This window comes from Durio zibethinus, chromosome 14, assembly GCF_047325235.1.
Source record: "Durio zibethinus cultivar Kanyao isolate XHJ-2024 chromosome 14, ASM4732523v1, whole genome shotgun sequence".
Classification (NCBI taxonomy): domain Eukaryota; kingdom Viridiplantae; phylum Streptophyta; class Magnoliopsida; order Malvales; family Malvaceae; genus Durio; species Durio zibethinus.
The window spans coordinates 21,772,501-21,829,171 of NC_143175.1; the positions used below are offsets into that span (position 1 = coordinate 21,772,501).

Here is a 56,671-nt window from a genome sequence, read left to right on the forward strand (position 1 = left end):
TAAATCAAAAGATAATGTATGATTTAGAATACAATAATTATACAATAGCAAATGTCACATTATTTACGTACTAGCCAATACTACATTATGTCTTAAACACTCGAATTACAAATTATAAATGCACCATTTCATGGTTCGTAAATATCTTCAATAACATCTTGGTGGTCCCACTGAGCGTAAGTACTGGAGATACTTTCATCCAAGTTTTGTTCAGCAAAAAGATAACATTCAGTTTCATGTTCAACATTATCTTTGGTATCTAACCTCATATTAAATAAGTCTCTAGGTGTGTTTCGAATAATAACAAACCAACCCAATTCTTTGGGATCTTCAGAGTAAAATACTTGTTTGACTTGAGATGAAAATACATAAGGTTCATCGATGAATTATTGTCCAGTGTGAATTAATCGAGAAAAATTTACAAGTGTTAATCCATACTAATCTTTCTTAATACCCATCGCACTATTCACATCAACCCAATCACACCGAAATAATATAACTTTTCACTTGCCATAATAATCCAACTCAATGATGTCATTAATCATGCCATAATAGTCAATATTTCAATCTAAAGGGTTTGTATCCCTAACACTAGCATAGCTAGTAGTTGATGAAGTCACAACAATTTTTGAATTTTATGTACTTCTAAATCTCTCACGAGCTTTAGTATGAAATCTAAATCCATTGATAATGAAACATTTGTATCGTTTCACAATCCAATTCGGACCATGTGAAAGATACTTCACCTTTTCACTAACAAGCCTTCCACTTCAAACCTATAAAAGTGGAATAAATATATATATGTTATTAATATTATTTATACCGTAAGCATTCTATGTAGATTTCTCATAATGAGAAGTATGGCATTACTTATAGTTGCTCCTAAACATTCATGAAAATTTTTAGTGAACAACTTATCAAGCTCTCGAGAGTTTGATCATCGATAATGTGCAGGATCTCTCAAATTATTTTTATACTCACTATAAAGTATCATGAAAAAGTATTAACAATACAAAAAAAAAAAGATAATAAATTATGCTTAATTTCATGAATTGTTTCATTGCTACAAAACTTACATGCGAAATGATTCAATTGAGTCATGATGAAAAATAACATATCAATGTGCTTGTGCCCAAGATTTATCATCTAACTCCACTAATTCAACTTTACCTATGGGTTGTCCAAAACTTTAAAAAAGATAATTGTAAGCAGAGTCTGTATACTGTATACTAATATTTCTCAATGATCTATTAAATTTCATTTCAACATCTTTTAAATAACGAGAACAAAATGTCATACACTCTTTTGCTAAATATTCTTCAGTAATAGAACCTTTCGGATAACGTTTGTTGCTACAATAAGACATTAGTCATATGTTAAACCTCCTCAAAAACCTATAGCATAAAACATTAGTCATATGTTATTCTAAGTTGAGTGGCTTGATCATCAATAAAAATGTAATCATTTTATTAACAAATAATATCTTTCAATAGAATACATCTATCGATAATGAACCAGCCCACCAACTTTTACCTTTTATGGAAGGTAAAAAACCAAATGCATCATAATAATGAAGAAGTTTTGAGGGAAAATCTTCTTTAAATGGCATAAAGTAATCGTGGCTCGATCTTGAAGTTTGTCAAACTCTTTCACATTTATACATTTTTAACATAGAGATTTAAATATGTTACTCAATTTAATTATCACAGAAGTGACTTGCTTTGACATTGATGAACGTAAAGCAATTGAAAGTAAGTCTTGCATCAAAATGTCATTAATCATATGACTTTAATAAAGAAAGTTTTTGCTTCTTTAGATTCACACATCTTGATATATTTGACGCATAGTCATCCGAAACTTTGACATTTTTCAAAATCTTGCAAAACATATCTTTTTCAGCTTTAGAAATCCTAAAACAAGCAATAGGTAATCGATATTTGCCATTAAAAAGCAACTTTGGATAAAGGTCTGGGCAAATCCCCATATCAACTAGGTGAAGTCGACTCTTTAAGTCATCATTGAATTTTTATACATATTAAAAATTATTTCGATAAAATTTTTATAAACATTCTTCTCTATGTGCATCAAATCAAGGTTATGGCGTAATAAATTATATTATCAATATAGCAACTTAAAAAATATACTTCTTTTTTTTTATAACTCAGACTTATTGGGGTCATCTGCTTTATCATCGTCTTTATCACTTTGAATATCAAGATCACTAACTTCTGTATGACTATCACCAACTTCAAAGATGTCCCTCACTATTTTCCTTGATGAAGTCATTTTTCAATAAGTAAAATTGATATATTTTAACTTTGATAAAATATTAGACCCACTAATGGGTAAAGCTAATTTCTTCAACTTTTCAGTTTCATCAAAGAGACATTTTTAGAATCTAAATCGATGATTATCATCTAACCATCGATGATGTGCCATATAACATAACTTCTCACCATTAGGTAACCATGTCAAACATGTCTGTGCAACACAATATGGATAAGCATAAGGACCTTTTGTACTCCAACCAAATAAATTTGCATAAACAAAAAAATCATTGATAGTCAATAATAAAACAGCATGCATATTGAAGTTATCTTCTTTTGATGCATCATAGGTCTCAACTTCTTCTCATAATTACTTTAACTCTTTAATAAGAGGTTGTAAGTAGATGTTTATATCATTACTCAAACATTTTTTTCAGGAATTATCATAGACAATATAAATGACTATTGCTTCATAGCAATCCATGGTGACAAATTATAAGGAATCAATATAACTGGCTAAGTACTATAAAAAATACTCATCATTTTGAATGGGTTGAATCCAACAGATGCTAGTCCAAGTATAACATTTTAAGGATCAGATGCAAAGTTTGAAAATCTAGAATGAAATAATTTTTATGCCAAAAAATCTGCAAGATACCGCAATGATCCATCATTCATACGCTTCTCATGATGCCACCTCATTGAATCTACAGTTTTAAAAGACATAAAAAGTCGTTGAAGTCTTGGTATTAATAAAAAATAAAGTAAAACTTTAACAGGCTTCTTTTTGACACATACCTCATCACCATCATCATTCAACCTTTCATCGAAGTTTTTATCCACCCAACGAGAAATACCACACAAATGACAAGATTCTTGATTTTTTTTATCCCTCTAATACAATATGCAATCATTGGGACAACTATAAATTTTCTCATATCCGAGACCTAAATCCTTGATCATCTTCTTTGATTCCTTACAAGATTCAAGAATTTTTGTAAAAGGAAACATTTCTTTCATAAACTGTAATATTAAAGTCATTGAATTTCTCGTCCATTCACATAAGCATTTCAAGTGAAAAAGATGAACACAAAAAGATAATCTTGAATGCTTTGATCTCTCAAAAAGTTCTTCATTCATCTCTTCAAGCAACCTATAAAACTTTGATGCTTCTCATTTAGGTTATTGGTCACGTACACCTATCCCAAGTTCACCAAATTCATGCATTTCAACATTAGACTGATTAAACCCTTCATTTTGGAGAGAAAGATTATGAAAATGCTTGTTATGAATGTTAAAAATATCTCGTAACATGCCTTCAATGTCATCTTTTATAAAAAGATCATGTTGCTATTGAGAAGCTTTTGAAGTTAAAGAAACTCTAGTAGAAGACTTTGACGATACAGACTCTCAATGAAAATATCAATTAACATATCTCGATAAAAATCCAATACAAATTAAATGTTTAAAAATAACTTGATGCATTTGTCACTCGATATTAGCACATTTCACACATTGGCATAATATCATATTATCTTCACTTGTATTTTCAAATGTAAAATGAAAAAATTTTTTCACTCCATCTTTGTACTTTTGACTTACTTTTGACTTAATCTTGACTTTTGCATCCAACTCTTATCCATTTAGTACTTGCTACATTATCAAACCAAATGTATATAAATAATGTATACAAAAATGAACATGTACAATACTTAAGTTTACTATGTTTTAAACAAAAGACGATAACAAGATCAGTACTTACACAAAACGAGAACTCTTTGTTGTGAAATAATTTATCAGCTACCAAAGCCCTTGAATGTTACAACTCTGCTGCTAATGTTGACAGTATCCAAGAGTATTTGTAGTTGAGGTTGACATAAGGTGAAATAATGTGGATTTTAGAGAAAATTGTTTACACAAAAAAAAAAAATCACGAACTGAAAAAGCTGAAGGAATAGTCGAATTAAGTAAAAGCTAAAGTAAATAAGTAATGAATAGTCAAACTAAGGTTCTAAAAGATAATACTCAAATACTAAAAGCTGAATGAAAGAAAAAGTAAATTGTACTTGGTTTGAAAAAAAAATAGTATAATAATGAATACGAAACTTGAAGTTGGTGATTGGATCACAAAGTTTGAGAATATATTATAGGCGCCTTCACCACATCATAGTGGAATTGTTTGGGATTATAAAAGGTATTTACGACACAAAAAATGTCATCAATACATCATATCAAAATTTTTGTGTGTTTATAGAAGATGATTTTTACATAATACGCCTTCAATAACACCCTTATATCAGTAAAGGCGATTTTCTATAAGAAACGCCTTCACCGTTTAGGTATATTAAAGGTGTCTTGTGTTGAAAATGCCTGTAATTTACTAAAGGCGTGTTCCAGTGCAAAATGCCTTCATTATTCCAATTGTAATTTATTGAAGGCGTTTATTGTAGAAAAATGCCGTTAGTAAATGTTTATATTTTATTTTAGGTATTAATGCATTGAATAATTTTTGAATGCTTTTATTTTAAATCTTCTACTAAAAAATAATAATTGAAGGCATATATTAAAGAAAAACGCCTTTAAGCATCCCTGTTATTAATTATTAACGGCGTCTTCTATAGTAAATCGTCTTTAATATACCATGATGGTTATGGAAGGTGTTTATTTGAAAATGTGCCTTTAATATACCCTTAAACTTAGCAATCCATTATGAAAGGTATTTGTTAATAACAGACGCCTTTAATATTTTTCCTCTAAAAGTTTTGGGTATCATTAAAGGTATCTTTTAATTTAAAATGCCTTCAATATATCACGATGAGATTATTAAAGGCGTCATTTATTATAAAATGCCTTCAATATACGACGATGGTTATAGAAGGCATTTATTCATAAAAAAGCCTTCAATATACCTTTACACTTAGTATTCCATTATTGAAGGCGTTTGTTAATAACAGACGCCTGCAATATTTTTTCTCAAAAAAATTTGAGAATTATTAAAAGCGTCTTCTACTATAAAATACCTTTAATATACTGTCACACAAATTTTAACACGATTATTGAAGGCTTATATTCAAGAAAGATGCCTTTAATAATTTCTATTAGATTTTATAGATATTTAGTAAAAGCGTTTGCATATAACAACACCTTCAATATTTTTCTTTAAAAACTTTTTTGAATTATTAAAGGCGTCTTTTATTAAAAAATACCTTCAATAATTTGTTATAAATGATTGAAATCCATCATTATTGAAGGCGATTTTCTACTTAAAATGCCTTTTACAATTTTTATGAATTATAAAAGGTATTTTTTTAGAATAAATGCCTTTTATAAGTTAGTTGAAATTTTTTTTCAGTATTAAAGGCATCTTTTTGTGAAAAATACTTTCAATAATCTCCTGAAGATATTTTTAAAAGATTATTGAAGGTATTTTTCTACTGAAAATGCCTTTAGTAATTAATTTTATATTCATTTCCTTGCCATGAACATGGGAATCTGTAAACTACCGGTACACAGAATGATTAAAAGCTGAGTTATTCAAACAAACCCTTAAAAAAATTTCTATCACACCATTGGTATATTTATCCTTATCGTCACTATCGACCTTCAATAAATCAATGCTGCGCACATCTATTTTTACCAATAAGTCTTTTTTTTTTTAGTTTACTGTATTATTTACAATATTGGATAGAGATTTTTTATTTTTTCGGTTCCTTAATATTAACATATGCGTGTATATATTTTCATTAATATCACTGTAAGCATAGTCGTCCAAGATTCTATTCATATTCCAACTATATTATTTCTATGTAATTCACCAATATATATTGTGGTTTGCTGAACCTTATAGTTTGATATTATAATATTGAATGGTATTGTATGATATTGGGGGTCTGAATCATATATATACTAAATGGTTTGTGCAACCTTGTTATCTAATATTGTTTTGCTGAATGGGTTTGTATGAAATTGGAGGGGCTAAATCGTATGTTGAATGGTGTTTCTGAGTGGTTTGCTGAAGGGTGTGTCTTAGCATATTGTTGAATGGTGTTTCTATACGAAGTATGATAGTTATTGTATTAAATTACATACATTATTCAATTTAGATGGTTATATTGTGTAATTCGTATATTATGATCAAGATTACAGGTATTATAAACTCTGAACAACATCATTCTCCTTCTAATGAACCTGCACAAGATAGACATGTAGGCCAAAAAAGAAAAAAAATGAGCCCAAATAAACAAATCAAAGTAACTGACATAAAAATTCATGTTGACTTCAATCAAAGTGGACAGTTTGTATTTGAAGGAGCTGCCAAGATGGCTACTCATATTAGAGCCATCGTCCGTCATATGATTTCAATTATGTACACAGATTGGTGACGTGTTCCTAATGATCTCAAAAATGATATATGACAGTCGTTTGTGGTATGTTTATTCAACTATTTCATAAAATTTGTTAACTGATCAATTAATTAAAATTCAATGTGTTCATACTAATTGTGTTAACTTATTTAAAAGCAGTTTGACATCCCAATTGACTGTAGAAAGATTGTGTTACAATCTACTGAAAAAGCATTTAAAGATTTTAAAAGTAGATTGACAACTTAATATATTTTACCACTGGCTGGTGAAAGTGATGTATTAACTATTTCACTTGTGGTATATGCAGATGTCATAACTGTTGAAGATTGGATAAATTTTATTCAATATCGGCTTTCAGAAGATTTCTCAGTATACAAACCCATTTTCATTAAAAATTGTTTATAAGTTTTTATGCAATATAACCTTTGATCTTCATATGTGATTGACGTAATTTTTTGATTTTGTAGAAAATCAAAGAACAACAACGAGACATTCGAGCCAAACAACAATATTACCATCAGACAATAAGAAACGGATATGCAAATGTAAAGTATCAACTTGTATGTATTTGTACACTTAATTTATACTCATTAATGAATATTCATGAACATTCATTTTATACATTTTGATTCTTTTATTGTGATAATTTAATAGGAATCAACGAGCTCTGGCACAAAAGTTTTCAGATGGAATGTCTAGAAATAAGGACATCTACTGAAAGATGGATCCTTCAGAGATAAAGCAATCGAGGAAATGGCAAAAAAAATTATATCTATAACTACTTTTTTGATATAATGTATGATTGGCATTGTGGTTGTATCCATGACTGTATACTAGCTTGCATAGATTTGTTGTTACAACCTAACTGATTATTTTCTTTCAGGATGATTATGCTGCCAAAGTCAAATCTGGTGAAGTGGCAATCCAGTATGATAAAAATCCTTTGTCTTTAGCATTAGGCATTAAAAAAAGGCCTGGTCGGGTTCATGAGGTTGGTAAATTCGTCTTGCCATCAACGTTTTTTGATAAATAACCAAAAACCTCACGAATGAGAAATGCACAATATAAAGCAATAATTGAGCAATAACAACAACAAATTAATGACCAGAAGCAATGCCTTAAAGACCAACAGTAAAGACTCACTATTTTGGAGGCTAGGTTGGCAGCAATGCAGTAGGTTATGCTAGTAGGTTGGCCTGATAGCATCGTCCCCGTACAAAAAGCTTCCATTAGAAGTAAAAAAGTAATCTCATCCTCCGCTATCACCCAAAAAGTATGATATTGTTTATAATTTGAATATTAATTTGTTTATTATATTGATTGATTTGGTTTTAATACTTATATTTCATTAAATATTATAGTAGGATGTTCAGACTCACAGTAAACCCTTGCTTAGGCTTTCATGAATGAGTTATCTAAATATTCGCTGGAGCATTTATCTGGAGGAAACTTCATAAACATTGAGTCTGAGGAAGGTTATTTGATAAACCATCATTTTCTTACATTGGTGTGGAGGAGATTAAAAAATTTTGTGAACTGGATGAATTATCAGCTGTTGATATCATTGCTTATATGAAGTTAGCTTATAAATACAAATATGCACATTCAATATGTAGTAATCTATATTAGGGTGTAATACTAACTAGCAATGTTGATTATTATTATGCAGTTTTCTATATAGAAAGGTCAAGGGGAGACAATTGACTAACAGATTTAGATTCATTGACCCTAACTTCATTAGTGAACAGAGTGACACAGTCACATATCGTGCTAATCATGTGATCCTATGCATGAAAAGATCGATTGATTATTATTTGCTCATGTATAATGCGCAGTAAGCTAAATTCCAACTTTAATTACTCCAACCTCACCAAAATCTAATTAGATGCATAATATGAGTATATCGTTGTTATTATTTTGTAGTCGTCATTGGGTGCTGATTATGATTGACACCAAATTCTTAACGTCATACTTACTTAATTCAGTTAATCCAACGACAATGCCTAACCCCAATATTCAAACTTTTATAAAGAGGTATTACACTTTATTATATTATATATCTTATATTTCTTCATAAGTAATTTTATATATGTATTAAGTAAATTTATTCTTTTCAATTTAAAATAATATCTGCATTCAATAAGAAGATAAAGAAACTGAAATGGGTGTCATTACCGGTAAATGTAAAATATATAATTTTTTATGAGTTTGTATGGATAAATATTTTTTAAACCCACTCAAATTAATTTTCAGGTACCTCGTCAACTCGGTAATACTGAATGTGGATATTATGTTTTTCATTTTATGCGTGAGATAGTGTTACATGATTTTATGACCACACCATTCAAGGTTAGTACAAATTTCATAAACTCCTTCTATCTTAAAAAAATATATAAAGGTACATTATGTTGTCATTTCTTAACATTTACTTCTGATTTTTTTTTAGTGGGAGGGTAAAGAAAGCTTCTCGAAAGAGAAACTGGATGAAGTCTGTAAAGAATGGTGTGATTATATATTATCATTTATCAATGTTGATAAACTTTTAGGTTAGACATTGTTGGTTGAATGTAAATATATATGGAACAAATTGTTATAATATTTTTAACATGCCAAGTTGAATGAAAACTTTAAGTTTGTACATTGGGGTATTAGTTTAATATTAATGTTATACTTAATATGAATACATTATATGTACTTAATAAATTACTGAGTACGATTATTTTATAAAAATATATTAATATGGCAACGTTATCAATTTTAATTTCGGATGTGTGGTCAATATATTGAAATACAATAATGTTCATTTTGTAAATTCAAAAATGTAATTCATAGTATCATATATATAAACCAAATGTTTTCTGGGTATAAATATACAATTGACAGCAAACGTTTTTTTGGGCATAAATATATAATTGACAATAAACGTTTTTTTGGACATAAACCTACAAATGACTACACATATACAATATAAAATATGTTATGTTGATGGGATTAATGAAGGCGTGTTTAGCAAGAAAACGCCTTCAATCATCCCTAACAAAAAAAATATTAAAGGCGTTTTTATACCAAATTCACTTTCAATAATACCAACTAAAATGTTTTTAAAGGCGTTTTTTGGATAAAATTACCTTTAATAATCTGTCTATTAAAATTTATCGTTGAAATATTAAAGGTGTTTTGAGCAAAAAACACCTTTAAGCATCTATAGGCCAAAAAGCCTATGGATTATTAAGGGTGTCTCTCTATGAAAAACGCCTTCAATATTGTTTGAAAATTTTTTTAAAGCAATTGGTGAAGGCGTTTTTGTTAAGTAAACACCTGGAATAATTAATTACAAATAATTTGTGTAAAAAACCAAAAAAAGGCTAAAGATAGGGATCGAACCTACAACCTGATGGTAAACATCCGTATGATCCAAACAATTTTATAAGCCTGTAAAATTTGTTTATCAAGTTATTAAAGGTATTTTTTTATGAAAACACCTTCAATAATTTCATACAATTTTTTATGACGTGATTATTGAAGGTGTTGTTTGTCAAAAATACGCCTTTACTATTTACTGAAAATTTTAATAAAAATTATTCAAGACATTTTTATCTAGAAACACCGTTGATATCTAGGCTTGGGTGACGTTTATAAGTACCAACGCCACTATTTAAAAATTTAGTGACATTTTGATAATAAATACCTAAAGTTTTATAAAAACATGAAAATTAACGGCGTTTGTAAGTGAACGGCCGCTATAAAATTACTGCTAATACATTATTTTTCTGTAGTAAAAGAGTTGGAATATAACCACTATGGAGGGTTATCAACTTATCGTGCATATTTGCAAAATATGTATGTATCCAAAGGATTTTTTTTTTTTTTGAAATGGTAGGCCATTTTTTAAAATACACACAAAAAAAAAAAATCAAAATGGATTCTTCGAATATTATCTTTAACAAAGTTACTCTGAGTTGGACTCCGCCTCTTTCTCCTATGGCCCGTTCTTTTGTTGCATGTGGTGAGCCGAATGAGTGGATTATTAGAAGATAGATGTTGGAGCAAACATTTGAGAAGAGCAATTTAAAAAAAAAAAAAAAAAAAAGAAAACTCAACTAATGCTATCTAAAAAGCAAAGTTTATTAAGTGCTGCGCTACATGAAAAACTCAATTACTAATGTTATCTAATTAATGTACTGATGTGTATATCCTGAATTTAATAGGAGAGGTAAGCTAGCACTAAGCTATTATTATGAATTGAATATCAATAAATTATAATTTGAGGGAAACAATTCAACAAGCATACACCAAGAAAAATCTTGAATTTTAGGGTCTAATTAGGGTTCTGCATGAATTTTATCTCCCAAGACCAAGATGGTCCATATGGGTCAACCATGCTAAGCTATCCTTCTCTCAAAATTTTTGTATAGGTTACCTAAGCAAATTGCTATCATACCATTATTTGTATTTTTTTTATTTACAGAATAAGTGATGGAATTGTGAGGTTCAAACTCTTACTGTACATTTTTTTAAAGACTTTTTAAATATTAAGTAAAGAAGTTGAAGGCCTTATCTCCATCTCTATCCCAAATGTATCCTTATTTCTACGAAGACATCATACCATCAGCCAAGTTTCTGGAGTGTAAATGTGGCCCCTATTCCATTAGCCATGCGTATGGTTACAAGATGCAGATAAATTATCACATGACTTTTTTGTCCTTCGTCGACGGTGAGATGATGATGACAGATTTGGTCTTGCATACCTGATTCATCCAAATGGAATGCGCAAATCCCACAAGCTTCTTAATTTTGACATAATCAGACAATGGCAAGATCCCACCACTTCTCCCCAATTTTAATTTTATAATCAAATACTTTTGAATATCTATCAAATAATTATATATTCATAAAAAATAATAAATAAATAAATTAATATAAAATTAGATCCAATTCACATATGATAACATTGGAATCTAAATTTAAAAGTATCAGAACTTTTTCTTATTTAGAAGACGGCATTTATACATGTTTAATCAAATTATGAGCTTATAATATTTTTTAGCTTTATTTTTTTCATTCGAGCTGTAGGATTAGTAAAAAAAATTTTATTTTATATATGGATAAAAAAATTTTAATGCAATCATCATGAATCTTTTGTGACAAATTCTAGATATCTATTAAATTGTTTCACAGATTTTATATTAAAAACAATCAACCCAAAAGATTTTAAAATTTAATTTCCTTTTCCAGTCAACTAAGCTTTCCCACTGAAACATCAATGGAGGCCTTCAATCATTTTTTTGGTGGGTTCCAATTACCAAATTCCCTATCATATATCGTTGTGTCGTTTTTAAGATTTTGACGTTTTCATCAATAATTGAGACCTGATGGCGTCAAGGTGGCTCCAAAATTATACTCCAACATATGTAGTGTATTTTCATTATTGAGATATAGACATTTGATGTACAAATACAACTGGTGATTTAACAATGCAATTATATCAAATTTGACCTTTCATCCAGTATTAGCAAATAAAAATGTTTTATAATTATGATTTTTTAACGAAATTACACATTACTTGTTAAAATTGCAATCACAATTAAATAACTTTAACATATATCAAATAGTACATTCATAAAAAAATAAACATAAATCAACATAGAATTATTCAAATAATAAATTTCTAAGGCATATATAGTCTTTGTACTAATATTTATTACAAAGAAGTGTAGCTGTCAATTAGATTTATGAAAAGATATAGAGGTGTTAAGATATAAAGTCATAATGCTCTTCTTTGCTAAAATAAAATGGCAACAATAATTAATGGTAATGATGAAAAATAACAAGCTATATATAAGACTACCATCATGAAACCTTTTCCCCTCTTTGATTTTTTTATTTTTGATAGGTGGCGACTTATGAATTTAACTTAATGATAGGTATATTTATTTGTCTATTTAATTAAAGAGTTGGATTGAAATCTCTCTTGGAGCCAATAAAAAATTTTCCAATATTGAATAAAAAGATCCAAATTCCCTCTTCCCGTAATTAAAAAAAAAAAAAGAAATTTTAATCCTGGTTTTACATTGTATTTGGGCTATACCAAATACCAAACTTTGGTAAGGAAAGCGGTATTGTAAGACCCATATGCGTTTCTTAATATTGGATCTTCTTTCGGCCCAATATAATGGGTCTACCACTCCGAACACTAACCGCATTTCTCCGACCGAAAAATAGGCTAGATCGTATGTGTAATAATGATTTGGATCCGATCTTTAGGTGCTCTGATTGGATTAGAACTAAATTTTACAGGTTTAATTTAGTTTATTAATTTTAAATTTTAAATTTTTTTATATGTTATTTTAATATAATTTTTACTATATTTAAATAAATTTAAATATAAAATACTTATTTTATATAAATTTAAAATAATATAAAAATTAATAAAAATTTATAATTTAATTCTATTTGATTTTTTTATTTTTAATTCGAAATTCAATTTAAAAATAATATATATTTAATATCTAAATTTAATTCAAATTTAATAAAAAAAATAATTTAAATCAATACTACATATTTTCAATTTTTTTTTCTCACCTTGTCTATTAAAATATTAAAAATCTGAAATTAAATAAAAGAGTTTATTTAATAAGAAAATATTTTCGCAAACCGACTTGTAAATCTTGGACGAAAATCAGTGGCGGGCCTGCCAGAACATGGGATCCGTGTACAAGTCTAGCTTGTAGTTTTAGTTGGTGAAGAGAGGGAAGCAAAGGCCTTAAATCGAATGGCTCAAATTGGAACACTGCTACGGCTCTCTTCCATATCTTCATCTTTTGTCAATGGAGGAGACCCGCGCTCTCTTTCAACCATATTCTCTTTCAAACCTCCTACTAAACTTACCTCCTCCAAGTCTCGTTCTTCTACACTTTGCAGAGCTTCATGGCAAGAGGTCTCTCTCTTTTCTTTTTTCTTTTTGGGTGCAATTTCAAACTGTTTTAATTCAATAATTGTGTTTTCTTTTGTTTGCAAATTTCAGCTGGCGGGAGTGTTGGTATTTTCAGCAATTCCCTTCACGGCGGTCAAAGCCATCGCCAATAGCCCTCTAGGTGAGTCCCTCCAGAGGCAATTGTTGGAGAAGAAGAAAGAAGCTCTGGATAATTCTTCAAAGTTCCGAGCTTTAGCTGAAAAGGCAAGAAATGAGAGGTAATATTCTGGGTCTGGGCTAAAATTAAGCCTTACATCATTATATAGTGATATATTCAAGCCTTTTTGCTTCAGCTTTTGTTGATTCCCCTCTTTTCTCCATTAAATTAAACTAAGAATGCTACTATTTGTATCTTTTTTGATGTCTAGTTGAATGCCCATGATAATTCTTTGGGCAATGAATTTATGCGTCTTTAATCATATTAATTAGTTGTTTGTTTACATCTATATTCATTTAGAAAACTGCTCAGGCTTAAGCTCCTGAAAGACATTTACAAATTACAATTATATTCATATTAAACATATACCTCTGGTTTTGCAGCTTCTGGTATGGGGAAGATCGTCCTCGCTGGCTTGGTCCCATCCCATATGACTATCCTGAATACCTTACGGGAGAACTCCCTGGGGATTATGGTTTTGATATTGCGGGTTTGAGCAAGGATCCTGTGAATTTCCAGAAGTACTTCAAGTACGTGGAAATTTATTTCACTTTAATTTCTTCTCAAGTCACGGCTGTTTAAGACATTTACAGTGAAAAATGTTTGTTTTTAATATGATGAAAATCAAAATCATGACCTTAATTTGTAATAGGATTATAGATGCTGAGTTCTTATAGCCAGTTGGAGAGCCACTGCTAAACAGTTAGTGTTATTGCCAAGGAGAATTTGCATATGTTACTGTTCGTGGATATCTCCTCCTAACTTCATTCACATGCATGTAATAACTTTTTTTTGGTCAAAATAGTTAACAATGTTAAACATCAATTCCCTGGAAATAGGCTTCCTCAGTTGAGAGAATTTAAATTATTAAATGATCAATGCAATCTCTGTTATGCAGTTTTGAAATACTTCATGCTCGTTGGGCTATGCTTGCAGCCCTTGGTGTTGTGGTTCCAGAAATATTAGATCTGCTTGGAGTCTCTCATTTTGTGGAACCTGTTTGGTGGCGGGTGGGCTATTCAAAACTTCAGGTTGTTAATCTGCCTCAGTTCATTAACTATCCTTCACAGATAATCTGGAATGTCTAAATCCAGTTTAATTTTGGTAATTCCCTTCGGGGGACTTTAGTGTCAATTTTTAGTGTAGAATGAGTTTTCTAAATAATGCATTTAGCCCACTTTTTATGTCTGCTAGTTTAAGAAAATATATTATTGATGCAAGTCTTTACCATTGTAGAATATATGAAATGTTAATTGCTATATCTATTGTATGTCAACGACATTTTTTTGGTAGAGGCGGAGATTTCGTTGAACCTTGGGCTATAATATGGGAAATAGTGCTCTCTCGTCTCTTCCCACAGATCTTGCCCCTGCCATCAGAATTTGAACTTGAGACTTCTATGTTTGAGTTTCAAATTCTAACTGCCATATTGTCCCCTTAGAAACAAACAACATAGCAACATTTAAGAACCGTTTGATCAAATTTATTTTCATTTGCAAATTTTATGTTCGAAGCAAGTGATTGTTATCATCATTATGACTTTTACATTTATATATACTTGTTGATTTTCACTAGGGAGAGACACTGGACTACCTTGGCATCCCAGGTCTACACTTAGCTGGAGGGCAAGGAGTAATTATCATTGCTATTTGCCAGGCCCTCCTGATGGTATTGACTTTTTAGCAATCTCTTTATCTGTTCCCTGGCCTTGATAGATATCATTATGATTGTGTGCTTCTAATTCCTGCTTCATATTTTCGACGCATATAATATTTTGGAAGGGGGAAAGATTCTTGAGAACATGTTAAACTCATAAGGATTGTGCATGTTTTGTTCACTTATGTTTTAACAATGAGTCATTATCGGTTATTAAGTTTATTATTCGTATGTTATTAGGTTGGACCTGAGTATGCAAGATATTGTGGGATTGAGGCTTTGGAGCCTCTGGGGATTTACTTACCGGGCGACATAAATTACCCTGGAGGAGTGCTGTTTGACCCATTGAACCTGTCCAAAGACCCAGTAGCTTTTGAGGAGCTGAAGGTGAAGGAGATTAAAAATGGGCGCTTAGCAATGGTTGCTTGGTTAGGCTTTTACTTTCAAGCAGCTTTGACAGGTAAAGGTCCCGTACAGAACCTACTTGAGCACCTCTCTGATCCATTTCATAATAACCTATTTTCGATACTCAAATCCATGTAAAACCACATTTTTGTCATTTGTGCCCAAAATATAAACTTTGTATAAAGATCTTGAAGACCACTTCTAAGTTTTAAGTTACTAATTTCCTTGTTTAATATATATGTGTATATATATATCACTGATGTTTAATTATTTGTACGTAAAAGACAAACTGTTTTTAAACTACTGTCTACCGATGAGATATCTCATGAAGATACATGAGAAAACAAAAAATGAGAAGGTATTCCAGAAAGTGATGACAAAACAGCGTGACAAAATGTGTAACAAGTTAATCATTTTCTCCTAGTTTCAAAATGTCAAACAGTGGATTAAATTTTTAATAAGTCACGTCATTTGTTTTTCGACTAATAATTAAACACATCATACGTTCCACTAACCTCAGGCCATTGAAACAGGTGGCTCTTGTATGTCCTACGATCGGACCAAAACTTTTTCCTAATTCCTCTTCGCAGTACAATCCAATTATCGCATATTTTGATCATGTGCGATATACAAAATAATAAATAAAATATTATAATAATTATTTTATATCATATTTAATTTGTATTTAATTAAAAAAATAAGATCACAAAAAAATTATTATCTTTTTAACATAAAATAATTCACTTTTTTCAAACTGAAAAATATTATTTTTAATTTATGAAATTAAATTTATATGTTTTATTATATTATCAAAACATATATTAATAATTTAAATTATATAAATTTTGAAAAAAAAAATTTAATCAATAAATAAATTATTTTATTTTAATTTTTAAATGCACCAAATACAAAATAAAATAATATTATTTATTTTAATCTTATTTATAATTTTATTTTACTCTATATTATCGTTACCTTGTGTACCAATCATGATCTTGGTACCATATCATTAAATACAGCAGCTATACCAAGAAATGAAAATCTTGAAATAGCTTCCTTCGGAATTTCAATTGCTAAAATTGCATGAAGGGGGATTCATATGCTCAACAGAGCACATAAATGGCATAAACTTTGGCAATGAGGTGAATTTAGCCGCAGAAATATGCAGCTTGACTACAATGATTTACGTGGCGGGTAAGATTGCTTGTGGACCATAATGTCTGATAGGCTGGATTTACCGACTCTTCTTTGCAGCTGCAAATTTTGGATTTTTGCACATTCTGACACTTGATGGAGTGACCTCCACCAGTTCATCTTCTTGGATATACTCAATGCAGTCATCCAGACTATAATCCAATGGGGTATCAAGAACAACTGCATAACGAGGAAATGTGAGTTATTAAATGAACAGATCTAGGGATTGCTCTCTAGATGCATGTAGGAGAGAAAAACGGAAAAAAGAGGGAAAACAGAAGGAAATTAGCAAACCATCATATCATAAGAAAACATATATTTTTCCGGTACCTGGAAAAAAAAGGAGATAAAAATAGCTGATAGTTATAGTAACCATTTACAATAATAGCAAAACTCTCCAGAACTTTCAGTTACAATCATACTCCAGATGATTGATGAACAAGGAACTCACATACTTGTTATGTACTAGAGTTGAACATAACATCGAATGGATTTTAATGTAATTGGCAGTATTAACAAGTGATCAACAAACAAGGGTAGAGTGTGGGGTACCACCCCTAGAATTTTGCTATTACGGGTGAGGGGCCTCCCTTGACCATTCTTCCTTTATTATTTTGTAAGTTCAGAAATAGGTCAGAAGGTAAACTTAGATACACATGATGATAAGGATTAAGAACAATACTCTGCTTAGTTTTTGAAGGACTTGCAACTTTTTGAGGAGCATGTTTTGTAATTTTAGTATGTTCTTTTATTAATTTTAACTCTAGTAATTTTCTATATATCAAAGAATGTTTATCATAAGCAACACACACTTTGCCATTGTCAAAGAATATAGAGTTATGATCTAAAAAATTAACATTAATTTGGAATTGATTCATGATTTTCACTAAGATGCAGAGTGATTCATTAATCATAATTTATCCTTGAAAAGATCACATCCTAAATCAGACCAAATTAAAAGTTTGATTCTTATATGAGAAAGGGACCAAAGATTTAATCTTAAATTGAACATTTCGCCTTAAAATATACAGATTGGAAATAGAGAAGATAAGAAGTTAATCAGAATCTTTAAAGAAGAAAATTGAACTAATGCACTAAAACTTCCTTCTAACCTGCTTGTTCTTTGTTGGAGCGTACATTTGTTGCAGCCTTTTTCCTGCAAACATTCAGGGACAAGTCACCAGCACGTTGATGGATGCCAACTATTTGACCTTTATAAACTTCAATGCCAGGACCAATAAACATCTGTCCCCTCTTCTGTGAACTGGCAAGTGCATAAGAAGTACTGCTTCCATTCTCAAAGGCAACCTGAAAATCAAGCTCATGTGAACCAATCTTTCATATAATAATTGTCTAAGGTAGACAGTTTTAAACTTCCACGAAGTAGCAAAAAATAAAAACCAGAAAATATTGAAATGTGCTAATTCTTAGCTGCTATTTTATCCAAGTAAATAAAGCTGCTTGTAATCTAGCTGCGAACTTAAATTCTATCTCATCAATGAAGTTCAAAAAGTAAAATGTCTCAGCACTTGTTTAATTGCTTTAAGGTAATGAGTAAAACAATGACTAATATAACCACTAAAGAAATAGTGAGGGACTACAACCTAACGACAAAGACAACTTGTATTAAAGCCATGTAATATGTTAAACACTATGATAAATCATAATTACCAATGAACCCTGATCCCGGGTAGCAATATCACCAGCCCAAGGTCCATAACTATCAAATATGGTGTTCAATATAGCTGTTCCCCTAGAAGCTGTCAAGATTGCATTCCGCAATCCAAGAAGGCCACGTGTGGGGATCTTGTATTTCAGAAGTGTTGTACCTTCAGACCTAGAAAACATAACCAGAATCATTAGGTGAACTACAGAACAAATAAAGCGCGAATTCAAGAACAAACTGCCACAATTCAATTTTGGAATGATATTTTGTAGAAAAGTTAGGGAATGTGTTGGTTAGGTTTTTCTGATTTTGTAAGTTTATTTTGTTCTGATAATATATTCAGATATTAGGGGAGTAGGTTGAGATTATTGTGTTGTTTCAGTAATTCTTATTTGCTAGTGATGTTGAGATTGTCTTGTGAGATATTTCTCTATTTTTTCTTAATTTTCTGATATTAATTCAATGAAGAAAGAATTTATTTCCCCACAAAAACTTTCATATTTATAGCCAAAATAGGGAGTCAAATTATGCAAGTGTGCCTGACCATTAACATAAAATAGGAAATCTGCTACCATCTTCTCACTTTTTGAATTCCACTTAACATTTAAAAATGTAACAGGCAGTAACAAGCATTTGGACAGCATTAATCAAGTTCATTAAGTGTGAGGAACTCCATATTGTTTTCTGTAGTAATGAAAGTGCATAAAAACCTGTCCAAGTTTCATTTGTGCCAGCTTAAGAATAGACCTGATTAGACTACAATCACATGTTCATTCAAATACTTGATTCCGCAAGTAAATATCACCAAGTTCTTCCTTCATTCAAAAGGCATTGTATCCAATAACTTAGGGATAGTTACTGAAACATAAAGGATTATTTAAAAGAAAAGCAAAAAGTGACATACCCAACTCCTTCCATATTTAACATATCTCCACACCTTTTGCCAAGAAGTTCAACCACAGCCCCCATGTGTTCTTCTGGCACTTCCACTGTGGCGATCTATAAGGAATCCAAATATCGGGGGAAAAAACAAGTTAATTAAAAATAAACAGCGTAACATAATCAAATCATTAACAAGGTATAATTTTATTATCATTGTCTTTGATGATACCCCTATCATTTTAGTATCAGAACATGGATTTACAATTCATAAGAATCAGCAAAACTTGATCTTAAGTGAATTGTAGTATCCCATGCATGAAGAAAATTTTCCTCCAAACCTTGCTGAGATAGCTATGCATTATGCATACCGGTGATTTTATTCATGTCTAAAAAAAAAAAAAAACAAGGCAACTGTAGTTAAGAAAATGAGATGGAAGCTGAAAGAAGATTTGAATATCAGAGGGCAGAATTTTATATCATCTTCAGCATCTATGCCATCAGCCATCATGAGCTTCACTTCTTTGAGATTTGAGAATCAGTCAAAACCTCAATAATTTAAGTTAATTTTACATTTGTGAGAGTGTCTAGTTTCTCAATTTAACTATTAATAGAATCAATAGGATAATACCATTAGGAAGAAAATAAACCTTCCCCATTAAAGGCAAATCAAGTACACCCATATCCAAATCAGATAAGGTCCTCTAATGATGAACAAGGTAAATGCAATTGAGGAAAATTAGAATTACAAAATCACCTCGTATGGTTCAAGCAACTTGTCATCAACCTTTTTGTTAATAACTTTGGGAGGTCCCACCATAAATTCATACCCTTCTCTTCGCCTGGAAAGCATCATTACTTAATAACATGCAAGATGAATATTGACAAGAAACTGAAGAGTTTATACTTACATATTTTCTATCAGTATGGTAATATGTAAAGTACCACGCCCACAAACAATAAATGTATCTGCAGTTTCACCATCTTCAACTCTCATAGCTAAATTTCGCTCAAGCTCACGGTAGAGTCGATCTCGTAGGTTCCTGCTAGTAACATACTTTCCCTAAAGAAGCAAGAATCGTGAGGATATCAATGTTAAGAAATATGCACACAAATTCCACATTGCCATGCATGTATATTCACTGAATTGGAGATGAAATCATGTTGGAATTCCAATGGTTGGAACAAGATAATCATGTCAAATCATTCAGACATTGATCACAATATGTAACCAATCATTAGGAGGATAAGATCATTAGTTTTCAGTCAAATGCATTGCAGAAGAAAACTTTTTTTTACTTGGCTTAGAATTAACTTGAGGCAATGCTGAAACAAATGACTGATGTGCGGAACATTCATAGAGAACGCCAATTCCAAGACTCATAGGTTCTCAGTTAGTTGGCACTTGGCATACCTCGCGGCCAGCAAATGGTGAAGTGTTTATAGAAAAAGCCATTTTCACAGTTGGTTCTTCCACCTTAATGGCAGGCAATGGCTTTCCAGATGTTTTATCAGCAATAGTCTCTCCAATCTGATCAAAGAAATTAAATTGGTTATTGTAAAATTTAAAAGTATAAGAAAAAGGTTTTGAGAAATTAACATTAATACATTACAAAAGTAACTGTAAAATCAACCTATCGATTAATCCATGAAAAATTTATAGTCACTTACCTGAATATCTTCAATTCCACAAACAGCACAAATATCACCAGCTTCTACACTCTCAGCAGGGGTCCTACTGAATTTCTCATAGACAAAAAGTTCAGAAATTCTTGCATATCTACATGAATCCTCTGATGTGCATACCTGAAAATTTTGAAGCCATTAAGTTAAACAGAGAAAAAGCGGTTTAGTTTCTTCTTCTGAACACTAACTGAAAGTGGTTTGTCTATCATGAAGTTCCAATGAAGTTAACAATATAGATAGGTGGGGATCATCAGGGATGACGGATTTTATTTCGTCCTTAACACTGGCTTATTATTTTGTGGATATTCTTAACACCCTACCTTTCTTTCTTTTGGATAGTTAAAAATGTATTAAAATTCCATATATATACATGTTATATGGAACAATGTGCAAACCAGACTCCAGAAAAGAAGCAATCTTACCCTTACTTCTATTCCTTTCCGAAGCACCCCAGCATGCAAGCGCCCAATAGCTATCCGTCCTTTATGTTCATCATATTCAATATTTGTTGCCTGAAATAAATTCACAGATTTTCCAGTTATACAACTTGGGCTGAAAATAAGAAAATTAGGGAAAAACTAAAGAAAAACAGAGTAAAAAGGAGAAGGCATGTAATTTTCATTATTTTTCCCAGAAAAGAATAAACTTCTATAAGGTTTTCTCCCACACTTCAATATATTTTGATTTATTAATGTTTGGCTATTGGACATGTATCTTTAACAGAAGTTTTTCTTCAATCAATCCTGTAGCCCGGGCTTCCTTGAAGACTAACTTCCAGGATGGCTTTTTAGTTACAGCTTCTGCTCTCATCCAATAAAGCTTCATTATTGGCAACAAATGAAATAAATCTCATTGCTAAGTTCATATAGATGTATGCCAAATACAAAATATAGCATATTGAAACAAGCAAACATTATAATATGTTAATTATATCCATTCATATTTTACCATCATATCCGTTAATTACATCATTCATATATTACCATTTTCCAGGAAAATGGACAAGTAGTAATTAAATTCTAGTCAAAAGTTCAAATATTAATCTAGTTTGCAAAAAAGAAAAGTGTTTGTGAGGGGAAAAAACAGAGTCAGCAACTTGTAAGCATAAGATTCAATTAGATTATACCCATAGCAAAATTTTATCCTTATCTGTAATTTGACAACAAGTAATTAAGCATACTTTCAGCTACTATCACTGGAATTAACCAGGAAAACAGTAGATAAACAGAGAGTGACCATGAGGGTCAACAAAAAAAATAAAAGAAACCACTGACAAGCATTTGTAGTGCACCGTCTTTGTCAATATGTGGACCAGGTATGCATCTGATTATAGACTCAAAGAGAGGCCCAAGATCTTCTGCCAAATTGTCAGGAGACAGTCCTGCCTTCCCTTTTATACCACTGGCATATACTGCTTGAAAATCACACTGCATACCAAAAACGTATAAAACAAGATTGAAGTTTAGATGCAACTTTGTAAAGACATTGAGACATCAGCAAAGATTCAAAGATCCAAAAAGGAAAATACAAAGAGGCAATGTCTGTCTTTGGGTGAAAAAAAAAAGGAAAAATTCCAGTCATATCATTCCATTTCTTGTAATACTAAACAATAATTCCTACTATTTGAGAAGGTCTAACATGTTCGGAAATGAGATGTTGTCAAAATATTGGTCCAGTTTTATAGAGCCAGTGCCTTGATGCAAGATGGCATGTGAACTTCACGCTAGTCACTCCTTCCAAAATATAATACCAGTACCTGCTCATCTGTAGCATTTAATTCAATAAATAGTTCAAATGTGGAATTGATGACAGAATCTGGACGTGCGGATGGTCTGTCAATCTTGTTGACGACAACAACAACAGCAAGGCCAAACTCTAAAGCCTTCTTCAAAACAAACCTTGTTTGTGGCATTGGACCCTCAACAGAATCCACCTAAAAACAAAAAGAATCTGCTTTAGTTCATCATTAAGTTAATCCTGTCAAGGATACAGCTTACGAGAGAAAACCACCAAAAGGAATAATAAGCAGAGAACAAAAATCAAACAAATTTGACAACTAATTATATTTGAATGTGATTCTACTATTATCTGATTCAAAATCTAAGCAGATCCATGAAGGTTAAAAAAGGGAAAAGAAAAGGAAACAGAAAGGAAGAATAATATGTTTCTCAGAAAAAGATAAAGCCTAACACCTAAAATGTCAAGAACATCTATAACCTATACTCCATATTAAATCCTCCATATAAACCTTTTATAACTACCTCAAATCATTCAAACTGGGATGGCAGTGGGAAAAAGAACTTCACATACTTTCATCATTGGAACCACTCTCAATTGACTCTTCCAAAAAAGAAATAAATGTTCTACAGTTCTATATGTATGGAAAATACTTGTAACAACCAACTTAAGGATATAATAATAGGCAGCACCAAGTTGATATCTAGCCTAATAAATTTCTCAAAAATATGTACCTGAGGTTCTTAACACAATATGCCCCAAGGAATCAATATCTGAAGAAAGATATGCAAATTTAATCCTAAACAACAACAATAATTTGTTTTATCTCTTATGCAGAAAAGGTTTTTCAAAACAACTGTGTTTTAATGTTGATGGCCCCTAAAGAAAACTTTTGAATGCATTGTTAGCATGTGGGGCCCATCTCAAACTAAGGAGATAGGAAACTCTATGGCTTTAGACCAACAATTTTAAAAATCTTATATTTGGTTTTTATGTTTTAAACTATTCACTAGCACAAAATTGCTTTACAGTAATCTATAGGGGCAAAAGTTGAAAAGATAAACTTCCAAGCAAGAGAAAGTGCAAAACAGTACCACTAGAAGAACCCCTTCGACCATATTGAGGATGCGTTCAACTTCACCTCCAAAGTCAGAGTGTCCAGGAGTATCTATTATATTAATTTTTGTATCCTTATAAGTTATAGATGTATTTTTGCTCAGAATTGTAATACCCCTCTCACGTTCAAGATCATTTGAGTCCATTATCCTCTCTTGTACAAATTGGTTATCACGAAAAACCTGCAAGAGAAAGTCAACAATGAGAATTAGCATTAAAATTGGCATTTATCCTAACAGAGTTTTATTAGTATTACCATACATAGTTTAATTTTAATTTCAGATTATAAAGAATCCAATTCTATCAGATAAAGAGTACCAGTAGAAAATTTAAATCTGGATACTGGTCAAAAGGGTTGAGTCGAATCACACTATCAGATAAAAATTTCCTACTCTATCCAATCCAAAGAGCCTCCATTATCAATTTCAACTTAGCATCCATTTGGACTAGCTTCTTGAGTAGTTTCTCTGTTGCAGAAAGATAAAGCTAGGCCAAACGAGTGCTTTCAAATCCCAACTTTTAGCTTCTATAAAAGCTGGCCAAAAAGGAGTCTTTTGAGACTAAACTGAAGCTCCAATTTTGGGAATAGATCTTTAAATAAACTACTGTGTGAAACAGACTCTTATACTCAATCCAAATTCAGAAATTAGAACAACAGATACGCACAAACCAAACAGAAGAAGAAACTATCAACAACAAGGCGGATAAAATCAGATTGTTTTACCTTAGATTGTTTCAACATTGCATCAACCAAAGTAGTCTTTCCATGATCAACATGCGCCACGATTGCTATGTTCCTTATATCCCTTCTCCTCTTTAACTGACTCTTCTTCTCTATTAATAAACGACGATTTAAAAAAAATTATTACAAAAAAAAAAAAAACATTTTAAAAAGAAAAACGAAATCAAATACCAATTGCAGGTTGAGTTGCCTGAGAAACAGAGCACTTGACTGGTTTAGTCAACTTCCTAGAACGAAATTTGAGACTTGTTGTCTTGGAGTTGAAAGAGGAAAGCGGAGATAAGGTGAGTCCCAAAAGTTTTGGCAATGGAAATTTAGGGTTAGGGTTAATTGAAGGAGCTTTTAAAGAATAGTTATGGATGCTAATGGCCATCTCCATTTCTCTCTTTGCTTCTTTCTTTGTCGGTTCAGCAAGCGAGAAGAAAAAAGAATGGAGGATTTGGCAACTGAGGCGGTGATTGAAGCCAACGGAAACTTTTTATCGGGTCAGCTTTTTCTAAACTGGGAGGCCCGACTGCCTCCACGTCATCATTGTGGCCCCATATTTTTGTGGGGTCCAATTTTAAGCCCAAACCCAATTTTAGCGCCCCAAAAATCTGTGGCCTCTGATGTTTTTTTTTATGAAAGTGTTAATTTAATTTGTTTGATTCAAATCAAATCTCCATGGAAGCTGCTGTTGGCGCTACCGCGCTTCTTCATCCCTTTAAAACCCAAAATCCCTTGCTTTTACCACAAGCTAAGCTACCTGATAAAGCCAAATACACAAGTTTAAAAAGGGTCCGTTCTTGTTCCATTTCAAGCATTTCAACTGATAAAGAGCTGGTTCTTGCTGAAGATTGGTCCCGTCTTCTCAAACTCTCGATTGGGTCTGGAAATTTCTTGTTGGGTCAAGCAATTCACGCATTTATAATAAAATCTAACTCTACGAATGACGTGTTTCAAGGAAATAATCTTCTTAATTTCTATGCGAAATTCAATGAACTGGATGATGCCAGAAAGCTGTTCGATGAAATTCCTGTTAGAAACACAATCACTTGGACTACTTTAATTAAAGGGTATTTAGACAATGAAGATTACAAATCCGTGTTTGGAATCACTCACGATATGTGTTTCTATGGCGAGAAGTTCAATGAGCATACTTGTTCGGTGATTTTAGAAGCGTGTAGAGAAGAAGAGGACCTGATTCGTGGGGGGCAAATCCATGGTTTTGTTATAAAAAGTGGGATTCAGGAGAATGTTTTTGTGGGTACTTCTTTGATTTCTATGTATTCAACGAGTGGGTTCTTAAATGAAGCAGAAAAAGTTTTTGATAACATTGGTTTCAAGGATGTTCAGTGTTTGAATTATATGATTTTCCAGTATGGGAAGGCTGGGTGTATGGAGAAAGCCTTTCGGGTTTTGGTTGATATGTTAAGTTCTGGTTTGGAGCCAACTGATTATACATTTACTAATATAATAAGCACATGTAGTGAAAATGTAGGTATTGAGGAAGGGAGACAGTTACACGGGCTTGCTGTTAAGTTTGGAGTCGTTAATGTGACCTCTCTTGGGAATGCTTTGATTACTATGTATGGGAAGCTCGGAATTGTTGAATACAGTGAGAGAATGTTTTATTCGATGGGTGAGAAGAATTTGATTTCTTGGACAGCACTTATATCGGCGTATGTAAGAAGTGGTTGTGGTGAAAATGCTGTTCATATGTTCTTGGAATTACTTGACCAAGGAATTTATTGTGATTCAGGTTGTCTAGTAACTGTGCTTGATGGCTGCTCAGAGTGCAGAAACTTGGATTTGGGAGTTCAACTCCATGCATTTGTGATTAAGGTTGGTCATCTTTGTGATGGCAATATTGTGACTGCATTAGTAGATATGTATTCCAAATCTGATAACCTAACGTCTGCAAAAATAGTTTTTGATGGTTTCTCTAATAAAAATATTGCTTTGTTTAATGCAATTCTTGTTGGGTTCATGGTAACAAAAAGAGATGATAATGAAGATGCCATGGTTTTGTTTCATCAGCTGAGATTAGGCGGTATAAAGCCCGATTTGGTCACTTTCTCACGGCTTCTTAGTTTATCTGCCAATCAAGCTTGTTTGGTAAAAGGGAAAACTCTTCATGCTTACACCATCAAAACGGGATTTGAAGCTGATTTAACGGTGAGTAATGCCTTGATCACCATGTATGCTAAATGTGGCAGTATCAAAGATGCTTGTCAAATGTTTAATGGTATGAATGGCCATGATTCAGTTTCTTGGAATGCCATGGTTTCTGCATATTCCATTCACGGTCAAGGTAAAATGGCACTTCTGCTCTTCAAAGAGATGAAAAGCGAAGGTATTGCACCTGATGAGATTACTACATTGGCTATCCTTCAAGCTTGTAGTTACAATGGGTTATGGCAGGATGGGATATGCTTATTCAATGAAATGGAATCAAATTATGGGATCAGGCCAGTAATTGAGCATTTTGCTTGTATGGTTGATCTTTTAGGGAGGGCAGGACGGTTGCCTGAAGCCATGAATTTTATTAACAACAGTCCTTTTCCAGATTCGCCTCTACTATGGAGGACATTGGTCAGTGTCTGTAAGTTGCAAGGGGATTTGGGTTTTGGCATGTTAGCTTCAAAAAAATTGCTAGACTTGTCGCCTGCAGAAGCTGGCTCCTACATACTTGTTTCAAACACGTATGCTGGATCAGGAATGTTAGATGAGGCAGCAAAAGTCAGAGCAGCTATGAATGACTTGAATTTAAGTAAAGTAGCAGGTTGTAGCTGGATAGAAATTGATAATAAGGTCCATTGTTTTGTGGCAAGTGACAATGACCATCCAGAAAGTAGAGAGATTTATGCAAAGTTGGATCTATTAATGGATGAAATCAGGTGGAAGAATTGTGATACCAAGAATGCTCATTTCATTGGAGAAATTGTATAGGTATAACTAAAGCTACAAACTTGCTCAACTTCTTGCAGTTGGAAAGCCTGCAATTTTACCACTTAATTATGGTGAGGCCCATATTGTACTAAAGTTCATAAGAAAGGATCAAACCTGCTGGATTAAGCAAAGGGGAAACTTGGATTAGTGGTTATAGTGATGGAATATTCTTCAATCTGCAAATGTCGTAATCTGTCTTGAGTGAGATACAATAGTGGATCATATATTACACCTTTTGTACGAGGGATCGAGTATTTCAGCTCCAAATGTTTGCATAGGCATATTGACATCTTTTTCCCTCAAACTATGAAACATATAATTTTAGTCCATTTTTATTAGAATCCATTTGACCCCCAACGCTTTTATTTTTATCAAATTAACCTGATTTAGACGGAACGTTCACCAACGATTCCGTTCGAATTGCCACTTGAATTATCCCGTAGGTAACACATCTGCATCCAGTGCACACGTGTCAATCCACATGGCTAGTAAAAGCCGCGTGGTTGATTACGATGGCAACCCAGCTCAATACTGGGTATAACAAAAAAAAATTCTTCAAAATTAATACCCGACCTTAAAAAACCCATTTTACCTTAACTTTCTGTTCAGACAAAAACCCCACAGCTTCATGTGTTGCCTATGCTCATCTGGTTCTTGCCCAGAACCCAAGTCATGGCATGGAACGACAGTCAATAGTTTCAGCTTTCCCCACCAAAGAAACTGATGGTTTACTTTAAAGGCATGAAAGTGAGATGATTGAAGGTTGTTTCTATAAAGAAACTTTTGGTTGTGTTTGGCTTTTAGATGCCTTGGGGTTTGAAGAAGAGGCAAAGTCGATGTCGATTGTGAGGGAGAGTCAAAATGCATGCATATGACTTGTTGCCTAGTTTCTACTATTAAACAGTTTAAACCCAAATGACATAAAATGAAAAATATGACTCAAGGGAAGCAGTAATGGGATCCAAGCTGCTAAGAAAGTTTGCAATGGAGACCCGAAGAAAAATAAAGAGCCAATAAGGAATAAGCATTACATTGAACTAGAAGCCTAAACATTTAATAATTTTAATACCTATAATTTATTTTTTTCACTCTCAAGATAGATATCTTTTATAAAAATTAAATAAATAAATATTACATTTTTTCAAGCTTATTTCCTTATGAAAATCTGCATAAATTTGTGAGTCAGACATGCTTGGAATGTATAGAATTCTAGTGGTTCCTTTGTATTACATTAAAAAAAAAAAGAAATGAGATATTGGGTCCTTGTGATAATCATTTAAAACAAAGATTTTGCATCCAAGCAATAACATTCCAATTAGCAGCAAATGCACCAAAGTAAATACATATACATTTAATCGTAAGTTTAAACAACTATAATGGCCCCGAGCAATAATTTTAACTGTACAAGACAAAAAGAGGCTGTTCCACCACCGTTCCGAACAAATCCTCAAAAATCCCAACAAACTTCAAATCATGATAAGTTCTATAATTTTTTTTTTTTTATTTTGATTTGTTGCAACTCTTGACTGCCCTCTGATGTAGGGCACCTACAGTTGAAAAGATAAAGGTACTCCTAAAAGGGCAGAATTATTGTGTCCACACAAATATTTTTTGTTTTTTTATTAGGTTTTTGATGGGACTAATGTAAAGGAATATTGTTTGTACTAAGTAATAATTAATTAAGGTCTCAAAAGAAGGATCGTTTGGCAGGAGCTCTCCCAACAGCTCTCATCAAATTGGCTATTTCAAGAACCTCAGCAACTTTTGTCCCTCTCTTGGCCTCAGCCGATGCCCTTCTCTCTTCTGCTTTTCTGTGTGCTTTTGCCACATCGTTTTGCATCTTTTCCAAGGCTTTTGCTCTTTTCTCCTCTAGCTTCCTCTGCATAAAAGTGATGAATTGACTTTTGTAAACATATAAGGACTATATATTACTCATATACCAGTACAAAAAGATAATGTAAAGGACTAAGGAAAACAAAAAAAAAAAAAAGATTACCTGATCGATAATTTTAGAAAACAATGCACAGTAACCTGATTAAGATTTGGCTAAAAACCAAGAACAGATGATAATTACATGAAGATTATTAAGTTCAATTATTAAACAAGTAAATAATCCATAAAGTTCAATTATTAAACAAGCTAGCATGACATCCGCTTCTAATTATTGTTTAAAGCCTCCAGACTGATCTTTCAAAGGTATAACAATAATAATAATAATACAGCAACCCTTTTTTCTATGGGAAATATTTTCAATATCTTAGAACAAAACCCACTTACATACCAACATCATTATCAAGTTCAATAATCAACTTAGTCAATTGGATCGTCCATTAGTGATCAAATTTCTGCGATACTGGACAGAATTAAGAGCACATAATTAACTAGTACTCTATTTGTTTGGCACAATCATATAATAAAATTAACATTAAATCGATATGAAGTTTAGTTCAAATAATTCATTTAAGTCTCTTACAAGATTGGAATTGGATCCATAACATACCTCGATTTTCTTCATCCAAGAAGCGGCCTTCTGGACTTGCTCACTTTCCCTCCCATTAATTATAGCATCTTCTCTCTTAAACCTATTATTAATCTTTGCAACCTTTGCGTTTTGCCATGCTGATATTTTGGACTCCACCTCCTCTTTCTTCACTCTCAGCACATAAACCTCCTCGTGGCTGCTACTACTCGCCGCCATAGAACCTTCTGATCCGACCCTTCTTTGTTGATCCGAACCCTGATCAAACGGATTATTATCTGGCACTATAGCCAAAGGATTAGTTTCCTCTGGCACTTCCTCCTCTCCAATCCTGGTCAAGTGATTATGATTGTTTAAAGTATTTGTAGGATCAGAAGAATCATTGTTTTCAATGGAAGAGCCAGCAAGAACAAGAGCATTGAACTCTCTACTCATGGTAGTAAAGTTTTCACTCGAACCCGCTTCACTAGACATGGACAAAGAGGATGATCGATGGCTACCAGTCTCCCAACGGCCACGGTTCACAGCTGGAGGGTGAGGTGGGGTCAAAGCATGGATGTCCCTGATATGTTCATCACCATCATGGTCATGGTCATGATCATGATCATCATCGCGGTTATGGTCGTTTTCGCCATTGCTAATAGCCCTTTGAAGGGTTAACATAGTAGAGAATTAGTGGTTGTTTAAGCAAAAGAAGGATATGATGAAATTGAAGGAGAATTATTCATGAGACGAAGGGGAAGAGTAAGGGGAAGCGTTGGGAGGTTTGAACACCGTCTTTACAATTATTAAGCTTTGAGTTTTGACTGTTTTGAAGAAATATGAGCCACAAACATACGTGAAAGAGAATTCAAGAAGAATCAGCTGGCTTTCAAGTGAAATCTCATCACGTAATTAAAGTAAAATAAGCCTAGAGATGGGAATTGTACTGCAAGTGAGACAGGATTGAAATGTCGCTTTAGACTTTCTTTTATTTATTCGTAACTTGGAATAATTCTTTAAACCTCTTATTATTATTATTTAATATCCAAAGAATTTTGAGCTTTTTAATCGGATAATTTTCTCTCTTTTATGTATACCGACATATAAAAGATAAGATAAAAGAAATTACAAATGATAAGAATTTACTTCAATTTTATAAAAAATTTACTATTTAAAAGAGGTTAGTTAAACATTTGAGCTAAAGTTTAATTTTCTCTCATTTTATAAATTCAATCCATCAAACTTAAAATTCAAGTATAAAACTTTTAAAATAAAATGAGAGTATTAAAGTCAAATAAACGATTAGAGTGTCTGAAGACTTTAAACCCCCTAAATTTTTATGTTTTTTTTTTATTTCTCATTTTAGAAAAAAAAAATACTTATATAACTAGGTTGAAGCGTAATAATTCATTTGGAAAATTAAGGTTTGATTATTGAGGTCCCTTTATCATCCATGGAAAGTATAGCTACAAGTCATACAAATTATCAAATGCATGTTATTTAATGCATTACATTTACATGAATGAAGCTTGAAAATTATAGGGGGTTTAGGGGTTTCTTTTTTTGCACTTTACCATGTCTATGATCTAACTCCATTCCTGGTATATAGGTGTATTGTGGCTTTCATTCTTAAATTCCACCTACCCACCCCCTCTCTTAAGCATGGTTACCTCATTAAGCACCATTCTTGCATACATGATTTTTCACTAATCATATATGTTCTTAATAATTAAGTGACAATTATAATCTAATGAAAATTAGTTGACCTACTAATCTCTTGATGCAAAAATTTTGAAGTTTTAATTTTAAATGTAGAAGCATTTGGATGGCCATAAAAGGCTATGTAACTCATTAAAGGATGAAGACAACTAAATGAAATATTAATGAAATATAGCTACTATGAGCAAAAAAAGATGGCTACTAAAAGGGATCAAGATTCAAACATAATAAATATATATTAGGTATTTTAAAATCTTAAAATTGAGAATGAGAATTTAAGGTAATGTTTGGTTTTAGAAATCAGAGGTATTTTTTATTTTTATTTTTCAAAAAATAAAAAACAAGAGTGAAAATTTGGGTAGTAATGAAAAATGAAAATAAGTTTTTAGAAAAAAAAAATAAAAATGAGCTCAAATGTGAAAAGTAAAAAAAAAATAAATGTTCTCTTCAACTACTTGGCCTGACCAAATAAGCCTTAAGAAGACATAAGACTGGAGTTCGACCCCAACCTTTCCCTTTCCCTCATTGATGTAGGGTTCTGTCCCATTGAAACAAAAAAAATATAATAATAATAAATGTTTTAATTATGAAAATAAAAAATATTAATTACTTTCATTACTTTTTTGCCTTTGTTTTGCAAGTTAGGAAGTTGGCCCTATTTAAATACTTTTGAAAGTTATTAATTAATAAGTATATATTATATATTTATATAATTAGATATCATTCATAATAATTATTTTCATAACTGTTTTTTTTATTTTGCATTTTTAAAAAATAATTTTTATTTTTTTTCACCAAATACATTTTTTAAAAAACAAAAGATAGAAAACAAAACCGTCTTCTAAAAACTAAAAATAAAAATAAAAGCAGAAAACATTTTCTCAAATCAAATAAAGCAGAAAATTTTTCGATTTAGCTTCTAATACTATGTATTATTTTTTGTTTCAAATTAAACTACATATCTATCTTTCATCTGAAATATCATAACTATGTATCTTTATTCTTTTTTAAACACTTAAAAATTCTTAATTTTTTATTTTATTTAATGTTTTATATTAAAAATCTAATCAAATATTAGTACGTTAATAGATTTTTTAAAAAATAAATATTGTGTGCCAAGTTAAAAATGAATATTATTTAGAATCATTAAAACTATTTTATCTTTGAATTTTGAACTAATATAAATATAAATAATTTATTGCCATTGCGATTTTGTTAATTTGAATGTTTCACCTCGAGTAGTAGTAATAATTTTCAAGCCTACCAAAAAAAAGTTGTTGAGGATTGGATGAAATAGAAAGAAAAAGATCTATTTTGGGCAAAGCATAAATACATAAAATCATGAGGGTGCAATTGCAAAAGTAGTCTTCTATATTTGTTCATCCCGTGTCGGCTATTTGATGGAGAGCCCACCAAATTAGGTAGGGGCGTGTGGACCAGTGATGAAAATATACAACTACACACGCGTCACATTGTGATTAATCAAATTATGTTATGAACTCTACGTGCCTAATCATTCATTGGCTGACAGCCACATCACAGAAGCTACGTATCTTCCTGCCATGCAAGCACTGACGTAATACTACCATATGGGAGCCACGTGTACGATCATCAAGATTTCTTTTCCCTGTTAAATTTTCAAGATGCCGACGTCTCACGTGATAAACTAACTTATCCCAGATCCCTTACAATTGCGCAATTATCATTAAAATTAGTTTAAGCATTAAAAAGATTAATGATGAATACTATTTTTTACATTGTAATTTAAAATTGCCATTGCTATTAAAAATTTGGATTGAGATTAAATTTATCATGATGATATTTTTTTAATAATAAATTTTACCTTATTTGGCATTCATTATTAAATTAAACAATTATAAATTTGAAATTCAACACAATTAATTAATACAATTATTTTTAAAAAATTAATAAAATTTGATGTTATCTGTAATTATTCTCTTATCTCCAAATTAATATCCTTTGTAAAAAGGTAATTGTCATCAAAATGTAATTTCATTAACACTTACAAATCGGATCTTTTTTTTTTTTTTTGAATTTGGTGGGTCAAATTTGTGCAATGAAGGAAGGTGGTAGGTTCTTTATTAATAGTTTTGGGGTTATCTTTTGTGTGATGTAAAGGAAGTGTTAAATTTGATAATGGAAGTGGAATGTGACAAGTCCCGACTATTTTGAAAGAAAGTTCTGAGTACAGGTGTTGGTGAATTCATTGGAACTTTATTTTTTGAGAGTGACCCGTTGATAAGGGTTTTTTTTTTTTTTTTTTTTTTTTTTTTGAATTGATAAAAATAACAATATGATCATTACCTTGAATTGTATCATTCATATATACAATAAAAAAGAAAAATTTACGAGTATGTTCAAACTTTTTATTAAGAGTTAGGTAAGCTAAAATTGAATTATTATATGAAATTATCGATTAAGTCAATTTCTCATTAGTAATATAACATTAATTTGATTTCTCCCTTATGAGTTTCAGACTTTAGTCACACGAATAATAAATGTACGGTGCAAACACTCATTTTCATATGAAGATAATGATTGAAATAAAAAAGTATAGATTTCCTTACCCAAAAAAAAATAATTTTTGAGCATGATGAAAATAACGTTTGGGACTGAATATACCGTTACTTACGCTAAAGCAAGTTAATTAATGCTATTAAATTGGCAGCTGGTGAGATTGATGATCTAATTTTACTTGTATAATAAAATATTATTTTCATTATATATTTTTTGTTGTCGGCAGAGTAAATATATGTACTTTTCAAAACAATTTGATGGGAATTAGGAATACTATTGAAACCTCCATTTTTAATTCTTTTATGAAAGGAACTTTTGTCACTTGGTTAAAAGCTATTGGATATTAAAACATGATTATGTTACTGTAATAAAAAAATGGAATAATAAAAGAAATTGTATTATATTCATTTTAATTGTTTATTACTGCTTAATTACTTGGATTGACACAAGAAATAGATCAAGTATGACCTGAGAATCGGTTCGAGTTCTTTTTATTAAATTTAGATAAATTTTTTGGTAGGAAATATAAATAAATTATACGATTAATTCAAATTTTGAATGTTTATTTATGAAATCAACATGAACCAAAATTGGGCTAAAAAATTTCCCATTGCCATTAGCTATGAGCTAATATGCGCAAAAAGCCCAAGCACATTCAGCATGTAGCCGATGACAATTTTAGCCAAAAAATTGCTATGTTTTAACCCATATCGATCCAACCCAATTCAACAACCCATTGGAATTGTTATGTTTTAGCAAGAGCAGCACTCTTTCTTTATGGCACATGAACACTATCATGTCAGTTTCATTTTTGCCATCCTTTTAATTGCAGCATCCAACTTTTTTTTTTTCCTGTCTTTTACATGTCCTTAGAATTTACTTAATATCTAATCTAACATTAATATATACTTTGATTATTCGTGAACTTAAAAATTCATGAACCTATAAGATTTTATAAACTAAATTTACTTCTTATTATGTGTCATTTAAAAATTTGAGTCTAAATTCATTTATTATTAATTAATCATGAATCAAATTCAAAATAAATAATCTAATTATTCATAAACTTAATCATTCATTTATTTATAATATTCATGAATTTAATTAATTATGAATAAATGTACTTAAATTTAATTTAACATATTTATTAAATAATATAAATAGACATAAATCAAATCATCTTAATATCTTACTTGACTCCAACAGCAAAAGTTATATTGCCTCTAGATTATTTCTTGAAGAATCTCCTGAAAAAAAATAAATAAATAAAGTAAACTATAAGTCAATAATATACCAAGCTTTTCCTTATTATAATACTTTTTTGAACATAAAATTTTATGTTATCAATTAAAATAATTTGAAAAAAAAAATGCAAATTGTGACATTGGTGTGTGTATGTATGTATATATTTGTATATATATTTATATATATGGTTAAGAATTAATTTATATCACTGTAAAATTAAAAATTTTTATATTTTTTTAATAATTTATTTGAATAAATCTAAGAAATGAGAAAAAGGTAAAAATAAGAAAAATGATTTAATTTCATCTCTTAGATCTATTAAATTCAATAATTATAAAAATATGTAAAAAAATTTTAATTTTATATTTTTTTTAACTATTGATTTCAATAAATCTAGGATATGTAAAAGGCAAATTAACAAAAAAAAGCTTAGTCTTAACTAACGAATTTATCTCCTTTATATCATTGATCTATTGAAATTAATAATTAAAAAAGGATTAAGTTACTTACATTTTTTTACACTTTTTTCTCACTATTGTTTTCAATATATCTCAACAAAAAAAATTTTACATCTATTTTAAACATTTTTCTCAGCATTGATTCCAATAGGTCCAGAAAAAAAATATTAAATTATTTTTTAAATCTATTAAAATTAATAATTTAAAAAATATAAAATTAAAACATTTTATACTAATATAAATTAATCTGGACCATATATCTATATCGTCCTTTATTCTTATCTAAGGCCCAGGGGCCTAGGGCGGCCGACCAGCAAGGAATTTCTTCAATACAAGTAATGTTGTCTCAATCACTATAAAAGTAAGAAAAAGGATTCTATTCACTATTTAAAAAAAAAAATCTATTGGTATTTGATTCTGTAAAATTAATTAATAATTAAATTTTAAATAATATTAAAATTTTAAGAAAATATATGAAATTTAATAAAAAAATGAATAAATTTTGATCTTAAATTTGTTTCAAAATACAAGTAAAAAAAAATAGACATCTTCACTGCTAAAAGTAATTGAGATCGAAAAAAATCCGTAACTTTTCAATAAAGTATGTACGTGATATAAAGTGTGATGTGATAGATACCTTAACACATTAATGCATATCTAACGAAATAAATTCTCCGTTCCTAGACAGGAGAAAACCAAATGTCTCGATCAAATTGCTCACATTGATCCTTCTTTTGATCGTTATAAACCAGAAAATTGGTCAATGAAGAGGAATTTAAGAACCTTCACACCTAGCCACCGTCCACCATATGTCATTGTCACTGCCAAAATTATCTTTCACCGCATTCTTAAATGCCTTCGTAAATTTGTTTCATAATTAAAACATTATCATAAATTAAAACAAACCATATTTTAAAAAAATTTACCCGACACTTTATTCAAATTGAATCAGACAAAGCATGCAAGTCACAGTCAGTCGGTGAATTTGTCTATTTAAAATCGTTATTAAAGTATAAAATAAATTATTGCACTTTTACTATTTTCCCATTCACTGAAGTTACTTTATGGGCAAGTTGCTCTATGGAGTGCATATCATTGTCTCAAATTATCATATTCAAAAAAAAATTTCAAATTTCACTCTAAAATGTAAATAAATCTTTAATATTTTATTACATAAAATTAAAATTATAAATTTTTATTTTATTATAATTAGAACTTTAATAGTATCAAATATTTAATTTTTTAATTGAATGATTTAATTTGTAAAAAATATTTATTTAAATTTATTTGGATAAATTAAATAATAAATATTTAAAAAAAATATTATTTTAAAAATTCTGTCAATTGGACATTATTTATCTAATTTTAAGATTTAATTAGTACAATTACAATAAAATAAAAATTTATAATCTTAATTTCATACAATAAAAAATTGAGAACATATTTATATTTTGAAATAAAGTTCAAAATTTTATTTAAGTATTAAACTTAATCTTAAAGAATTTGTTGGTTCCTCTTACAAAACTACCCTCTAGCAAGTTACAAATTTTCCCTTAAAATTTTTGAGCTCAATTTTTTCAAACAATGATGGATTTATAAAATAAATAGAGATATTATTTAACCAGTTGTCACTAAAATTTTTAAACTTCAAAAATAGAATTAATAAAATAATACATATTTTGAAATATACTAAAAAATAAAATATATAATAATTTTGTAATTCAATTTATGAAATTAAAAATTACATATAATGGATAAAAAACTTACTCTTATAAAATAAAGGCCAAACATGGGTTTTTCCAAATAAACACGCCAAGGAATTTCATTGGTGAGCGATCTAAAGAAATGATTGCAGTGTTGACCTCAGCCCTTACGATACAACTGAAAGTGATACATGTTTTGTCCGCAGTTGAATGGCTTCAATATTTCATGTCAAGGAAGAAAAAAATTATGTAAGCATGTGGGTATGTTTTTCTTTCTTTTGGAACCCTTCAAAAGTTTGCTTGCGATGATGAGCATGATGGCCACAAAAAAAGTAATTGGACCATTTGCATGTAGACTTTTTTGCCCCATTACGTATAGAACTTGAACTAGTCAAAAGAATCTTCCTTCAAAATTAAATTCTATAAACTATTTTGTTTCAACTTTTTTAAAAAATTCAATATTTGAATGTTACATGTAAATTTTGTAATAATAGTATTACAAGAAAAAAGATTTTAATTTTAAAATGTTTACTTGAAGCCTTGAACGTAAGAATTTTTATTATGATTTTATCTGAAAATAATAATAATAATAATAAAATTTTAAAAAAATAAATATTACCATGCATTTTTAATTTTTGTGTAATCTTTCATTTTTCACGATTTTTATGACTCAATTTTATTTTATCTTATTTTAATTGTTTGCTTTTTTCAATAAAAATCTTATATTTCCATGTAAACATAAAATTTATTAAGTTTTTTCGCTTTATTTTGTTAGAACAAATATTTGGTTATTTATTTTTATTATTTTTATTTTGTTTCACATCCAATAATGTTAGTAAGATTTTTTTTTAATTTAATCAATTTAAAAAAAAATATTTCGATTATAAATCTCGCATCAAAATGCAAGTACTTTTTTTAATTCTTAATTAAGTTAAGGTTTGACTCGATATCTCACACGTACGTAATTTACATCATAGCACCAAAAAAAAAGAGTAAAGGTCAAAAAAATTAAATGGTTTTTTGTCAAAATAAATTTCTAAAATATGATTGGGAATGATTAGGGCACCGTCAATAACGGGCAATTCAACAGTATAAAGTCTTTAGATTTTGCAAAATAGTCTTGATGATTTTGACAATTTTGCTTTATAGTCCAACGACCCTCCCTATCAAATTATAAAATTATAAGTGCATAAATAAATATTATAGCACAAGTCCTTTGCACAAATCTACTCTTGCATTTTTCTTTCATCGAAATTGCATCAACGAGAAAAAGAAAAGCATCCCTACAACCCTATCTACCCTGCCCTTTGGATACTCTTTCACTTCTCTTTGATTGGACAAGCACCTTAAAAAAGTCTAGATAAAACACATCAAATTAATATATGATTGAAATCTATTCCTCGGCCTAAATGACTTTGGATATAGATCAAATTGATAATTTTTTTTATTAAAATCATTTGAAATACATAATTTGTAATAATTATTTTATAAATTATTGGATGCAATATATTTTATTATACATAATTTGTAATAATTATTTTATAAATTATTGGATGCAATATATTTTATTTTAATATAAGAGGTTGAATAATTTATTTATTTTTAAATTTTCGTAAAAAATATGTGAAAAGTGAATTTAGGTTCTTTCTTTTTTGATTGGGATGTGACAATGTATCATAGAGACAAGGCAATAAGAAGAAGCAATTTTGAAAAAGTCAAATTTGGAGCTTCGTTTCAAATGGAAGAGGCCAATACTATGTACTTGTCACATGCATGTTTTCATTTGCCATGTTGTGTTTGACAACTTCCATTCCAAGTTTGCCGCCTCCATCTACGATTGCTATGCAAACAAGTATGGATATGTAGAATTAGATTGGACCATCTTTAATAGAATAAAGGACAATGACTTGATAAATATAATATGAATTCTATCAGTAAATTTATTTTTATTTAATTTTAAATTTAAAATATATTTTAAAATATTAATATAAAAATAATTTTTATTTTTAATAATATTTTAAATAATAACTAGATTAATTAAATATTTAATGAAATCATGTTGAATTTGTACAAACTTTTAGAAGTGTCGACTTAATGTGATTTAACTTATCTATGGACACTTTAACTTTAATTTTTTTTAAAATAAGAATACCTCTAATTTGAATAAAAAATTCTAAGAAAAGATTAGGAATGTTCAATACATTAGTTTAGAGGTTAGAATGAAATATATATATATATATATATATATATATATATATATATAAAACCAACCATTTCAAACGAGTTTGCAACTAATGCATGTGCACAAGGAGTATTTATTTTCGGAATAAGATTTTCAATCATCAACTTGCCAAACAAGGGTATATCCGTATTAGGGTTGGCATTGGGTCGGGTTCGGAACGGGTTTTGTTCGCTTCGAACCCGACCCGACTCTATGTTTTATTAAACCCGAATCAGATTTTATTCAAATTTTTTTTTGTTTTTTCATACATGAACCCGATCCCGATACTAAATAAATCGTACTCGATCCGATCTGAAATTAATAAAATATTTTTTTAAAAATATAAAATATTATTTTTTAAATATAAATATTTAAAAATATCATTATATAAATATATATAAATAAAAAATTAAAAATAATTAAAAAATAATTTTTTATATAATATCATATCTGATCGGGTCGGGTTTTAAGCAAATTCGAATCCGATCTGATCCTGATTGTTTCCTAACTTTACCCGATTCGACTCTACTCGAAACTCAAATTTAAAAAAAAAAAATCGACCTCATAGGGTCGGGTCGGGACAAAACCCATCGAAAACAGGTTAGATCGCCCTCCCTAATTCGTATACGTTAGAATTTCCTTAGACGTTTCCTTGTTCCACTCAAACATAATTTAAACCTGCACAAGGAAACCCTAAATTTTGTAATCTTCTTGAACGAGTCGGTTGCATTAACTATGATTTTTTTTCCTACCATCTTAATACTTTAAAAAAAAATTATTTTATACAATAATAATAGTTATTTATGAATCAGGTTGGGTTAACATTTCTATAGTATAAATTTGAATTTTAATGTAACTCAATCAACATATTTAAATTTGATTAAACAATATATTTAAAATATTAAAATTATTGTCTAAAATTATAGTATACAATTATACCGTTCATAAGTTTAATTAAGAGAGTAAATTTAAAATTTTACAAATAAAATTAAAAATATTAATTATTAAATCTACCATTATTTCATAAATAAGATCAAATTTTACTATTGATCCATAAGATGACAAGAATGATAGAATAACAATTCATGATAATATTAGACCCACAGGTGAACAGTAAACACAGAGAGATGCAGTAGTTGACCAAAATTAAATTATATTTAATGAGCCAAACCCTATAGTCTCCTGATATGTTTTTTTTGGTAGCAGCGCTTTGTACATTTGTTTTAAAAAATTTATTAAATACGTTAATAGTAAAATTTTTTAATTTTATAGATGAAATTAATAAAATAATAAAATATTTTTAATATATATATTTAAAAAATAAAAATAAAAATTTATTTAAATTTAATGATTAATGTATTTATATTATATAAAATATTAAAATTTATATATTTATATTATATTTTATACAAATATTATGTGTTATAATTTATGTTAATATAAAAATATAAAATATATTTTTTATTTTATTAAACATATATAATTATTATTATAATTTTAAATTATATTACATTTATATTTTAAATTTTATATTATTTATATCTTATCATTATATTATGTTTTAAATTAACAAAATTAATTTTATTAATTATATTTATGAAATTAAAAAAGTTTTATTTCAAATAAAATTTTTTAATTTTTTTCCTTAAATTTACCTCGGATTTCAAGAAAAGAAACCATTAAAAAATAACACAAAAATCCACAGCCTTAAAATAAAAAGTACAAAAATATATATTAAAAAAAACAAAAGTGAATTTTCACAAGCACCTCACAAGAAAATTAGAGCTAGCCGAGTCTTCTTACTTTCGTGAATTGAATGCGACCAAGAACAAAAAAAAAAAAAAAAAAAAAAAAGCACTCTTTCTCTTCCCAACTATAAAAGATAGAATCGGTGTGAAGATTTCTAGCAATTTCTTCTTCAAACGACCTTCTTCCCCTTTTTTTTCTAACCCTCCTGAGTTTGTTCTAATTTGACGCCTCCTCACTTCCAAATCCCAATACTTGAGCCTTAAAAAAGATCACAAAGCTGAACCAGAACCCTTTTTTCCTCAGTTTCTTTTATAATAATTAACCCTTTTGCAAATATCATCGGCCTAATCAATATAAGGACTTTGAATTTTTTCTTCCCATTCTTAAAGACTTTTTTTCTCTTATCAAAGGTATGAACTTGGGGTCTAACCACTCTGTTTCTTTCTTATTTTCTCTATGTTTTTTTAGCTCTGTAATTGCATCAAAACATGAAGTTATAGATGGTTTTTGTTAAAGTTTATTCTTTCTCTTTTTTCCCTGGTTTTTGAAACGTGGGTTGTTTGAATTTTGACATAGAAACCAGCTAAATCTTGATTTCATAGCTTTCTGTTTTCTTGTTGCTTTTTCATGCCTGTTTACATGTTTATGTTTTGCATTGTAATTTTGGATTGGAATCTGGGTTTTGGTTTTGAGAGTCAAAATTTGTTGTTACAACTCTCAAAATTTGATTCTCTTTTTCTCTTTTACCTTCATTTGATTTACATTGTTTGATAGATTCATGAAGTATGAGTTCTTTTGATTTGATCTCTTATCTCTCCATGTGTATTGATCAGGGGAAATCTTGTATAGGAGGCATTGGTTCTCCATGGTGAGCCATTAATCATCATTTTTTTAATCTTCATTTGGATGAAAGCTGATTTTTTTTTTTTAATCTATTAAAAAAAGAAGAAGAAAAAGAGAGAGGGGGAACTTTACTAGCAATCTCAATGAGTTTTTGGCAATATGGATAAAAAGTAGTAGCTTTATTGTGATTTGATTTGTTTTTGGTTTATGATCGTCAGGGAGAAGCCCCAGCATTCTGTGTTGACAATCCACAAAATGGATTTTCAAATGGATTTGGTTTAAAATCCAAAGGCTTTGGGACCTTGACAGATGTTGCTGACAAAAGAGTGAGATAATTTAATGCCTAATTTGGGGTTTTTGTCATAAAGTGCTTCTCTTTGTCTCTCTTTGTTATCTGTTTGTTAATATGTTCAATCATCTTTTTTGATTGAGGATTTGTGTGGACTTTTCTTGGCAGTTCGTGATTGGTGGGGCAAACAATGATTCCATATCATCTATTGGGGTTCAGATTTATGACAAATCTAAAGAGAAATGGTTAGTTTGTGGCTAGAACGAGCTACGTCTGTGTCTTTTTCCTGGGTTTCAGATTAGAGTTATAAGTTAATTGTTGCTGGTAATATTTTCAGGGTGATTCCTACAGTTCTAGGAGCTAAACCAAAGCCATGTAAAGGCCATTCGGCCATTCTTTTGAATGAAGATCGAATAATGATTATTATTAAGGGTTCCACCCCAGATGACTGCATTTGGTTTCTTGAGGTTGGTATTTTGAATACTTAAGATCTTTTGAGGGTTAATTGAGGATGAGCTTCACATACTCTTATTTCATTTCTTTGTGTCATTTGTACTTTCTAAAACTCAGTGCTTCTGAGTTGCATAAAAATTATCTAAACATTTTGATACCCGAAAGTGCTTGATTTGTTCAAATATTATTGGTAGGTGGACACCAAGTATGTAAAGGAACAGAAAAAAGTTTTGGGGACTGAAGTTGTTGCCTGGAGTAAGGGTGTGAGAGGTGATGCTGAGAAGCCAGTTGTTATCAGTGGTCCTTCTGGAGTTGGTAAGGGGACATTAATAAACATGCTTATGAAGGAATTTCCATCCATGTTTGGATTCTCTGTCAGCCACACAACCCGTGCACCAAGGGGCATGGAAAAGAATGGAGTTCATTACCACTTTACTGAGCGAACTGTAATGGAGAAAGATATAAAGGATGGGAAATTCCTTGAGTTTGCTTCTGTTCATGGAAATCTCTATGGAACCAGTATTGAAGCGGTTGAGGCAGTAGCAGACTCTGGAAAGGTAAACAGTCCTGATTTTTACACTTCTATTAATAGTGGTTATAATACCTAATGATGCTCTGGGAGTTGCACATAGGATACTCATGATTGCAACTATCAATGGAATTTCATCTTGGAGGAGGCCACATGAGAAACCTTTGGTGAAAGCAGTAGTTTAAATCCTTAGATAATTGAATCAGATTAGGACATTGGCTTATTTTCTTAAGCGGAAGGGAAGAATGAAATAGCATATCAGATCTCATGAAACTATAGTCACATCAGCTCCTCTTTTTTTACAATTAATGAATTACTAATCAAGTAATCATCTCATGCGTATTGTTGTGAGTGGAGTAGCAAAGGTATATAATGCCTCTTGCATATAATTCAGGAAACTCAAGGACCTTTAAAAATAATGTCATGTAGGTATTGAAGTGGATTGCGCAGTATGGATTTTTGGATTTTCGGTTGTATATTTTGTAAAGCATATCAAGGGTTCATGTGGGTGTAGCATTCTTTACTTCAAAATTATCTCTCTGCAAAATTGAGGTTTTTTATTTTATTTATTTATTTGCTTTTTCGCTCTTAATTTCAAAATATAGAGGTGCATTCTTGACATCGATGTTCAAGGAGCAAGGTCCATTACGGCCAGGTCTCTTGATGCCATTTTCATCTTTATCTGTCCCCCTTCAATGAGGGAGCTTGAAAAGCGGCTCCGTGCAAGGTGAATCTGAACTGTCCATTTGATATTTATCATTATGCTATTTTCCTAGCCTGGTCATAGTTAGGATGTTGTAAATAGGGGGACTGAAACAGAGGAGCAAATCCTAAAGCGCCTCCGGAATGCTGAGGCAGAAATTGAGCAAGGAAAATCCTCCGACATCTTTGATCATATATTAGATAATGCTAATCTTGAGGAGTGTTACAATAATCTTAAGGTGACATCTCTTTTACCTTGAACCATGTTATCTGCATCCTTTCCAGATCCTGGTCTGATGAGTTTAATTTGTTATAGAAACTCCTGGGGCTAGATGGAACTGCACCAACAAATCATAAACCATGTAAGAAGGTTACCTTGTGATTACTATTTCCTCTATTTCTTTTTAATGCAAATGGAAAGTAATTTATTTAAATTGTCATCCAGCACCCAAAGGGATTGATCTGCCTTTGAACCATTCAGTGTCGAAAATGGATAAGAAGATCCTCATTAATTGTGAGACGCCAGAATTGGGAAAAGCATCAAAGAAGTTGTATGTTATTGTTCTCTTTCCTCTCATTTTTGTTCTTTCATTTTATAAATGCAAGGTCATGATTTAGTTGGGTTCTTGACTAAGCATTGGTGGTTTATTCAGGATTGTACTGGATGTGTCCTCACTTAAAGGTGGATTTCCTGGACGGACAAGAGGACTAAACGTCTATGCCATTGATTCATTTTCAGATAGCTTAAATGGGACTCACAAACTGAGCTAACGACTGCAACCCTATTGATATTAACATGGTTTTCAACTTTTCCATATAACTCGAGCGGAACAATATATGATAAAGCTCTCCTTGTCTTCAAAGATCATTTGCATGAGTTGGATTTTCTTTTTCACTCAATTCTTTGCTTATTTATGAACCAAAATGTAGTATTTCAACAATTACTATTCCCACATGGGCAATGAGAGAGAATTCATCATTTGTGCGGCAATTGAAAGCTTGTATACAATGAATGACCTATTATTAGAAAGTGATTTTGGGTCAATTCTTAATTTCCTTTGTCTCAATAGAAAGTGATTTTGGGTTTGAGTCCTTGAAGATCAATCTTGCAAACGCCATTCATATAAATTATGTACAATAGATCTTTGTCTTAAGCCTCAGATCTTGCATTGGCCTTGGCAATTGAATTAACCTATTTTATTTATCATGAATTTTTCTGTGTCCAAAGAAAATGCATATTTGTCTGGTTAATAGTGACGAGATTGAAAAATATGATGATTGTGATGAGATTAATAGTTTAACAGTGAGATTGAAACTAATTGATGATCTCGGAAGTCTTTGAAAGCATAGTGACATTTGGTTACATATGCTGCATATTCCCTCTTCCTGGAATATATACTTTTGATCTGTTTGAAAGACCATGAATGTGTTCTTTACTATAGAATATTTCTAATCTTATTTTCATTAGAGTTTATGGTGTAGCTACTTGTCAACTAAACTAAGGAGAACATAATAAAACCATCAACTAGATTTAGAGCATAATAAAACCAAAGGGGAATGGGTTCTATTGTTTGATCTTAATTTAGGCACTGGAGTCTGTTTTTTCCTCCATTTTTATGGCATGGAAGAGAAAAACACAAAGAGAGTAGGGAGGGGAAGAGCCAATGGGCTTTGTTTTTAATCTTTTGCAATTGAGATATTCATGACCGTTAATGCAGTTTTCAGTTGGCAGACAATCAACTAGGCACAGAATCCTTTGAAAATTCCAGGAAAGGTACCAAATATGGTCTCAACAGCTGGCAATGCCATGCTTTGAGGTGTAGGCCCCGATAGAGACTTATTTAGCTATTCCCTGTTAGAGGTCGGCAACTAGGCATGATCCTTTGGTCCTAGAAGTTACTCAGACAATATTTTTGGCTGCCTTGCTATTACAGTAGAGGAAAAAAAAAGCACTACCCCATATTTTATTTCTTTTTTTTCTCATTAGAGCACAAATAAAAATAATGGGTTTCATTTTTTAAGGTTAGTGTTTCTCCACCTATGTGACAGATTAGGGGGTGGGTGAAGTGGGGGTGGCTTGTTTCTTCCAGTCGGTTGACAGAGCGACTATAAGTTAAAATTAGTGAAAATCTTTACCAAACTTTTGCAGATGGGGCCTGGGGTGGGGGAGCCCACAAATGAGACCAGACAGAGCAAGTTTCTTTCAGTTTCTATAGATATATGCCGCCTTCATACTTAAGCAGATACTTTCCTTTTCTAAGGCCATTTTCCCGTACGAGAAGGTTTTGGCCTTAACCTTCAAATTAAAATACTACATCATAAAACAAAAATTACATCCAGCTTTACATGTATTTATAGGCATGAGTTAAAGTTAATCAAAATCTTATATCAAAAAAATATTTTTTTATTTCATAGATCATTCATTTGGATTAGATAATTTTCTTGGTAAAAAAAAAAAAAACTATTTTGTTGTGCTATATATACCCCTGAAACCAGAAAATTTCTAGCGACCAGTTAGAGTGGTCAGGATAGATTGAGATTTGGATAAAATTGTTTAAGTTGGCCGACATTCGTAACCCTGGCTCTGCTACAGAAAATAACAACAATAATTTCCAGCCTCCACTCTGGCGAAGGGCATCAAGAACTGAAGACGGGTCCTACTTGAAGTTAGCCTATAATGCGTGTTAGCTGACAAACGATCACATGATCAGTACCGTAGTACGTTGGGGGTGCTGAAAATCGATGGATAAAGTCACATGATAAATCGTTGCCAGGCCCTCACGTGTCGGGCCTCTCTATCTGTCTTCCAGGCAATCTTCAACCAGAAATATGAACAACAATTGTGATCATACCAAGATTAACATAATCCCCATGGCTTGAGGGCAGTTCCTCCCTTATAATTTCTTCAAAACATCCAACGAATCAAAATGACAAAAACATAATCACCAACAAAAGTAAAGAATGATCTCTTCATGCAAGAAGATAAAATTATTTGAAAATACCATCCTCCATTATAGTAGTCAACGGAAAATTAAAAGGGAATGAAAGACATCAGAAGACAGACAGAATGACTTCGGATTCATTTCACACAATGCTACTGTTATTATTTTATTATAAATTAAAAGACAAAGGGTTAATTTTGAGAGTGAAAATACCAATTACAAAAGTCACATTTCCCTTCTTCCAATCTACCTCTATAGCACATAAACAAAGATAAGCCAAGAATGAATTGCCAGTCAACATATATAACACATGGTTCTGGGGGTCTTCCCGGTGGATATGGTTAGAATCAAATGACTCCAGCTTCACGACCTTCTAACAGTGTCCATTAGCAGGCGATTAAGAAACATCCACAACATGTCAGGAAAGCATGGAGTGGTGAAACAATGGGGCCCACGATAAAGAACACCAGGATACATATAAAGACTAATAGTAATATATAACATTTCAGGTCAAAAGCAATGTTAGAGAGACACTTCACCCCATAGGAAGGTTCATTTGATTGTCAGGGCCCTGTGAGGCACCCCGTTCGCCACAATTCTCTCATGCTGCTGCCTTGGACAGTCTCCTTCCGTCATTTTATCTGGAAGTGAATGAGAGGTAGAGAAATGAAACCCTTGATGATGCGGATAGCAGCCATTGCCATTGCTGTTGGAGCATGCCTGCTGCACATTTGTTCCGTGAAGTTCAGATTCTGTTACTTCTTGATGACCAACAGATGAATTGGCATTCTGGGACATGCGATTGGGAATTGATCTGTCACTTGATGAGTTGTTGGGATATTGTGATGGAAGATTGGAACTAGTGTGATTGCCTTTGTCAGAAGTGGCGTTAGAAGCATCACTATCAAGCTTTTTCATGTTTAAGAAACGGCCTCCGCATCCTCTTGCCCTTCTCATAGCATGTAAATGTCGAGACTCATGAAGATAGGGCTGGAAAACATGACAGTAGACGCCATATAAAACTTGTAAATGCAAATGAAACACAAATAGTGATGAAACTAGTAGAATATAATCTTGCATGAAAAGAAGTTTTGACATTCCTTACATTATGTGGAAATAACGCGCAAAGAAAAGTTTTTCACACATAAGGTACTAGTTTCAAGTACCAATCTTATGTGATAACAATATGTGCATAGAGAAGTCTTTCACCCATAAAGGTATTACTTTCATGTTATATTTGTCAGAATGATGATTTGCCATTATGAAATATAAAACTTTCTTAACATATATTTAACATTGTTAGCAGGAAGCAACTTCATTGCTTTTATGTAGTCATCTCCTCTCTTCAAGATTGCGTAGATTGTGTACTCTACCACTCTTTACGACACAGGTAGCAGTGCTCAAGGCTTCAGACACTCTTTGAGTCTCGACAATTATTATACAAGAAACTTTTGTAACTTAGACAAGTAACAGTACTTTATCTCTTCCAAACTATTACCAATAAAAGTCCAATGTTTTCATCATTCCTTAAGTACCAAGTTGAGAGATTTTGGTATCATTGGCCCACCAGATATGGTCCCCCTATTTTCCATCTATGCCTAAAGCATGTATTTGAATTTTAAACGATAGGAACATTTGCCTGCTTTTCACAAGACTCAAACTGCTTCCATTTTCCATTTTCCTTTTCTTTATAGTTTTAATCTCAATAAGGAACAAAAAACAAGCAGCAGAAAATTCCAAGCCACTACAGTACCTCATTAATTCACTTATCACATGCAAGAGGAACTTCGTTGAGATTGTAACAGACTGCCTTAGAAATGCAACTCTGCAATTGCAAATGCCGAGATGCTTCCTATGCAAAATCTAAAAATCTTATGAAGCATCATGTACAATGAAGAAAAGAATCTACAACTGAACTATAGTACTAACCAAATGAAATATGATGCAATACACTGACAAATTAACTAATCATATGTCCATGCTTATATCCAGACAAAAAAATACCTTTCGAACTTTGATCAGTTTCTTTTCCAGCTCAGCTTTTGCGCGTGACTGCCTTCGTCTTAAAATACCATGGTATTGCTTGGCATTCACATAAACAGGTTCCTCTGCCATTTCAAGAGGCAATGCCATTCTAGCAGGATGCACTCCAAGACATTGAGAATGTACCTGAAATGATATTTCAATAATTGTCACAAACATATTTCATATTGTATTTGCATCCGTTTAACAAAATTGTTCATTAACAGTTTTTCAGCTTTTAAGAACGTATATAAAACTAAGACACTAATAGAACCTACAAAATTACTTTCTCAAATATTTAACTAGATGTTTATAAATTGCAGCACCTTCAAACTGAAGCGCACACAAAAAATATAAAACACTAGATAAACATAATGCTTCTAGTTTTATCGAAAAGAGAATTAAAACAAATAAAATAAAATGTAGGCAGAAATTGCCAATACCCATAATTGGTTTTCACCTCAACCACCATGCCCTATCTCATAGTTCCTCACAAAATTCTCATCGAGCAATAAAAAATTATTACTACAATTTTAAAGAGAAGATTCAAATATTGTTCTACAATAAAAAATTGTAGCCATTATTTTCCTATTCAAACATAATATACACACACACATGCAAGTATTATGTACAAACCATTCATATACTATAATGACGGCTAAAATTGCTTTCTTTGTATATATTACCTGGTGTTATGTGTAATCTTAAATCCAAAATTCGAATATAAATTCCTTTTCCTTTTCAGACAATTTGCATTTGACAATCCTACCTTGACAAGTGATGATTGACAAACAATTTTTACTTTTAACTTCATCATTTTAGACAATGATATGGACATTCTATTATTTATTAGTAATATATTATCCAGGTGAAATTATGAGCCAGATACAGAAGCCTTCCACTCTTCTCATATCAAGAGCTACTAACAATCTTAACAAGAATTCTATGTTCAACCAGATTTTTGTGCTTGATCCTGCAACTTCTGTCAAAACAAGACTATTTCATTTCACTTATTTCCTTCTATCATGTCATATCACCAGGCTAACGATAAATACTCAAAACCATTAGTTATTTAATTCTTTTTATAAAGAACAAAATGTAGAATTTATCCTGGTCGTGGAAGAGTTATTGAACTGTTGCAATACCATCTTGAGGGTTTATTTAGAGAGAATGGTGAAGTTCTTATTGATTGTATATGAAGACATGGTATCCATACCAGAAAGGTGCATATCTTGTTGCCGTAAAAGAAACGTGTCCATTATAAAAAGATATAACAATATTTAACAAAGAAAAATTATTAAATATACTGACAGTGGAGTTTTTTTAACTCCACATAAGAGATTAAGATGGTGACACATGTCCCTTATATATTTAAAAAAATTAATTTAAAAAAAAATGAAACATGTGTCACCATCTCCACTCCGCTTGTAGAGTTACAAAACTCTACTGTCAGTGTATCAAATAATTTTTCTTTAACAAAATGCTTATAGAAGGCAGAAATATGATGTCTTGAGCATTCTTATTAAAAATATACATGTTGGGAGTTCTGCTCTGTCCATAATTTATTCATATTATTTTTAGAATCTTATTCATTAGTGCAACTAAAAAATAACAAGTCTTTCCTGAAAGAGCAATTCCTAATCTCCAAAATTTCCCTTTTTTTTTTGCCTCAAAAAAAGAGAGAAATAACAATTCATGCACTAACTCCCAGTTCAAATTTTACTGACAGTGCTTCCTTTCTTGTTCCCTACGCTCTTGAAAACCTTAAATGAGAAAATTTTTGCTGTTTTACTGTAACCTTATTTCAACTCTTACTTTTCAAGCCTTGTACATGCATATAATAATGGGGAAAATAACTAGGCTTATACATATTCATGTGCTTTAACAGTGTAAAAACAATTAAATGGAGCTACAACTATCTTCACAGCCAATAAATTTCTAAACCCTTAAAAAGGTAAATATAACTAGCATTCCATGCAAAACCAAGCAAGTAGGAAGATAAAAACGATTTAAGGTGAATAGTGGACTACATCAGTGCATACCAAAGATTGAGGTACATAAGGAGGCACCACTCCCCCATAATATGAATCTGCATATGGATAGGATAGACATGCCTGCAAAAGAGTTTTCCACTTAGAATTTTGTCATTGCACTTAGCATAAAAAAATGAAAGGCAGATATATAGGTTTCTGGATCCAATAATTAGGATACAGAGAAACATGAGATGGTTTAACCATTGGATCAGAGTACATCTCTCTTTCCACCTTTCTATCCTTCCTATCAAACATAGCCCTCAAAACATACATCCAACAGTTTAATATCATACGAGATGCAAATTCTTATTTTCATATGTAAGCAATTACTACCACAACAGCAATAAATAAGGATAAAAGCACGCATGTACTTAAGTGAATTCACATTCTCCCAAGAGAGACGAAAAGAAAAATTACAATTGAGTGGCCAACAAGCTCCAGCTGGGTTGGTGGTGCTACATATTCACCCATTGTTGGATGTATAATGGGTATAGCATGCTGTAAATATGGCTGTTCATATCCACATTTTCCATCTTTTCATAAAAGAAAAACCTTCATTAGCTTGAGAGCATATGACCATGATGTGCAAAAACAGACTGAAAATTCACAATTGTTAAAGTGAAAAAGTATCAGAGAAAAGACGGCAATTGATTGCCAAGACAACCAAGAGTGCTGCTATGGCACTTTGGCTATAGAAATGTTAGTTAAAAGAGTGCAATTCAACACCACGCAGAAGTTTAACTGCTTAATGACTTCTTTCGAGGTCTCATTGAAACCTGCCTTGCAGTACATTAGTTACACTTTCAAGTCTTTTAAATCACATAACTTCAACTTAAGTACATTTATGAAGTAAATTTTATGCCTTGAAAATTATCACATGCAAGAATTACATCTTTTTTACTTCAAAATCATATAAATATTGTGATACTTTGATTTTATAAGGCATGTGCGTGTTGCATGAATCTGCATGCAGTGTGTTGACAGTGTGTTAGACATGCCAAATTATTACGAAGTTAATGTGTCCACCAAGGTCTTTCTAATCATTGGTTAGAGAGAGAGGAACTGCAGAGTCTTAGAAATCAAATTATTTCCCCAACTTGGCGAATTCACCGATGTTTTGATTCTATGAAACATTCTAGAAATATAATATCAAGCAAGTTATGCATCAAGTTCTCCAAAACTCATTTTAATGAGATGGGAAGCTAATTGGCAACAAATGGCATCATGAATGATTGTTTATCATGATCTTAAAGCTCAGGAAGCTAATTGGCAACAAATGGCATATTGAATTATTGTTTATCATGATCTTAAAGCAAGGCACGGAGCCACTTTTTTTTTTTTTGTTCAGGGAGGGCATAGCTCTTACAAGGGGGAAAAGGGAGGAGATCTTGGCTCAAAACCAGGACCTCTATGTCCTCATAAAGCCTCTTTAGCCACTAGACCAAGAGGTGGAGGACTGAGCCACCCTTTTTTATCACACTCTTAAACTCCATAAACTAAGATTGCAGTTAAAGATCACTCACATATAGCAGACATGTTGTAGAAAACAGCATACGCATTACCTGGATCGGACAATATAGTTAAAGGCATTTCTTTACTAGAACAAATTTTATCATCAATCCCATCGACGCTTAGAGATTCACTTGTTTTGGCATCTAAACCTCCGTTTGGGTGTTTGGCTGGAGATAAGCTTGTACTGCTTTCTCCTAAAACATCTGTTAAGAAGGAATCGTGCCGTGTGCTGCACCACCAAGGTTGAGACCGAACTGTTGGTGGTTTATTGTTATTTGCATTAGTTTCTGGGTGGTTTGTACCATCTGGTTTTGGGTTCATGCTTCCAAAGTCTAAAATCTACAACAACCTGGCCAATTGCTTGGTTATGCAAACAAAAGAAATTTTAAGTCAACAATTGCAACTATTAATATACCCAACAAAAGCATATCATAGCGATGTGAATATATGTGTCTATCTTAGCGCAGGTAGATAGAACACTCACCAAAAAATGCATACAAAGTCAATCTCACGTAGGAAGGAAAAATACACCACACTCTTTGATATGCAAAGATGGAAGCAGCCTAAGCAGAACATTACATAAGAAAAGAAATCTCACAGATCAAAACATACAAAGATAATTTGAGATTCAGAAACCGCAGAGTTAATGCAGGCATAACATGAGGAATATAAAATCATTTTTGCCTTGTGTATGTATCTAGTTTTTCTCCCTTATTTCTTTTCATTTCTTATAAACAAATGAGAGGAACTAAACACATATATAACCACAAGTATTTATGTGCAGTAGATCATGAACGCCTTTGGGCACATATATCCAAGACACATTAGGGAGCTTCAGAAAGGTGCTGATTCTTAAAACCAATTTTTAAAGGTGTACAGATTACAATTAGAGATGCAAGTTAACTAATGCTATGCTGCTTGTTACTTTTGCTACTTGACTTTTTTCTCCCTTAAAATTTGCTAAAAAGCAAAACTAGTAAATAGCAAAATCATGTTAGATTGAAAATGAATAAATTGCTAAAATGTGACAAAATTAATATATAGTTGTTCAATGTATGAGTAAAATTGTACACTGTGCTATTCACAAAAAGTGTAAGTTCGATTTTAAATAATTCAAAATACTACTTTTCTATCTACACAAACTTTTTTCCTCTGTTACTTTCAAAATTACAAAAAGCAAATAGCAAAATAAACAAGTAAAAGGAGGAAAGTTACATGAGCAGCTTGATCCCCACTTAACAAAGTATTCAAGAAGCTGGTTGAGCCTTCTTATCAAGCTTTTTCATATGAAAAGAAACACTGCCAAAACACTTAATTTTTTGTCTAAAAGCTTTAAAGAGTGTAGACAAACTCCATCGGGCAGTAATTATAAAACATTCCCAAATACTAATTATTTATTTATGTAGTCTTTCTTGTATTCATTGGACTTTAACTGTGATGATGAAGTTATTCACTCATGCAACTAAAAACTTTAAAATATTTTTGTTTTTCTTTCTTTTATTCCCGAGAAATAAGACATGTTCCAAAGTAATTATCAAAAAGATAAAAGACCCAACTCCCTTGAAATTTATGGTCATGCACTTAATAAACAAGCTAGGCTGAGTCTTAGTTTCAAGCTTGCCTACATAGCCAAAACCCTCGTTTAGCATTATAAACAAGCTCGATTAGTGACTACGAATTAGAAAAGAATATGCTATTCATTATTGATTGGCTTCACACTATCCTACTCTTTTGTACTTCTTTAACATTACTTTCCTATATTAATGAGGTTTTCACAAAAACAACTTTAAAGAAAGGGCCCTTATAGCTGACTGCAAAGTGGGAAGAGGCTTGTTTTGATGTTGTTGTCAAAAGAAAAAACAAAGTTACCCTTTTCTACAAGTAGCAAAAGATGAAAGCCAATCTGCAATAAAAAACATACTTAAGTTTCCATCTTTAAAGTGTCCAATACAAGATATACTAGATATTTTTGTACATAAACCTATGGCTGCTCAATTCTTGAACTTGAATACTATTTGAATTGATATTTGTGTATTCCTGACCTCTCTTTCTAACCATTTATGGACCTTAGGTTATGTACCAAAAATATCTCAACACATCAGACTCTAATTCTGTAATCGCCTTTGGGAAAATCCTATAAAATTGGCTAGCAACTTTAACGAGGCTGAAAGTTCTATCAGATTGTTACTTTTGTTCCTTTTTAAAAATTTTTCTACTAAATTTGCTATAAACAAAAAAAAATTATCGTTAAACAAAAAAAAAAGATTAAACATGAATAAATGACTAAAATATAAGATCAATTGAAAGTAAATTATAATCATATATATTGCTTTAAAAAAAAAGATTACATCTCTAATATTTAATCCATCAAAAATATTGTTTATTCTTGTGTATGCTTTTGATTTTTTGCTTCTTGAAGCAAAAAAAGTAATTAACAAAAACAATAAAACAGAGCATATGTCCATCCCCTTAAGAGAATTGAAATCAGTTCCAAAACTTTATCTCTGTTAATTTTATTATCTTATATTAATCAATAATATATAAATTAAAAAAGGAAAAAAATAAAGAAAATCAATATCTAAAGACATGCCTTGTGCATTAAAATATAAAAAAAAAGAAAAAAGAGGAACAAGTAAAATGAGCGGTTCTTGCTTAAAAGGCAAAACATTTAAAAAGAAATCTCAATTCAGTAAGAACATGACCAACAGTAAAAGAACAGACACATCAGATCATATCATGTCTTGTCCTGATCATCATCACAATCATCCATACGCGCACATACATGCATGCATGCACATACATAGCTTGAATTATGATCCTTAATTCACTTTCTTATTCCAAAAACCTTTCATAAATAGTAATGAAAACAAATAGAGCAATTAAGAAAAAGAAAAAAACAGATCATTCAAATGAAACAAAACAGAAACCTCAAACAAACTGTTGGCAGAAATCAAGAAAATAAAAACATTAAACCAACAGATAAATCAAAACCCAAAAGAATAAAGTTCATGAAGTTAACTTAAATCAATAAAAACCAAAACATAGAGATCCTTATTTCATTCAAAAAATATAAAGGAAAATAAAAAATTAAAAGCATATGAGAAAGAACTTACTGAGAGAATAGCTCTAAAAAAGAGAAAAAAATCCTTTTCCCCTGGGAGGAAGTGAACTTTGAAAGGAGATATATGCCACCGTGTTAGTAGTAAGAGATAGATGGAGCAACGATGCCAAAAAAAATTTTGGATTAAACCAAAAAAATAAATAAATAAAATTTTATTTTTATTTTTATTTTTTAAATTGGAGGTGTCTAAGAAACGTCGTTTTCCTTCTCCCGCTAAAACGTTTTTATTTTTTATTTTTTATTTTTATATATTTTGAGGTTTTATTTTTAAAGATAAATGTGAGCGAGTTAACGGAAAGAAAAGGCGGACCAATTTTGTTTAAACGGCGTGATGACGTCAATGTCGTTACTTTTTTAA

At 31.0% G+C, this 56,671-nt stretch overlaps 6 protein-coding genes across 10 annotated transcripts; 3 read left to right on the forward strand and 3 right to left on the reverse strand.

The window, feature by feature from the left end:
- The first annotated feature begins 13,289 nt into the window (after window positions 1–13,289).
- LOC111295436 (Chlorophyll A-B binding family protein) lies at window positions 13,290–16,055 on the forward strand. Of its 2 annotated transcripts, XM_022888923.2 has the most exons (6): window positions 13,292–13,568; window positions 13,656–13,822; window positions 14,145–14,291; window positions 14,660–14,792; window positions 15,337–15,429; window positions 15,658–16,055. In XM_022888923.2, exons 1-6 carry the CDS (start codon window positions 13,404–13,406, stop codon window positions 15,958–15,960), a joined length of 1,008 nt encoding a protein of 335 aa, XP_022744658.2. In that variant the 5' UTR covers window positions 13,292–13,403; the 3' UTR covers window positions 15,961–16,055. The 2 variants fall into 2 exon arrangements, with proteins under 2 accessions (XP_022744660.2, XP_022744658.2); XM_022888925.2 differs by lacking the exon at window positions 15,337–15,429 and having other exon boundaries at window positions 13,290–13,568.
- Window positions 16,056–16,728: 673 nt separating this feature from the next.
- Window positions 16,729–25,306, reverse strand: SVR3 (elongation factor family protein). Of its 2 annotated transcripts, none has more exons than XM_022886428.2 (14): window positions 25,014–25,306; window positions 24,825–24,934; window positions 24,079–24,282; window positions 23,004–23,180; window positions 22,522–22,674; window positions 21,670–21,759; window positions 21,233–21,367; window positions 20,976–21,092; window positions 20,473–20,624; window positions 20,319–20,403; window positions 19,587–19,681; window positions 18,688–18,853; window positions 18,129–18,324; window positions 16,729–17,196 (listed from the first exon to the last, which is right to left on the reverse strand). In XM_022886428.2, the coding sequence occupies exons 1-14, from the start codon at window positions 25,219–25,221 to the stop codon at window positions 17,057–17,059; spliced, it is 2,028 nt and encodes a 675-aa protein (XP_022742163.2). In that variant the 5' UTR covers window positions 25,222–25,306; the 3' UTR covers window positions 16,729–17,056. The 2 variants fall into 2 exon arrangements, with proteins under 2 accessions (XP_022742163.2, XP_022742164.2); XM_022886429.2 differs by having other exon boundaries at window positions 25,033–25,158.
- Window positions 25,307–25,410: 104 nt separating this feature from the next.
- LOC111293613 (pentatricopeptide repeat-containing protein At2g33680-like) lies at window positions 25,411–28,114 on the forward strand. Its single transcript, XM_022886426.2, has one exon. It carries the CDS (start codon window positions 25,506–25,508, stop codon window positions 27,771–27,773), a length of 2,268 nt encoding a protein of 755 aa, XP_022742161.2. The 5' UTR covers window positions 25,411–25,505; the 3' UTR covers window positions 27,774–28,114.
- A 985-nt stretch (window positions 28,115–29,099) lies between these two features.
- Window positions 29,100–31,119, reverse strand: LOC111294080 (remorin 4.1-like). The gene is made up of 2 exons (XM_022887245.2): window positions 30,274–31,119; window positions 29,100–29,652 (listed from the first exon to the last, which is right to left on the reverse strand). Exons 1-2 carry the CDS (start codon window positions 30,913–30,915, stop codon window positions 29,461–29,463), a joined length of 834 nt encoding a protein of 277 aa, XP_022742980.1. The 5' UTR covers window positions 30,916–31,119; the 3' UTR covers window positions 29,100–29,460.
- A 10,763-nt stretch (window positions 31,120–41,882) lies between these two features.
- On the forward strand, window positions 41,883–45,894 carry LOC111294288 (guanylate kinase 2-like). Its single transcript, XM_022887553.2, has 11 exons — window positions 41,883–42,277; window positions 42,701–42,735; window positions 42,929–43,036; window positions 43,168–43,244; window positions 43,337–43,466; window positions 43,647–44,009; window positions 44,587–44,708; window positions 44,787–44,922; window positions 45,000–45,045; window positions 45,129–45,234; window positions 45,337–45,894. Exons 2-11 carry the CDS (start codon window positions 42,733–42,735, stop codon window positions 45,452–45,454), a joined length of 1,209 nt encoding a protein of 402 aa, XP_022743288.1. The 5' UTR covers window positions 41,883–42,277; window positions 42,701–42,732; the 3' UTR covers window positions 45,455–45,894.
- Window positions 45,895–47,742: 1,848 nt separating this feature from the next.
- On the reverse strand, window positions 47,743–56,449 carry LOC111293953 (nuclear transcription factor Y subunit A-1-like). Of its 3 annotated transcripts, XM_089743810.1 has the most exons (7): window positions 56,306–56,409; window positions 53,677–53,755; window positions 53,243–53,552; window positions 52,098–52,213; window positions 51,690–51,761; window positions 49,630–49,794; window positions 47,743–48,615 (listed from the first exon to the last, which is right to left on the reverse strand). In XM_089743810.1, the coding sequence occupies exons 3-7, from the start codon at window positions 53,511–53,513 to the stop codon at window positions 48,178–48,180; spliced, it is 1,062 nt and encodes a 353-aa protein (XP_089599936.1). In that variant the 5' UTR covers window positions 53,514–53,552; window positions 53,677–53,755; window positions 56,306–56,409; the 3' UTR covers window positions 47,743–48,177. The 3 variants fall into 3 exon arrangements, with proteins under 3 accessions (XP_089599936.1, XP_022742768.1, XP_022742771.1); XM_022887033.2 differs by lacking the exon at window positions 53,677–53,755 and having other exon boundaries at window positions 56,306–56,449; XM_022887036.2 differs by lacking the exon at window positions 53,677–53,755 and having other exon boundaries at window positions 53,243–53,541.
- Window positions 56,450–56,671: the final 222 nt, after the last annotated feature.

Coding starts and splice junctions, on each gene's coding strand:
- LOC111295436 (XM_022888923.2), top strand. CDS start 13,404: ATGGCTCAAATTGGAACACTGCTACGGCTCTCTTCCATATCTTCATCT. Junction 14,292..14,659: donor AATTTCCAGAAGTACTTCAA/GTACGTGGAAAT, acceptor TCTGTTATGCAG/TTTTGAAATACTTCATGCTC. Junction 14,793..15,336: donor TGGGCTATTCAAAACTTCAG/GTTGTTAATCTG, acceptor GATTTTCACTAG/GGAGAGACACTGGACTACCT.
- SVR3 (XM_022886428.2), bottom strand. CDS start 25,221: ATGGAGATGGCCATTAGCATCCATAACTATTCTTTAAAAGCTCCTTCA. Junction 23,181..24,078: donor TCGAAGGGGTTCTTCTAGTG/GTACTGTTTTGC, acceptor TTTTGTTTTTAG/GTGGATTCTGTTGAGGGTCC. Junction 17,197..18,128: donor CTCCAACAAAGAACAAGCAG/GTTAGAAGGAAG, acceptor CTCGTTATGCAG/TTGTTCTTGATACCCCATTG.
- LOC111293613 (XM_022886426.2), top strand. CDS start 25,506: ATGGAAGCTGCTGTTGGCGCTACCGCGCTTCTTCATCCCTTTAAAACC.
- LOC111294080 (XM_022887245.2), bottom strand. CDS start 30,915: ATGTTAACCCTTCAAAGGGCTATTAGCAATGGCGAAAACGACCATAAC. Junction 29,653..30,273: donor CTTGGATGAAGAAAATCGAG/GTATGTTATGGA, acceptor ACTTTTATGCAG/AGGAAGCTAGAGGAGAAAAG.
- LOC111294288 (XM_022887553.2), top strand. Junction 43,467..43,646: donor ACTGCATTTGGTTTCTTGAG/GTTGGTATTTTG, acceptor TATTATTGGTAG/GTGGACACCAAGTATGTAAA. Junction 45,046..45,128: donor ACCAACAAATCATAAACCAT/GTAAGAAGGTTA, acceptor ATTGTCATCCAG/CACCCAAAGGGATTGATCTG.
- LOC111293953 (XM_022887033.2), bottom strand. CDS start 53,513: ATGAACCCAAAACCAGATGGTACAAACCACCCAGAAACTAATGCAAAT. Junction 52,214..53,242: donor AACTATATTGTCCGATCCAG/GTAATGCGTATG, acceptor TTTTATGAAAAG/ATGGAAAATGTGGATATGAA. Junction 49,795..51,689: donor CTTATGTACCTCAATCTTTG/GTATGCACTGAT, acceptor ATATCATTTCAG/GTACATTCTCAATGTCTTGG.